Genomic DNA, 72089 nt, shown 5'->3' on the forward strand with positions numbered 1-72089 from the left:
TGTCTCCTAGATATATTGAATTATGAGTTTTACCATGGTTTTGATTACCAAACTTGTGCAATAACATTGCCTCTTGCATTGGTAGAAGTGAGAAATTATGGCCTTTGGTGTTTAGGCATTGAAATCCTTAATTTGAAGGTAATATGTGTTCCTATTTTATACAAAGAAAATTTATGAGTTTAAGAACATGGTGGCTAGTTTGTGGCTTTAGCTTTCGCGATAATTGCTCTTTCCCTCATCACATTTAATCTTGCTTCCAACCATTAGTATATGTCATTGACTTGCTGCATCTTGACCAAACTCAAATTATTAAGAGTGACTCTGAAACAAACACGGTATCTCTGCTTTGCCATGCTCCTTTGAACCTTGGTATTTCCATGAGTTCCTAGGCTTATTTTTTGACAATACTTTCTGTATGCCTTATTTCGGCTCACAATTATGTCTCTTTTATGTACTGGCCTTTTGTCTTTGCTTTGTGCAATTGTAGAAGTTGGTAGCTAGTTTTGAAATCTTTTCTCACTTGCTTTGACATTGATTTGATTCATAGATACAAGAAAAATGACTTTTATTTGAATAACTGACTCAAGAAAACACAAATAAAAATGTAAAGAAGAAAGAACAAACAATAAATATCCCAATTGAAACAGAGAAATGCAAAATTTATCTGAAAATGACAATCAATTCTAATGATTATGCCTGCATTTTTGGATTAAGCTGCTTGATCTTTCCACTCAAACTTTTTACTAATTGTTCTTGAGTTAATGACCCTAAAACTGAGTTACTTGGGCCAATTGCATTTAAAGACCTCATTCGGCTAGTGGCGCCTTGAAGGGTTTTCGCCAACATGCATCTCTCATTTTTCCTCACCCTTGCCTTACAGTGCCCGTGAGGTTTTTCACCAAAAAAACTCCCTTATTTTTATTTCTCTCAACTTACAGTCGTCTTACGATGCCCGTGAAGATTTTCACCAATAAGACTCTCATTTTTATTTCTCTCCTGATTCCTTATGCTGAAGAAGACAAGTAGTACCCAAAATGCGTCATCATATCCATTGTATGCTTAGCCTTAACATTCTCAAAGATTGATCTGAAGGTCTTTCTTTGGTTGTAACTTGGCTTTTGGATAGAGTTAGAAAGAAAGGATGAAATGAGTCCCAAATGACGCTTGAAGTGGGATAAGACTTACAACTTTTGAAATCGATTCAAACAATAAAGATTAACTCATGCCCTAGTTTTTTTTTACTGTAAAATTCTAAATTATTTATTTGGTTGTACCGATCCCAAGTAGGACTGCTTACGTATCTCACCCCCGAGAGAGTAGAATCAGGTCACACGTAGTTTCGCTAACTTGTTCTTTTGCTTGATTTTGATTTCTTCTTTTTTTTTTCTTTTATCGACTCTTTTTTGGGATCTTTTCCGACTTTATTTTTCTTGACACTCTTCTCTTTTCTTTATTTTTTGACACATTTTGTCTTTTTTTTCTTTTTGAGACTTTTCTGACTCTATTATTTTGCTGGACACTTTTTTTTTTAACTTTGCTAACTTTATCTTGATTCCAAAAGAGAGGTATGAAAGAAAATAGAACTAAAGCTCAAATGGGGTAAACAAAGGATGACACTATGTTCGGATAGCAGAATAAAATGCCTTCGTTATATCAATCCTTGAAAATGCAACTACATATCATGCAATATGACAGTGCAAGATAAAGACCATTTGTGACTTTTTTACAGCACTAACTTTAACTGAGCCAGTGCGTCACTACTTCTTCTGCGCTTTGGCCAGCATACAACTCTACCTTTGTTGTACATCCCTTACATCGAATGACGCATGCTTTTTTAGAGCTGATTATCTTCTTGTTTCTCTTGATACAGGATCGTTCATCCACTACTTGACTTAATTGAGGTATGTCTTTCAATTGATGACCAAGTTATTCTTATGATTCTTGCCTTAATTTTTAAGGAAGGCTTCAACTTGATCACCAAATGTCTCACACTCTACCTATTTTATCTGATGCTTTTTTCTAAATGAAACATTCTAATTCAAAGTTCATGTTTAAACTGGATTTTAAGATCTAGATGAAAATTCCGCCAATATGTCATATCACTAGAATTAACATAAAATGTACTATCTAAAGAAAATAAACAAACAACACATATTAAACACAAGGAAAAAAAGGGACACTCTATTTAGTTAAAATGAAAGATAGAAGGGTTTGAATATAAATGACAAAGGGATAAAATAGGATAGATTCTGAACTACAACCCTGAAATAATTTGGATAACAGAAAAGAAAACAAAACAATCTACCAAAACCTTTCCTAGTAAGGAGAGGAATGACTTCTCAGTTTTTGATCCTGACATCTTAGCCACTGGTTTGTACATCAGCATGACTAGATCTTTCGCCACTGTCAATGTTCTGCACCATAATCGATTTATCTTAAATCATCTTTTTTATTTCTTTTTTCAAAGCATGACAATCTTCAATACTGTGACCCTGAACATTAGAATGATATACACATCGTACATTAGGATTAAAACTTCTTGAATGCGGGTTAGGAGTATACCCAAGGAGAGGAGTGATCATACCCTACTGTACCAATCTATGGAATAAATTGGCATATGACTCTACAATTGATGAGAAGCTATCCCTCGACTTATGCCTCATTTCATTGTTTGGCTTGGATCAAAAATCAGGCCTAGAAGGGCTTTGGTATGTTTGTGAGTTAGAGAATGACTCTAAGGAGTAGGTGTATGCCATTGTGGGTAAGATATGGGTTGAACATGTGGTTGTGCATTATATACTAGATATGAAGGTAGGGAATAAAGTATAATGGATTTTGGGAGTGATTATGTGGAGCTTGGGCATAAACTTGGTATTTAGCCTAAGGGTAACGATGACATGGTCTTCTTTACTGTACCCGCTGTCCAACTACAATAGCAGATGCATCTTTCTCATTCTTCTTTCCTCAAACACTTCCTAAACCCTGTTGAATTGCTTGAGTAGTCACTTTCAATGTTGCAAAACTCACAATACGACCGTTCTTAATTCCATTTTCTATTAGCTCTCCCATTTTGAGGACCTCAATAAATGGCTTACCTAATATAGGTAACAAATATTGATAATATGTTTCATTCTGTGCTGGAATAAACACCTTCTCTATCTTACTTTCTTTCACTGGTGGTTTCATCCTAGTAGCTTGTTCAAGCCATCTAATCGCATACTCCTTGAAACTTTTTGTACTCTTCTTCTTCATATTAGTTAGGGATTTTTCATCAAGAATCAACTCCACATTCTATTGGAATTGTTGCATGAATTCATTAACTAGGTCATCCCAACTACTCTACTTATCGATGTCTTGGTCAACAAACCATTCTGAAGCTAGACCTAAAAGACTCTCATCGAAATAAGCCATGACAAATTTTTCCTTCCCTCCAACGCCCCTTAGTTGGTTACAATAACATCTTAAATATGCTACGGGATCACCGTGTCCATCATACTTCTCAAACTTCAGTATTTTAAAATCAAGAGGAAGGTTAACTCCTGGAAACATGCACGGATCTTTATATGAGACACTTTTATAATCCTAGAATCCTTGCAAGTTCTTCATAGCTAGTTTCAAACTTCTCAATTTTTTGGTCATTTCCTATTGTTCTTCTGTCATAGCAGGCTTCTCAGTTTTAAGAGAAAATTCAAGCTGGTGAGTAAAGTCGTAAGGACCATTCAACTTAAAAGTGGGATTGGGAGCGTAATGCTGATCACTAGAAATATTTAATACAGGATCTCTTGTAGAGTAGGAAGGTACAACTGTTAGATAGACATTAAAAGTAGGAGCTTCAGGTGGGGTGGCACCGCAAAAGTATGAACAACAGGTGGAGCTGAGTATGTAGTGGTTCTGTGTTGAGGATTGAGGAAATGAATATTGGAAGCATTTGGATATTTTTGCTTCGGAGTAGATCCTGATGCATGTTGTCACATGTCAACAAAAATAGTGAATTGTGCATGTGACACTGGAGGTAAGCTAGAAAGATATTCAAGATTATCAGTGGGAAATGGAGGAGGCGGTAACCTATTATCCCAAGCTCGATACATTTTTATCATTTGCTGCCTTAATTTTTGAATCTCTTCATTAGCTTCTAAATTCTCATTCCCCAAACTCTCTATCTGATTAGTAAAAACAACCTCGGTATCTTTGTTGGCCATAACTTTCTCTTTGACTTGGTGCAATATAAAGGTCCATCCAAAATACCACAAACCAACCACCTTAAACTAACTGAACAAGATATAACAAAATGTGTTAGAGTTCAATATTTCCTCAAAATCTTTGTCTTTTTCTTTTAAAAAGATCACCGAACCCAAGAAGGGTGCATACGTATCATACCCCTGGAAGAGGAGAATCAGGTGTGCGTAGTACGTGAAGTTTTGACACAACAAAACCAATCAAACTCTCTTTGTTTTTCTTTTTCTTGAAACTTTAAGAAGAAACAAATTGTCAAAAGAATTGATGAAAATCTTTTTAAATTTTTTCAGCTTTAAAATCCCTATACAAATAAAACCTATGATTACCAAAGAAACTTTTTTGGGGTTTTCGATTTGAATTTCATACAAAAATTAAACTTGAAACTATTAAAGGAAAATCTTTTTGTAGTTTTCTTTAAAAGATGTATATGAAACACCTGCTCTAAATAAAGAGTAAAAAAAATCTTTTTAATTTTTTTAAATAAGATCACCGAACCCACAAAGGGCTGCCTACGTATCTCACTCCCGAGAGAGGAGAATTATTTGTGCGTAGTTCATCCAGATTGGACAATTAAGGATTAAACAACAAACTAAACCTTGACTTAAGAGACAAGACCAAAGATAGGCAATGAAAAACGTCAATAAAATTTTTTTTTGGATTATATATTTGACACTACACATAAAACTGACACCAACAACTACGAAAGGAAAATCTTTTTGGTATTTTCGTTATATGAAATGTACAAAACTTCTACCATCTTTTTTGAATTTTTCTTTTATAAAAAACTCGTATTGAAAAAAAAAACTTTTTTGAAAATTTTGAATTATGAATAATTAGTAAAGAGAACAAAAGAAATTTTTTTTTTGATATTTTTGCATTTGAAAGATGAGTGCAAAGGGTAAAAATCTTTTTGAATTTTTAGATTGTAGAATAAAAGTCATAAAGAACTTTGAAAACTATAAAACTCTCTTTTTTACACACTTTTTTTTTTTAACCTTTTCTAGCATAAACACACGATTTCCCTGAATCAGTCCGTCAAATGACCCTATTACCCTCAAAGATGCAACAATTAGCATATAGGGATGCTTTAGGGGTGAATCTCCTTCAAAGAACCAAATAAGTTTCGCTAGGTCTCAATATGATGCAGATAAGCATGACCTAAAGGCTGACCTTGGGTTGGATCCACTAATAAGGTTGTTCAGGGGAGCATATGATTGATAGTGGCTGCGATTGCTTTTCACCTACTCCATACATCCGATGGCTCCCCCTCCTAAAATAAGGGTGACTCAACTAAAGTTCATGTATATGACATGTACTTCAGGACTTGTTGCAAAAGAAATAACTCAGGATAATGCATATGGTGCCAGATATATAGCGGTAACATATAAAGAATGGTTGTAAACAAAGAGCACGTAGACATCCAACATTGATATAAGAATAACACAAATAAAATATTTATACACTTATAGTGTCAAACTAAGCCAATACAACTCAAAAATAAGCTCGAATTCTGAAAAATCCCCAGTAGAGTCGCTAGAGCTGTCACACCCCTTTTTAACCAAAAAAGAATACATTGAGTCCAAAAAGGGTTTTATTATTAAGTGATAAAAGAAAATAATTTATTTTGAAAAGGATTGTTTACATTAAAACTCAGAGTCGCCACTTGACATAAATCTGGTGTACCAAGTCCCCTTTTAAAATCCTTTTTCAAAATAATTTTTGACTCTTTCAAAACGGGTCCACGAACAAAGATTTCGATTAAGAAATTCTATCCCTCGATCCCATGGTTCGACCACGATCGCTTCGTGGAGTATATCGGCTAGTTCGACACTATAAAATGTATAAACCAAAAAACACACACAAAACACAAGAAACAAGCAATCAAACAGTCAAAAGTTTGAAAATAGTGTCCAGTCTAATTATTACAGTCCAAAATAAAAGATCCTGAAATAAACCTACACTAACCTACACTAGTACTAAACTATGCTCTACCCGATGCCTTGGGCCTTGATCACGAACGTCCTTCGCGTACAAGATACATCGGGGCATACCCAGGTGAATAAGTATAAATGGCCTCGGGGCATTCCCAGCTAAATGAATATATTTCCAATTTCCAGCGACAAAGTGAAACAATCTCAAGCACAAACATTAAATCATTCCACAATAGTCAATTTCTATAATTTGCCTACCCAACTTAGTATTTGCCTACCCATTTGACGACCTAATCATGATACTGTCGTGTTCAACAACATACAATGTCCATTTTAAATCAATCAACGATTCAATGAATTAAATTAATCAATATTCACCCTTTTTATTATTTTTTCAATTCCCAACTCAACTTGAATTCTTAGTCATAGTTCAAACATAACAATTCGCGATTAACATTTCTTAACCATCCACAGTCAATATAATATAATATTTATCATTCACATCATGCACAAAATAAGAGAAAATCAAGATGATAACAATCAATCACACACAAAAACAAAGAATTAACTAAGAAAAAAATGAATATAAAGAGATGAACTTCAAATTGGGGCTTTCTAGCTATGAGTATTATTTGATCACACTTTTGAATTCAAATCGAGCAGTTGACCGGAGCTCACGAATAGGACCTCATCGTAACTTCAAATCAGAATCTGTGAATTCGAAATCGTCAACCCAAACTCGATTTGTACCTAAACCCACGATCATTTTTCTGATTTATTTTGGAGCTAGGTTGACTGATTGTGTTATTTCCCTGCGAGAATCAAAGAGAACAAAGTTGTTCTTGTTTTTCGACGAATATAGGTCATTTCCAGCGAGGAGCTTGGTCGCCAGTTTTAATGGGTTTTTCAGTTGGAGTTGGTTTGGGGAGTTTTCTTGCCGGAGCTCCGGTGAGCTTCATTGACTATTCAAACAGTGACGAAAGCTACAATTCCTATGAGAACGTCACCAGAAAATTGAGGACCAAACTATTTTCTCTCATTTTCTCACCTGATTTTTTCTCTCATTTTCTCTAATTTTTCTCTCTCTATCTCATTGGTTTTGTGCGTCAGGGTGTACTACATCAGTGTGTGGTGCTAGTTGCTCTCTCTGTGTGTGTTGTAATGTGTGTATAGAGAGTATTCTTCTTGTGCATGTGTGCTCCATGGAAATAGAGTGGATGTATATGTGTGTTCATCTCTGTATACGTAAATTTGTTGAGATATATATTATGTGTGATTCCCTGAGAGTATGTATGAGTGTATGTATATATCGGTGTATTGTAGTGGTGTGTGTTCTGTTCTCTGTATTCGATGTTGAGGGTATGTATATCAAAATTATAGGAGGTGTATGTGTGAGTTTCTAAGAATAACGGTGTATGAGAAACGTGAATTGGGGTGGGGTGCACATGGAAGAGGGTATGTGGGGGGTAAGGGGTATAGGCTGTTATTTTTGTTAGGGTGAGGTGTCCCAAGTTTTTAACAATTTGTTGGATTTGTTATTGTATGGAACTTATCACATGGGTGAAGATACGTGGTAAGACGGGGTAAAAAACGGTAAAAAATAATTTTAGGGAGGGATAAAATTATGTGTCTACAGTATGTATATATTCATATATATACATACATATATATATATATATATATACATATACATATATACTAATACATACATACACACACATATATATAGCATATTAAATGAGGGAAAGGGACAAACTGTACAAAAAGGAGCCCCTAAGAATTATTGCGACCAGTACAAGAGCCACTATATAAAAAGAGTATTGGATAAGTGTCAAAATATATAATTAGTCTCCGAATATACAAGTAAGACTATACTGAAATAGAAGGAGAAAGATCAGCTCCGGATGCTGAAAGGTTACCCAAAACTCCGGTCAACAGCTCTTCTTGAAGTTGACATCAATAGTGTGACTCATACTAGGATTTACATTAGAAAAAAAAGATGCAGAAGTGTAGTATGAGTATCAAAACACGGAATACTCAGTAGGCATCATAGGCTAATTGAGCTCAATTACAGTAAAAGCATAATAAAATACGAATCTATACTAAGAGGCAATGAAACAGGATCAAAAATGAAAATAACTAGTTATAAAAAGCAAAAGCAAGAATTGTAAGTAAATAACTCAAGTGGAGAAAGTAAATGTCTAGTTATAACCTAAATAGACCCCTATAAACATAGAAGGTACATACAATAAAATAAAATTCAACCGAGCCCCCATCAGCATAATAGGTGCAGACAAGAGATATTACTAATATAAAGTCTAATACAATGGTAAGAAATGTGAAGATGGGCCAAGATGCGTGATAGCATATCGTATATTCTTCCTACAACCATAACCATGAAAGCATACTAGTCCTGAACTAGATTTACAAATTTTAAATAAATAATAGTGAATATCATACTCGAATTAAAAATAACAGGTAATAAGCAGTAAAATCAGGTGCCAAATTTGAATCAAAACTAATAAATAATTAGTACAATCAGATGCCGGATTCAAACCAAAACTATTGGGCAATAAACAATAAGCCAGATGTTTGACTCAAACCAAAACAAAATAAACAATAGGTAGTAATAATCCAACATTTTGATTCAACCCAACTCTATATAGTTCCTTTTTTTCATTTTAGAAGGTCAAATTCATTCAAAGAAGTGTAAGGTTCTGATAATTAAGTCAAAGTTTGTAGTTTAAGGTGAAAATGCTAAGCGCCAGGAATATCAGGTTAACAACCATAATCTAACAAGAAAACCATTCTAGTTCCAATAACTAGCCCACTTAGGTGTTTTATAGTTGTTTATTACAAGACAAGGCACTACCCTATGGTATTTACCTTATAAATGAGCCATAAAGTCAACTATAAGTCCCCGAAATCTAACCTAAGACAAGCAGCTACGCAAGCATAGGCTAAGACATCTATATTTAATCCCAAAGACCCTGTGTAAGCTAAACTAAGTTCTAAAAGGAGAAACAACTACCAGACCTAAAGGAATTAAGGCAGAAATCTATCCTAAAGCCCCCTAATCGGCTAGTAATTATCAAGAATTTTCCAAATGACTATCTAAGACATAACGATCTACCAATAATTAGCACAATATCATATCAATACTATAAATGAGCAAAGTCTAAATAAAGATAAGCATAGTCTGCCTAGACGCTGCTAAAAGCACTTATAATCCTCTATATTAGAGCTTTCTCTTTACGAAAAGCCTTCAATCGTTGTCATGCTATCAAAATAATATTCTAGGTTTCAAGATGACAAGAAGGATACTCATATTGTAAATTTACGCACTAAATCAGAAATTGGGCTAAAAATTGAATAGTAGGATCCATCGACGGAATTGAGAATTCAGTCCATCACTAGGTCCTTATTAGCTCATGGATCACTTGATCCAAAATTGAGTGTAATCCGAGCTTAACAACAACCCTAAAATAGTCTCAATAGAAGAAGAGATATTAAGACTTTAAAACTAGAATTTAGGATTACAATTGGACGAGAACTTATGAGTTAGGACGCAAAAATGATCATGGTACGAGAATATGACGACCTAGGCTTCAAATGATGATCCACGCTGATTAATAAGCTCTTAGAAATGGACTTGGGGTTGTAATAAAAATATATATAACATATAACAGTGGCTGCTTAGTGGCCAAATAACTGCTTAAGCGGCTATTGCTTAAGCGATCCTCGGTGAGATGACTAGCTACCGCTTAAGTGGTGCCCAGCCACTAAAGTTACTATCATTTAAGCAGCTAGTCAACAACTTAAGCGGTTGCACCAACAACCTTAACACTAGAAATTTTTCTAAGTCCAAATGAATTACGTTCAAATGCTCGAGATTCGTGCGAAACTCCGTGCATATAAACGAACTATGATACCATACCAAATTCAAATTTCGAACTCAAAAAACTATTAAGAATTTCAAACAGAGATTGTTTTGATAAAAAGTGGGTTCCATACCCAATATTTCTTTTTATCAAAATTCAACTAATAGCGTAAAACGAACCTGAAAGCCTTGGTACCCAAACCAAAGGTCTTCCTAGCCTAAATCAATATTCTGGAGCTAACAAAATTGGAGGAATTGTCATTCGATGCCATTTACCGAAAGTTCTGGTTTGAGATCACTTTCTCAACTTTAAAAGCTCCAAAACAGAAAAATTGACATAAAAATCAAACAAACTATCCAGGAATCAAACAGTCAATCCCAACAAGTCATTGCAGTTGTAGAAAAACTCTAAACATGGAAAAAACAAAAAAGCAAAAAATAACCTAGAGGAATCATTACAACCTATTAACTTTGATGAAATTTTAGAGCCCCTACAAAGATGAGGCTTAAATTTGTTGCTTGGGATGCTTTACCATAAGGACGACCTCGTATTTTCTAAGTGAAATTCATAATTCAATATAAAATAAATGGCCAGTGGAATAATAAGACTCCCGAGATAGAAAAATGTGTCCTTAAAGTTTCGATCACAAACTAAGAGGTACTTATGTCCTTTTTAATGAAAATATCATTATTACTATATTTTAGAAGAGGGAATGTTGGAGGAGCTTAAGGTCAAGTTTCCAAAATGACAACTAAGCTCCCCAAGGTCTCACTTATTACTATTTGAGGATATTTTCGGAGCTTAGCATCACGTTTCACAAATGACAATTAAGCTCCTCAAAGTCTCACTTATTACTATTTTAGGAATTCTCCAGAATTACTTATATTTATTTACAAGGAATAATAAAAAAATTGATTGATTCTCGAAATTCTATAGGTGTTGTATAAATTGGGACAATTATTTGAAAATGATATAGAAAGTACTATACATCATTATAATTAACAACTAAAAATATTTAAAAGACATAAAAATAAGAAATGAGAGGAGCTTAGGGCCAACTTTTAAAAATTATAAATAAGCTCCTCAAAATTCCATGTATTATTATGTGAGGAGCTTAGGATAGGAATCACTTATATTTATTTAAAATTTAAGTAAAAAGATACTATAAACCACAATAATGATTTTAAAATATTTAAAAGACTTAGTAAAAAAAAATCGATCGATTTTTGAAATTCTATCGATGCCGCATAAATTGGGACTATTATTTGAAAGTGATATAGAAAATACTATAAATTACAATAATTAAAAATTTAAAAGACTTAAAAATATTTGGTTGACTCTCTAACCTATATCATAGTTAGATAAATTGGGACATAAAAAGTAATATATATTATTTGAAGATTACATAAAAATTACTATAAACCACATAATTAATAACATAAAATATTTCATATGTGAGAACATAATGTAGCTTAGGGTCGAAAAGCAAATAGACTGATTCACCCTTCTATTTTTAGTTTGAGGTTATATATAAAATCAATATATATATATATATATATATATATATGTGTGTGTGTGTGTGTGTGTGTGTGTGTGTGTGTGTGTGTGTGTGTGTAAAGGAGAACTGTAGGCAATCCTATGTGGCATATCTTAGAAGTCTCCAATGCTATTTATCTTTTTTTTTTTTGTGGTCTTTTTGAACTTTTTTTTTTCATTAATCAATCAATTTTCTTAACAATCAAAATGAATGAATCAATTACTGCTCCTTCATTTATTTTTATTCTTTAATATATAAATTTAATATTTCTTTATCATTACTCTCATGACCTTTGATGATCATAATTCCTAAATTATATTTAATAGTCATGTTCATGATATCATTGATATTCTATATAGTTGTCTTATAAATAGAAGTATTATAAGTCTTCTTTCCTCCATCATCAAAATTAAGGATATTTCATTCACTATATATTTTTTGAACTTTCATATATTCTTTTAAAAAAATCATTTGTATATCTTTTAAAATGTCCTCCGTATTGTTTTCTTTTGGGTATGCTATTGCTTCTTCTTCTTCTTCTACATGCATTGTTCCTTTGACATTTAATTAATTTGCTAAACTCATACATGAGATTACATTAAATTTGTTGTTATTGTTATCTTATATTGTTTGTAACTTTTAAGCAAGAACATGTATAATTTAAATATATTTTCTTATAATTTTTTTATAATATATTAATTTTTGTGATGTATTATTTTTTACAAGGATAAGAAGAAGATCAAATAGTGAACAAATGAAGTAAAGATGAAATAATTACTATGTAAAGATCTGAGGAGAAGAACATAAGAACCACTTGAGATGAATGTCTTTTTTTAAAAAAAATTCTATTTAATCTTTTGCTTTCTTTATATAGTTTAAATTACTACATAAGTTGTTCACTTTTATTTGTCGTTATACTAAAAATAGATATAAAGAAAAAATATAGTTAAGATGATGTGACACCTTAATTTTTTTTATTTTTTTTACATAATCTACTAAATAAATAGATTATTAAAAATTTCATAAAATAAATCAAAATTATCCTAAAAATAGATATTTTGCAATAGAACTCAATTCACCATTTGCTTGAGACAATCCGCATAAGAGAAATTAATATAATATAATATTAATGATAATTAATTTCTTTTTATGTATTATGTAGTTGTAGTAAAATTAATGTCAATGAGAAAAATGAAAAAAAAAAATGTGAAGGCAATAAAGAATAAATAATTGTAACGAATGACTAGAGTAGTAACGAAAAAAAGAAATGACCTCCTTTTTATTTTTTCTCTTTCATATGACTATAGTTGTACATACATATTTCATTATGTTAAGTTATAATTAGATTTTGTCAATTTTTACTGTGATACTTTTTTCTCTTATTTCTTAAAATTGTATTTTAAAAACATAAAGACGACAAGAATAGGATAATCGATAAGATAAAATATAATGTTGAAAAGAGAAATAACCTCCTTTTATTTTTTCCTTTTTTTCATATGACTATAGTTGTACATACATATTTCATTATGTTAAGTTGTGATTAGATTTTGTAAATTTTTGTTGTGATATTTTTTGCAACATTCTAAAATGAACATTATGCGTTTGATATTATTATTTTTTGCATGTTAGTGCATTCCTAATTTCTAAATTCGATAATGAGGTTAAAAACTATCGTTAGAAGCATTTTGAAGAACAAAAATTTAATAGCTTCAAAAACTTCGAGAGTTTTCAAATTAATTTATTTTACGTGTTTTTAGCTTTTAAGCTCATTTTTTGTTTTCATTTTTTTGGTGTTTGAAGAAGCAAATTATTTTTAAATATTTACTTTTAGGTCAGAAGAGTGTAAAAATAAGCTAAAAGTAAAAAAAAAAATGAATATGTCCAACTTATAACTTTAGCACTTAGCTTATTGGCTATTTTTCTAAAAAATAAAATAAAATTCCAACACCCTCTTTGTTCAAGCATTAAATTAAAAAAAAATTGACAATAAAATAGAGTATTTGAGTGAAAAAAATAAAAAAATAAAAATATTATTCACATTTTTTTGTTTTGAAAAGAAAAGAAGAAGGCAAATAACATATAAGGCCATAAATTTATATTTATGTAAGTATATATCCTCTTTAAAGTTATATAAAAAACATCTCTTTTAGTTCATATAATTATTATTTATTTTTATATTTTAATACAATACCTAACTTATTTTTCTCTCTATTTTTTGGCTTTTCTATTTTTTAAGTAATTAATGTAAAAATTGATTCCTTAATTATCACAATTAAGAATTTACTATTCTTTTCATATTGTTCATTATAATTATTGGGGTTACAACTCAACACCAAAAGATATAGCTACAAGTAAGTTGATGTATATTGTGATCATGTGGCGTACCCCTTCAAATCCTTCATGATAAAGCATTAGTGCAAGCATATATTTTTGTACCTCTTAAATTTCATTATTAGTTAGTTGATGAAGTTTTAAAGTTTTAATTATTTTTGAGTTTTCAAATTAATTAGAAATTAATACTACCACCTTCTCAGACGTCAATTATAGCAGTTTCTTATCTATGCAAAATAATGCAATTCTCGTAATTTTAGTATACTTGCTGAGAAATGTAAATGACTAGAGGAAATGGTAATTGAAATATTTATTTTTGTAAAACAATAATAATAAGTAAATTAAATTTGAAGGAATTATTCAAAAAGAATAAAAATAAAATAATTTTTTTTGGCCAAATAGGGGTGTCACATCACTTTTCTAATGCCTAGCTTCATATTGATGGTGAGAATTAGAAGTTTGAGTTTCCAAATATAAATTTAATATATTTTTTGAAATTCAGAGAATGTGAGTCCTAATAATGATTAAGAGTCCTGATAATTTATTTTGTAGTGTCTTTTGAAATTAGTTTTAAAATTTTATTACTTTAGCATTTAAGCATTATACATATGCAGATACAAAATTAAAATAATATTTTTAATTTAGGAACTTCTAATTACAATTTTTATATTTATTGTGTTTTGATATATTATTTATATATTTTAAATAAAATTTTTAGTAAAAAAATATAAATTTATATCATCTACATAGAGATAGATAAAATCAAGTATCCCTAAAAGATCATAAATTTTCAAAGAGTGAAAACTTTGAATAAATTACACAATTAATTATAACTAATGTTATAAATTTAAAGTATTAACTTTAATTTTTGAATTTGAATTTAAAAGAAATATTAACGCATTCATTGCACTTGAATAATCACAAAAATTACATTTTTATTTAATAAAATAGTTTATCACCGCGCGAAGCGTGGCGCATTCCACTAGTAGTAAATATTAGTGAAACCCAATTCATGTAGTTTGACCAAAGAAACCAATAAATTTTCTCTTTATTATTAGTTGCGCCTATTTTTTGAGATTTATGCATTTTAAAGATGTAAGAGAAAATTAGATTATTTTCATTCGGCATGGTGTTTCTCTGTTACACATAAAAAACCTCAAAAGTTTTTTAATTCAAGTTTTTCCACGAAAATTAAGTACTTCTGTTAAATAAAGAAAATAATTATGTAAAAAATTATATAATTACCATACTAAATTATAAAAACACTTAAAAGGCATACAAAAATTTATTGACTCTTAAAATTCTATCAGTGTCATACGTAAAAAAATATTACAAATCATAATAATTAACAACTTAAAATATTTACATTGTAAAAATTTGGTTGATTCTCCAATTCTATTAATGCCAGATAAATTGGAGTAGAGGAAGTAATATATATTACCTAAAAATTATATAGAAAGTACTATAAATCATAATAATTAACAGCTTAAATATCTAAAAACTGTATTGAAATTTAGTTGACTCTTCGAATTTTATCAATACCACATAAACTGAGACAAAGTGAGTATCATGTATTATCTGAAAATTATGTTAAAAAAATACTATAAATCATAATAATTAAAATAAAATAAATTATAATACTAATTAATAACTTAAAATCTTTAAAATCATACCAAAAAATTAATTGACCGTCTAAATTTCATCTGTGTTGCATAAAATGGGACCAAGTAAGTAACATATATTGGACCCGTGAATTTGGTGACGTGACGCTCTTTAAAGCAGAATTGCTATTTATCTTTTTTCTTAATTTTTTAAAATTTTTTAATTCATTTTTAGACTAAAAAGAGTAATTATTCGTTACTTTTCAGTTTTAAAATCCTTAGGTTCCTTCCCTCCTTTAACCCGATTGAATAGCGTGAATTATTTCCCTTCTATTGATCATCATTTAGTGTAAGATTATTGGAGGATTCATGCCCTCACAATTACTCAATTTACTACCCTCTTTTTTACAATTCATTATCATAACTTCTAAGACCATCATCATGAATTTAGTTTTAAAAAACATGGCTCTTAGGAATTTTTTTCACAGTTCTCTTTGTTTTTTGGGTTTTGTTTTTCTTTTATCTTTTTATATGTTTTCTTGACATAGAACATTGTTGCTTTGGATGCTATTGCAACTGAATGGATTTTATTTAATTTACAGTGTTTTGGTGGACCATTAATTTGTTGTTTGTGATACATAATGATAAATCTTTATTGATATTTTTGTTGCCACATGTTGTTTAGGACCTTAAAAATGAAGTTTTATTTTTCATCTCAAATGGGTAGGCAGAAATAGGGTATGATAAATCAGGTATGTCGTCAGGTATATTCTGATATCAATTATCATACTTCTTTATAAATCAAATATTTAGTCTAGCATTTGCTTAGAATTATGTTAAATTATGTATATTTCATAATTTTCATCAAGATGAAGCCTTTAGCTTTCTCCAAATTGGTGGAATGAGATGATGAGCTTCTAATGTGAGCTTCATTTCATGAGGTAAGATGTTCTAATCATTTTCCTAGTTTCTCAAAACACACGATGTTACTTTTAATTTGTCATCCACTCTCGTCCTTTCAGTTTGAGTGATTTTAGTATAATGGAACATCTTATAGGTGCAGTATATTTTTAAAAAACAGAAGAAGTCTAACATACAGCAAAAAAAATTGGAACAAATTTAGGAAAATAATAATTCTCAAGATATCATAATGGATACTAACGTCAAAAATGATTTCACGAACAAGCAATTTCAAGGAAGTGGATTGAGATATTAACGTTGCAGTTGGAGAAACAAATGCAAGTGAAAAAGGAGCAGAAGTCAAGAAGATAAGAAACGCGAATACATCGAGTGTAATTAAATTTGAGTATTTGTAATCATGACTTTTGACACATTCAACGTATTTGTATGAGTTTTTACTTTGTATTCATCTCAAGTATTAGTTAAGTTTATGTATTGTTCTGTGTTTTTGCTTTTGCTATTGACATTTTAGGTACAGAATTGCGGTAGAATTGGCATGTTTTGGAGCAAAAATATATGCATGTTCACGTAATGAAGAGAAATTACCAGTGACACTTTCTTTGTAGACTTTAATTGTTATTTTTCCGAGACAACTTATATTTATTTTGTAAGATTATGTTTTAATTTTTTTTGGTGTGGTTTTTGGAACACAAAATACTTTCTACATGTATTTTATAAACTTATGTGCTTAATTAGATCATTTTCTCAAAAGCTAAAATAAAATTAAAGATATTTTAATTTTGTAAATATATCAATGTTTTTGGATATTTAATATTTAAGTATTAGAAGGAGACTGCTTCATAAATAAACAAAAATAATTTATGATTGCCTGCAGCGCGACAAAATTCACTGATGTTGATGTTATATAGAGTGTGTAAAAATTAAAATAGTGTAAAATTACTGGAAAAGAAGACTGTAAATCTAATTCCACTGACCATGAGAACAGCACTGCACTTGAATTAAATTTCTGCCACTTGCCGACATTAAATTTGATAGTAGTAGTTAATATTTTGTGCCATATTAGTTTAGCGGTTGGCATCAAACACATCCATCATCAATTCATAATTTATGAAAATACAAACGCATTTATTTTTTCAAATAAGGAAATATAAAAGACACTCTCTGCTTTTCATTAATTAAGACAACACAATTTTTTTTTAATCTTTAGTATTAATTATTTTTTTTCAAATTAAATTGTAAATATCATTTAATAGGAATACTATGATAAAATAATTATATTATTAATTATTTTTCTTAATCAATGTGAAACATCAAATTGAGACGAGTAAAATGGGACAGTGTATCTTTCCTAGTTTGTATGCTCCATATCTAATTGTTTATAGATGTCTTTACTACATTTGCTAAAATGACGTCTGAAGAACAGATGTACAATTATACCTCTCTAAATAGGTGTCTGTTATATCGATATTTCATTATTATAATTTAATATTATTTTTTTCAATTTTATATTATATTTTACTTTTTATAATAATATATCATCTATAATAATATTCATTATAACAGTATACTTTTTATAAAATTGTCTCTCTATAATAATCATTTTCAACTATTATGTAAAAATATATATTACGTATAAAATAAAATATCAAACTATTTATGATAATCATCATCCAATGTCATGCGCATGGTAACTTTCATATATAAATATCTAATTACAATGAAAAAAATGTATTTAACTAGTGTCTATCAGTTATTATCATAACTTCACAAGAAAATGTTACTGAACTCTGCTTTTTTTTTTTTTTTTTTTAAACATTCACTCTTTTATAATTTTGTATATTTTTATTTATAACAGTTAAATTAGAACTAAATATCAAATGTCAGTATACATATATAATAACACCTCACTATAGCAACCATAAAACTTTCAGTCAAATACTGCCACAATAGAGAAATTTGACTGTAGTTGCAGATGCAGACGGACTTTTCTTCTGATGTAGTCCAAATTTTAGTACAAGTATGATTACCAACTTGGTAGTCATCAATTACTCAAAAATCGGTAAACAAATATTCTATTGATCCAATTATCGATTTACCATATTTACAAATTGATAATCCATAAATCAAATCAATAATATAATCAAGATGAAATCTACCAATAAACACCCCTAATTGAAAACATAGACCTTTCCTCTCATTTAGTCCAAATTTTAGCATGATGAACCACTTAATAGATGACTCTTGGATTACTTGAGACAACTTGGCATGTAGTTATATTTTTGGATTACTATTCTTGACTTGGACATACTCTTCTACATTCTGTTTATTTATTAGATTTTCTCATTTGTGGCTCTGAACAGTAGAGCAAATCTTCATTTGGTCATATTATTTTCTCTCAATCAAAGAAAATTGCCAATGTTCTTCAACCTTGTCATACTAGTGTCTCTCTTCTTAGTTGATTTTGTACCAGCTTCTTGTGAAGTTGATGGATTCATTTACAATGGATTCCAGTCAGGGAATATTAGCTTGGATGGCATTGCTAATCTCACATCCAATGGTCTTTTGTTGTTAACAGATTCTAAAACACAAGATCAAGGCCATGCTTTCTATCCAAATCCAATTCATTTCAAGAATTCACCTAATGGTACAGCATTTACTTTCTCCACAACCTTTGTTTTCACCATAAGGTCTGATTATCGACCTTTGGATGTTCACGGACTGGATTTTGTTATCGCGCCACAGAGAGGAATTCGGAGGGCTTTAGCAAACCACTATCTTGGCCTTTTCAACTCAACCAATAATGGGGATATATCAAACCATATTGTACGAGTTGAGCTTGATACAATCTATAGCGCGGATTTTGATTATATGAATGACAATCATGTTGGAATTGATATAAATGGATTGAAGTCTTTAGCAAATCACATAACATGTTATTTTGATGATACTGGCTTGTTTCATAACATGACTCTAGTTAGTGGCCAGCCAATGCAAGTCTGGGTGGATTATGATGGCAGTTCTAAGCAAATTAATGTGGCAATAGCTCCATTACATGTGGGAAAACCAGTTAGGCCACTTTTGTCTTTGAAATATGATCTTTCACCAATTTTTTATCAGACCATGTATGTTGTTTTTTCATCATCAAATGGTTCAGTCCCAACAAATCATTATATCTTGGGATGGAGCTTCAAGACAGATGGTAAAGCTCAAGAACTTTCTCAACTTCCTGAACTTCCTTGTCTTGGGCGCAAAGGGACATCAAGATTTGTAACGATTGGTTTGCCAGTAATATCTTTGGTTTTACTTATTGTTGCAACCTCAGTGGTGGTTTATCATGTTAGAAGGAAGAAGTATGAAGAACTTCTTGAAGATTGGGAACGCGAGTATAGACCACAAAGGTTTAATTATAAAGATTTGTACAAGGCCACTAAGGAATTCAGAGAAAAAGAGCTATTGGGAGCTGGAGGGTTTGGTAAAGTTTACAAAGGAGTGATGCCGATCACAAAACTTGAGATAGCTGTAAAGAAGATATCTCATGAATCAATACAAGGGATGAAGGAATTTGTTTTGGAGATTGTAAGCATAGGTCGTATGCAACACAGGAACGTAGTACCACTTTTGGGTTATTGCAGGCGAAAAAGGGAGTTACTTTTGGTTTATGAATACATGTCTAATGAAAGTCTAGACAAGTACTTGTACGACCAACCAAGATTCACGCTCGATTGGAGCTAAAGATTCAGAGTCATCAGAGGTGTAGCAGCAGGACTATTTTTCCTGCACGAAGAATGTGACCACGTAGTGGTTCACAGGGATATTAAAGCCAGTAATGTCTTGTTGGATGGTGAACTAAATGGCAGGTTAGGAGACTTTGGACTCGCGAGACTATATGGTCATGGGACCGATCCTCAATCTACTCATGTCGTTGGTACTCTTGGTTACCTTGCACCGGAGCATACTAGAACTGGCAGGGCAACACCTAGTAGCGATGTTTTTTCCTTTGGGGCTTTTCTGCTTGAAGTTGCCTGTGGTAAGAGGCCGATACAGCCAAGACAAGATGGTGATGATCTGATTTTGGTCAATTGGGTGTTCTCATGCTGGAGTAGAGGTAATATTCTCGAGGTTGTTGATCCAAACCTAGGTACTGATTTTGTTCCAGGGCAAGTGGAGTTGGTCTTAAGTCTACGCTTGTTCTGCTCTCATTCAGAGCCTTCACTTAGGCCAACCATGAGGCAAAACTTGTTGTTCTTGGATGGTGTTGTGGCCTTGCCAGAGTTATCAACTCTTGGTATTTCATCTGCTGGCCTAACATTTGACCATCCTGGAGGTTTTGATGATTTTATCAAGTCATATCCATGTTCTTCGGTTAATGCACATTCCTGCTCTTCATCTGTAGCAGAATTCTTTCTCTCTGATGGCCGATGATTCATGATGAGTTGGATAGATCCTCTTTGGTGGAATATTGATGTATTGATACTGGTAAATATAACCTAATTTTAGTGGCATTCTGTACTGATAAGTAGAGTAAGCTTATGATGAAATACTACGAACCTTTCCGTTCTATCCAGAATTCAACACTTGAAATATATTGAGAAATGTCAAGATATCAACCATGGTATCCTGATATTATTGTTTCCTTCCAGTGCAAAATAAATAATTAGGGATTCAACAATGGCTGGTCATTATTCTACTGAATTAATCTATGCATGAAGCACGAAACCGAACAGTTTCATGAATATTGGACAGTAAAATAGTTCTGGCATGATAGTACAAACCCTTGTGATAGGGCCCTTCCGGACCCGGGAACTTTAGTGCACCGGCTGCCCTTTTAAGATAACACAGTTTAGAATAGAACACTATACAAAGATAATACTTTCAGAAAGTATCTCTTTTGGTGTTATTATAACTATTGTCAAGGCATCCATTTTTGGCGTTTTTCAGATACTTGTATTTCCAATGAGCCAAAAGTATGTCAATTCCTTGCCATGAAGGGCTCTACAATTGCCTTCCTAAGCTGTTAGATCTTTTATTACTTCACGACTTTTCCTGTTGACAATGAGAAACTGTAACCACAAAGCACTCTGCTGTCATGACCCAAATCCATGGCGTGTATTGTCTGCTTCTGCCCAACAGGCCGCACAAATTTGTCAGCTGGCTATGCCATCACTGATAATGATTCTAATCGCTAGACTAGAATCAAAACAACGCAGAATGAAATAAACAAAAAGGATATGTGGATTAAGGCTAATCAGTCAAGTTTATGGGCAACAAGGGGCTCTATATCCTCACCTCCCAATTGAACCTAATCGATGAACAATAATCCCTCAATTATACACAAGAGAAACCAATTGAATCCATGTATAGATAAATCTACATGATTAATAAAGAAAAAGAAGTTAAAGAACAATTAACAGAATCCACCTCTAATAGCTCAACCTAAACTATTAGGAATCCACCTAATAGCACTACTAGGAATTCACCTAATAGATTTATCTACTTAATTGGCAATCGACCCAAAAATACAAGCAATTAAGAAGCTACAAGTCATTCAAGACAATTCTCAATTCAACATCATATAAGGAAATAAATAGCTAAGGCAGCTATTTATAGTTGTTGCCCTTGCAAAAATAATCTATTACAAAAATAGCTAAAAGTGGCTATTGAGGGCCCTTCTGATACGAGTACGACCACGAGGATGGATGAGAACGAGTGCGTATTGAATCCGTCCAAGGAAGTGCACAAGTAAAGTATAAAAGAGGGCCTAAATGCATTAAAAATAGTCCCTAAGTTACACTTTATGGGCACCTCACCCTTGAGGGGTATTGTGGTCATTTTGTATTCCATTTTGTAATACACTATATATAGAACCTCTTAGGGTTTTTAGTCTTAGTTTTTGTTTAATATGAAAGTGTAACACTTAGAAACATCTCTCTCGAGAGAATGGCCATCCTTGGCCGAAATTGTAACTAGGGAAATCAACTTGAGTGTGGAATCACTCGTGTTCGATTCAAGCTTGGAAACGTTGGATACTTGGGAGATCGAGGTCACTCTTGTGCCAACGTAGGAGTTAGGTATTCGTTGTGTGTATTGTTAAAGGTCCAAGAGTGGAATAGGCTCTTGGGTTTTTAAGATTACACCTTCATTTTGTCTAACTATCTATCCTCTTGTTTGTTGTAATTGTTGTTTCTTGTTTTTGTTAATGTAACCCGTGAGGTGTTGTTATTGTTACCACTTTGTTGTTGTGAATCTTGTCTTCATATTATTTTTGTTGTTGCTGGTTTGGTGTGATAAACACCTTCGTCATTTCATTATTGTTGTTGTCATTGTCGAATCCGAGTGAGGTTTCCAATCTGTCCAAGAATTCTTTTGATTAGTGGACTATTTGGGGTGTGTTTAGTGTTCCCGTGGTTTTTATTGTATCTCCTTCTTGCCACCCAAGTGATTTGGAATCGCCCAAGTAGATTCCATGCCACCGCCCAAATGGCTCTTTGCCTCGCTAAAGGCTCTTGTGTGTGCTCAGCATCGCCCAAGTGTGCTCTTTATTTCGCAAGGACCTTATGCTTCGCCAAGCTTGGCTTGATTATTGCCAAACTTTCCTTGAATTTGCCAAGCTTGGATTGAACCACATCCATCGCTAAAGTGTGCATTGTGACTCCAAACTTGTTGGCGTGGCGCCAAAATGGCATGGGCCTCGCCAAAGTTGGAAGGGAGCTCCTTGCTTCGCTTGTTCCGGGCTCCAAGCTATCATCCACATGTGGAAGCCCATCCTTTTGTGCTCCATACAATCCATTCAAGCTATCACCATAGCTCATGTAGCTCGGGGTATAGGTGTTGCATGAATTATGCTATCCATGCTTGTATCAGTCACTGAGGTTAACAATGTGGGTACCATGTCAACTTGTGCTATATATGTCTTACAAAGCTCTTCACTTTTCTTATCCCATTCTGAATTCTGATGTGGGATTCACTTAAGGTGTCACGTGTCTTGTTTAGAAGTTTTCCAGTCCTTCTAGCTCTTTGGCCCACCCTAGTTGGGCCCGCGCTCTGTCATTGACATCACACTAATCACAGTGCTTTATATCCACGTGCGTAAACTGTACATCTATGGAAATTCCTACTGTTAATTAGCCTTTCAATTAGTGATCACTTGCACGAGAATATCTGTAATGTATTACAGTTTTTTGGAGCTCGTCACCTGTTCAACTACAAATATGAAGAAATCACACAAGAAAAGAAAAAAAGAAGAGATCACACGGTAACCATGTTGGCATTAAACTAGTAGAATACGACATACTCAGCAGCTTGACTTTGCAAAACATGAATCTTGTCAGCTGCTAACCAATGGGAGCTTGGGTGGAGTACAATGGCAGAAATAGTCAATGCTAAACCAAGCACTTATGTACATAATATGGCTTCCACGTAGGAATTCACAATCAAATGTGTCTTCTGATTCAACCTCCAAGTTAGTTCAATACAGAGGATAGGTTCCGTGTTCGCTTAAAGAGAATTTTTTATACGATTAGGTACCTCCAAGTTAGTTCAATACAGAGGATAGGTTCCGTGTTCGCTTAAAGAGAATTTTTTATACGATTAGGGCCAATTTGTTAGAATATGAGATTTTTTAGATAGTCTTTTGTTTATTAGTTTCTTTTAAATATTATGTTTAGTTTTTTTTAAATAAATGGTAGTCCTTATTTTGTGAAGTGTCTCTTGTAAGATAGTGTATCTTGTAAGATATTATGTGAAATGTGTCTTGTAAGACTTATGTTGCTGTAAGTGTAGTCTTTTGTAAGATGTTGATAATGAATGAATGAATGAATGAAAAAGCTTCTGCTGCCCCTTATCTTTTTCCTTCTCTTTAGCTCCAAATTCTAACAGTGGTATCAAGAGCCATTCTTCTTGAGGGATCTGTGAAGGCTTAAAGATAAGTTTTTCTTCAGTTCTTCTAAGTTGAGAGAGTTGAACAATAGTACAATGGCATCCAACAGCTTCTAGGGTGCAGGCCCTCCTATGTTTACGAGAGAAAATTATCACATATGGATGATAAAGATGAAGGTTTATCTCAAAGCTCTAAGTCTATGGGAAGCAGTTGAAAGTGAAAATGATCCCCCTTCACTTGGACCAAATCCTACTGTTACACAAATGAAGAATTATGAAGATGCAAAGTCCAAGAAATCATAGGCTCTCACTTGTCTTCATTCAACACTTTTAGATGTGATTTTCACAAGAATAATGACTTGTAAAACACCTAAAGAAGCATGAGAGAAGCTAAAAGAGGAGTTCAATGGAAGTGAGAGTAAAAACTGTCAAACTCTTAACTCTCAAAAGAGAATTTGAGATGTTAAAGATGAAAGAAGGAGATACTGTGAAAGAGTAATCTGCCAAACTTCTAGAAATTATAAATAAGATAAGATTATTTGGTAAAACCTTTCCAGATTCAAAGGTGGTGGAGAAGATAATGATAAGCTTACCAATAAGGTTTGAGTCTAAGATTTCAACAATAAAGAAATCTTGTGATTTAAAGACTTTATCTGTCACATAGATGATTAGCAAGTTGCAAGCCCAAAAACAAAGAACAAGTATAAAAGATGAAGAAGTAACAAAAGTGTCATTTCAAGCAAAGCACAAAGGGAAGCAGCCTATAAAGGACAATAGGACGATAGAAAGAGATAAAGTAGCAAAGAGAAAGCCATGGATGGAATCTTTACAGAAAGGAAAGTTTCCACCTTATGTCCACTGTAAAAGAACCAATCATCAAGAAAAGAATTGTTGGTTCAAAGAAAATCCATCAATTCAATGTAGATTTTGTAGAAAAATGGGTCATATAGAGAAGAATTTCAGGGCCAAGTAGAATCAACCACAACAACACCATGTTCAGTGGGCAAATTTCACTGAAGAGTCAGAAAAAGAAGAAAGCTTGTTTATAGCTACTCATGAAGAAAACACAACCAACCAATCCAAATGGTTCCTAAACAGTAAGTGTACGAGTCATATGTCATATTATGAACTCATGTTTCATACATTTGACAAATCACTTAAAGATAAAGTTAGGATGGGAAATGGTGCAATGATAGAAGCATACGGAAAGAGTTTAGTTGCCTTTAAAACTAATCAAGGTACAAAGATTATACATGATTTGTTGTATGTTCCTTCTTTAACATGTAACTGTTGAGTATTGGCTAAATAATGTCTAAAGGTTACACCTTATTTTTAAAGGAAAACATTGTTTGATTTTTTATACTGGTGATACTTTGATTGACAAAGTAGAAATAGTGGATAGGATATTTCCAGTAGATGGAAAATTTGATAGTGCCAATTTTGTAAGATTGGATTATTCATGGTTATGACGCATAAGATATGGGCATTTTAACTATGCTACTTTAAAATCTATGTATGAGAAGGGCTTTACTAAGGATTTACCTGAGATCTCACTATCTAAAGAAGTTTGTGGGTCATGTCTGTCACGTCCAAAAATAACCCCTTAGGCATGACTGGTTCTCGGTAACACCACTTGCCGGGAGAACTTATTTTCTATACATTCACAATGTCTACAAACACGGAGATAAAGAATGTGCAACTTCAAGTACGTGAAATAGTATTAAACGCAATGTAATTATCCATCCGGTTATCATCATATGATTTATGAAAGCAACAATACTTAGATAATAACTCTCTAGCCTCAAATCCCACACCAAGACCATGAAGCATCTAAACAGAGTTACATAAGTTTAACTTTTGGGCATGCAAACCCAACATAAGAATTATAATCTAAAAATAACTAAAGCTGGATGACTGCCTCTATAAATAATGCGAAGGCTCATCTTAGAAATAGAATCCACATGTAAAGACCGTCAGCTACAAGCCTCTCTCTTCGCAACCGTATCTGCAGGTATGTAAGTAAGGAGTGAGCTATATAAATATAACCCAGTAAGATCCTCGACCCGCTACTTTAATACCCCTGAAAAAAGTGTTAGAAAATACAAGGCACAACAAAATACACAATTAATAAGTACACAATGTATCTCATAAGGTAATCTCAATAAGATCCAAACAAAAGTTCAAAAACACCACTTTGTATCTCAACTAAACCAACTCTCACGACTTGTCATAAACGACAGTAAAGGTGATCGGCCTAAAAGCCTGACAAGTCCACGACAACATATATAATGCCTCAAAAGTCTACTACGGCAGCATGTACAAGCCCCTAACATATTACGGAAGCATAAGTAATGCCCTTAATCTATTACGGCAACATAAGTAGTGTTCCTAACATATTACGACATCTATGTATTCTCCTAGAGACTATAACGATAGTGAAGAAAACATGTTCAACGCCCCAATATCACCTCATATATTATCACTAAGCAGTTCTCACTAAACTTTACAAATACATATCCACAAATAATCAATACCACCGATTCTACCAAGCCGCACGCTTGTCCCAACACATTGACTAGGCAGAAAAATATATATCTATTTTTATAAATCAGTTTGAAAAGCAAGAATCAAAGTTCAAAGTCTCACTTACCTCGAATTCACAATTCAATCACTCCTCTCTAGTAAATAAAGAGTATGCTCCCACAACTCAAGAACATTAAACTACACCAAAATGGGTTTAATAAAATCAATACCCCATCAACGAACATTCTCTAAAATTTTAGACCAAGTCAAATATTAAAGTTTATCGTTCAATCCAATTAATAGAATTATGTTCTCCTACCATTTAAAGTACAATTTCACCTTCAATAAATTGACACAAAAAAAAGAAATTTCGCACAAATAGTGGCCTAAGTGCCAATCGTGCATCTTGATATGCCAATTCCTTCCAAAACCCCTGTTAAGTTCCATTTAAACTTACTAGCAACCAATTATCACTAAGCCAACTATTAACTAAAGTTGCAATCCTTATCAATTAATATTGCAGGCACAAAGCAGCCAGTAAATACTGTGGCTTTGTAGCCTCTTTCAATATCTAAAATTTCTATCTAATTCAACCACTATATCACCAAAACATTGTTGTTCCCAAGTCATAACATAAGTAAGAATTATCCTTATTATTATTCTAGATTGAATAAAGGTAGAAAGAAAATATCACTTCCTACAAATTCAACAAAAATAACATGAAACTGTAAGAAGGCCTTCCTGTAGCATGTTATCACATAAAGTAGTAGCAAAAGAACTTTTGCAATCCAACCTTGCAGTTCACCCAAAAGTACCCAATACGTTCTACTTCTTTTCTCCCAACAGTGAAGGGATCAATTTCCCTAACATATACTCTTCCAAGAATAAAGGGAGCAATATATAGCCCAAGTATTATGCTTGTAATGTAAAAAACATGAAACTGAAGGAGGCTTTTGGATGGATCCTTTTAATTCTCTTAATTAACTTTAATAATTGGTTTAAATTACCAATTAACCCTTCATTAAAAATAATAATAAGTTGGGCTATTACATTCTCCTTTACTTAAAATAACGTTCGTCCTTGAACAGGTCCAGAATCATACCTGAAGTGTCAAATAAGTGAGGATATCTAATTCGCATCTCCTCTTTAGACTCCCAAGTAGCCTCCTATGTTGAATGATTACGCCATAATACCTTGACTGAAGCTATTTTTTTGGATCTCAACTGTGCCACTTGCCTATTAAGAATAGCTATCGATCTTTCCTCATAATTCAGATTCTCATCCAGCTGTACATCCTCTGGCTGAATTTTATGGCTATCATCACGAACATACCGTCTAAGCATAGACACGTGAAACACAGGATGAACTGCAGACAATCTCAAAGGTAAAGCAAGCCTATATGCCACCAATCCAATTCGGTCTAAAATCTCATAAGGACAAATGTATATAGGACTTAGCTTACCTTTCCAACCAAAACTCATAACTCCTTTCATGGGAGAAACTTTAAAAAAACATTTTCCCCTTTTGCAAACTCCAAATCACGGGCCCTCTTATCTGGATAGGACTTCTGCCTGCCTTGTGACGTCTTAAGTCGGTCCCATATCAATGCAACCTTTTCCAATGCTTGCTGAACTAAATCTGGACCTAATAACTGTGTTTCGCCAACTGGTAAACGACACTTGTGCCTATATAAAGCCTTATACGGTACCATTTGAATGCTCAACTAGTAACAATTATTAAAGAAAACTCTACCAAAGGCAACTGGTCATCCCAATGGCGGCGAAAATCAATCGCGCAAGCTCTAAGCATGTCCTCCAAGATCTGAATAACTCGTTCAGACTACCCGTCGATCTGCGGATGATAAGCTGTACTCAACTCAACTTGTGAACCCAAATATTTCTGAAAAGATCTCTAGAACTCAACAGTGGACTGTGCACCCTGATCAGATATGATTGAGATAGGCACACCGTGAATTTGAACTATTTACCGAAGGTAAATTTTCGCTAACTGCTTCGCGCTATAAGTAACCTAAAATGGTATGACATGGGCAGATTTTGTAAGTCTATCCACTATCACCCAAACCGAGTCATGCTTCCTGAAAGTATTTGGCAACCCAACAACGAAATCCATAGTAATCCCTTCCCACTTCCACTCTAGAATAATTAATTTTTACATCATTTCACCAGGTTTTTGATGTTCATATTTGACCTGCTGACAATTTAAACAACTAGTGACATGTTTCAAAATATCAACCTTCATACCTTTGCACTAGTACAACACACACAAGTCTTGATACATTGTTGTAGCACTAGGGAAGATAGAGTATCGCGAGCTATAAGCCTCATCAAGAATTAGCTGCCTCACATCACTAACAATAGGAACACACAATCTTCCATGATGACATAGCACACCTTCACCATCAATAGTGAAAGATTTAACACCACCATTGTAAACTCAATCTCGAAGCCCAACAAGGTATGGATCATTATATTGGAAAGTCTTAATTTGCCCAACTAAGGATGATTGAACCACAATAACTACAAGTAACTTGCCAGGCATCGTGTGATCAATTCGAACTCCATGATTGGCTAAAGACTGAATATCCATAACCATAGGTTGCCTTTCGATAGTAAATCGGGATAAGCTACCTATAGACTTCCTACTCAAAGCGTCTACTACTATATTCACGTTCCCAGGATGATACAAGATAGTAAGATCATAATCTTTAAGTAACTCGAACCACCGTTGTTGTCTCAGATTTAGATCTCTTTGCTTGAATAAGTATTGTAGACTCTTGTGATCAGTATAAATTTCACACGGCTCACCATAAAGATAATGATGCGAAATCTTGAGTGCAAATACAACCGCAGCCGATTCCAAGCCGCGAGTCAAATAATTTTTCTCATGGACTTTTAGCTGTCGAGAAGCATATGCCACTACTTTACCATTCTTAATTAAAATACAACCTAATCCAATTCGAGATGCATCACAATAAAATAGTGAAACCACTCTCTGTCTTTGGTAAAGTCAAAATTAGAGCCGAAATCAATGCTGTATTTAATTTTTGAAAACTCTCTTCACATTCATCCAACCATTAAAAAACTACACCCTTTTAAGTTAAGCGTGTCAATGGAGTAGCTACCTTTAAGAAGTCCTCTACAAACCTCCTATAATAATTAGCTAAACCCAAGAAGCTGTGTATCTCTATAACAGTACTAGGTTGAGGCCAATCTCGGACTGCTTCAATCTTTTTTGGATTAACATGAATCCTATCTCTTGACACCACATGCCCCAAAAAGGAAACCTTGCCCAACCAAATCTCACACTTTGAGAACTTGGCATAAAGTTTGTGTTCTTTAAGTGTCTACAGCACAACTCTCAAGTGTTGTTTATGTTCTACCTCACTCCGAGAGTAAACCAAAATGTCATCAATGAACACAATAAAAAATTGGTCTAAGTACGGCTTGAATACCCTGTTCATAAGGTCCATAAATGCTACAGGTGAATTAGTCATTCCGAAAGACATCACTAAAAATTCAAAATGCCCATACCAGGTTTGAAAAGTTGTCTTAGTGATATCTTCGGCCTTGACTCTTAGCTGATGATAGCCCACCTCAAATCAATTTTAGAAAAGTGAGTAGCACCCTGTAACTGATCAAATAGATCATTAATTCGAGAAAAGGGATACTTATTCTTGATTGTCACCTTATTTAACTGCCTATAATCAATGCACATTCTCATCGTGCCATTTTTATTTTTTACAAATAACATAGGTGCACCCCAAAGTGACACACTAGGCCTGATGAATCCTTTATCAAGTAACTCTTGAAGTTGAACCTTCAATTCCCTCAACTCAGCTAGAGCCGTATGATACACAGGAATAGAGATGGGTTGAGTCCCTAGCACTAACTCAATACTGAACTTAATTTCTCTCATCGGAGGTAACCCGAGCAAATTATCTTAAAATATATAAATAAACGCCTGAATAATGGAAACATTATTTATAGAAACTTTCTCTACTTGAGAGTCATGAATGGTAGCAATAAAACCCAAACAACCATGGTTAATCATTTGATAGGCTTTTACATAGGATATTATCTTTCCTTGAGTCACATGATTTATACCTTTCCATACCAAAGGTGGTTCTCTAGGAATATCAAAATGTATAAGCTTAGAAAAACAAACAACCAGAGTGTAACATGAGCCAACCAATCCATACCCATAATCACATCAAAATTAGTCTTTGGCAACACAGTAGATCAATAATGTTGTCCTTACTCTGAATAGATATAACACAATCTCTATAAACTCTATCCTCTAAGGTCTCCCCTATTGGCGTTGTAATAATATATGGATTAACAAGAGTCTCAATCCTTCTCTTTAAGAATAAACCAAAAGATGAGAACACATACGAATACGTTGAACTAGGATCAATAAGAGAATAAGCCTTATGAGAGTTTACATTGATAATACCTATAACTACTGCATTAGATACCTCTATGTCCTATCTAGCCATAGAAAAGAATCTCGGTGGTCCACCTACTTTCTGAGCACCCTGAGCACCTTGTCAACATTGTCCATGAACACCCTGTGGAGCAATTCTAGATGGATGAGTGTGAGCTTGAGTACCTACAATATGCCCTATACAGTATCTGACTAGAACTAGAATTTCCCTTAGGACAAAACTTAGCAATATGCCCTCTTTCACCATAAGTATAACAACGACCACCAACTTCAAAACAATGCCTACTATGATTTCTGCCACAATTAAAACATTTTAGATGCTGTCCAAATTGAAAATAATCACTACTCTTTTGTTGCATCTGTTGATAACCCTGTCTAGTGGGATAACTATTCCTTGAAGATTGGCCCACTGACTCTGACTGCGTAGGCCTAGACTATTTATGATCAAAACCACTCTTGCTCCTAGACAGAGCACCACAAAACCCACCTAAGTTACGTGCCTTTTTGTTTTCTCGATTAATCCTTTCCATCTCATAATAGGACTCAGAATGAAGAGCAGTGTCAACCACCTTAGCATAGGATCCATTACGTACATCCCGTATCACTGGACCACAATCACGATCCTCTAGTCTATCTATATATTTCCTTACTTTCTCTCTTTGATCTACAACCAAAGATGGAACATACCTGGGCAACTCAGTGAACTTAGCTTTGTACTCAGTGACCGTTATAGATCCCTATTGCAGATTATTAAACTGGCGTCTCATGTCATCTTGTTTAATCAATGAAATAAATCTATCCATAAGCATAGCTGAAAACTTTGACCAAGTGATCGATGGTAGCCCTGCTTACCTTCCCCTCAAAATGGAAGTCCACCACACCTCAGGAAACCTTGAGAACAAAAAAGTAGTAAATTCTACACCATGAGTCTCCTTCAATCCCAAAGTAGTCAGTATCTTCTCATAATGATCTATAAACTCTTGAGGCTCAATAGAAGATGGTGTAACATCAAACTCCAGGGGCTTAAGATCCATAAAATTCTTAAGATCCTTAGGTTGCCCCACAGCTGAAATCGAATGATCAATTGGTTGAGATGCCTGAGTAGTTACAACATTCAACTGAACTTGGGCTTGCATCTGTGAAGTAGCCTGAGAAGCTGGATTTTGACCCTGATTAGGAACCAATGCCTCAAGTATATTTAACATTCTTACTACTATATCTTCTGGCAATGCAATAATAGGTGCATCAACTGGCACTGGAACTGGAGTATCTTGATTAACCTGGTTCTGCACTTGCTCAGAAGCCACAACTTGGGGTTGGCCCCCATTTCCAACTCTAGGCTGAGTATCAGTCTGAATCCTAGTTTGAGGCCTAGTTGGATGAGACCAAACTCTACCACCACCATGGGTAGAATCCTGCCTAGCACCATGCCTAGCAGGTGGATTAGATCGACTAGAGAAATAAGAACCACATCTCTTAACCATCTGCAAAACAACATATAAAGGTTAGACTTAATTCAACTCAATGCATAAATAATAAATGGAAAAGAGAAACTTCCTGGATGTTCTGTAGCCTTAAGTTCATGAGTATGGGCACCTACATACCCATGAACAAGAATCTATTAAACACTGCTCCATGACCAGGAACGTAAAGCCTTGGCTCTGATACAAACTTTGTCACGTCCCAAAATAAACCCTAGGCATGACTAGCTCCCGATAACACCACTTGCTGAGAGAACCTATTTTTTATACATTCACAATATCTACAAACAATGAGATTAAGATATGTGCAACTTTAGTGCATGAAATAGTTATTAAACACAAAGTAATTATCCATCCAGTTATCGTCATACGATTTATGAAAACAAGAATACTTAGATAATAACTGTCTAGCCTTAAATCTCACACCAAGACCATAGAACATCTAAACAGAGTTACAAAAGTTCAACTTTTGGGCATGCAAACCTAACATAAGAATTATAATCTAAAAATAACTAAAGATGGATGACTGCCTCCACGAATAATATGAAGGCTCACCTTAGCAACAGAATCCACACGTAAAGAATGTCGCCACAAACCTCTTTCTCCGCAACCGTATTTGTAGGTATACAAGTAAGGAGTGAGCTATATAAATATAACCCAATATGATTCTCGACCAGCTACTTTAATACCCCTAAAACAAGTGTTAGAAAATACAAGGCACAACAAAATACATAATTAATATGTGCACAATGTATCTTATAAGGTAATCTGAATAAGAGCCAAAAGAAAGTTAAAAAAAACCACTCTGTATCTCAACTAAACCAACTCTCACAACTTGTCACAATTGGTAGTGAAGGTGATCGACTTAACACCCCGATAAGTCCACGGTAGCATATACGATGCCCCAAAAATCTACTGCGTTGGCATGTACAAGCCCCTAACATATTACGCCAGATATGTATGCCTCTAGAGATTATAGCGACAACAAAGAAAATATGTTCAACGCCCTAATATCACCTCACATATTATCACTAAGTAGCTCTCACTAAATTTTACAAATACATATCCACAAATAATCAATACCATCGATTCTACCAAGCCGTGCATTTGTTCTAACACATGGACTAGGCAGAAAGATATATATCTATTTTGATAAAGTAGTTTGAAAAGCAAGCATCAAAGTTTAAAGTCTCACTTACCTCAAATCCATAATTCAATCACTCCTCTCTAGTAAATTAATAGTATGCTCCCACAACTCAAGCACCTTAAACTACACCAAAATGGGTTTAATAAAGTCAACACCTATCAACGAACATTCTCAAAAAATTCAGAGCAAGTCAAATATGAAAGTCTATCATTCAATCCAATTAATAGAATTATGTGCTCCTACAATTTAAAGTGCAATTGCCCCTTCAGTAAATTGACACACAAAAAAAAAATTTCGCATAAACAGCGGCCTAATTGCCAATCGTGCATCTTGATATGCCGATTCATTCGAAAACCACTGTTAAGTTCCATTTAAACTTACTAGCAACCAATTATCACTAAGCCAACTATTAACTAAAGTTGCAATCCTTATCAATTAATATTGCAGACATAAAGCAGTCAGTAAATACCGTGTCTTTGTAGCCTCTTTCAACATCTAAAATTTCTATCTAATTCAACCACTATATCACCAAAACATTGTTGTTCCCAAGTCATAACATAAGTACGAATTATCCTGATTATTATTCCAGATTGAATAAGGGTAGAAAGAAAATATCATTTCCTACAAATTCAACAAGAGTAACATGAAACTGTAAAGAGGCTTACCTGCAGCGTGTTATCACATGAAGTAGTAGCAAAATAATTTTTGCAATCCAACCTTACAGTTCACCCAAAAGTACCCAATACATTCTACTTCTTTTCTCCCAACAGTGAAGGGATCAATTTCTCTAATAATATACCCTTCCAATAATAAAGGGAGCAATATATAACCCAAGTATTCTGCTTGTAACGTTAAAAACGTGAAACTGAAGAAGGCTTTTGGCTGGACCCTTTTAATTCTCTTAATTAACATTAATAATTGGTTAAAATTACCAATTAATCCTCTATTAAAAAAATAATAATAAGTTGGGCTATTATAATGTCAGATGGGTAAGGTTCATAGGAAAATATTTCCTAAAAGTGCTACCTAGGGGGCAACTGAAAAGTTTGAAATTGTTCACACTAATGTATATGGACCTATGAAGACATCATCCTTGGGTCAAAATAAATATTTTGTGTTGTTTATTGATGACTTAACGAGGATGACTTGGGTGTATATTTTGAGTAACAAGTCTCAAGTATTTTTTAGTTTTCAAGAAGTATAAAGCTTTCGTTAAAAGACAGAGTGGCTGTAAACTGAAGGCTTTAAGGTCAGAAAATGAAGGTAAATATAATTCAAATGAGTTTAATAAGTATTGTGAAGATACGGTGATTGATCACTAGCTGGCAGTAAGTTATTCACCAGAATAAAATGGAGTTTCAGAGAGGATGAATAGGACGGTAGTTGAAATGGTTAGATGTTTGTTGCTTGAAAAGAAACTACCATAAATTTTTTGGGCAAAAGTTGTTTCTACTTCAGTTTATTTGTTGAATAAGCTGCCTAACTAAAGCTGTGGGTGATAAAAATCCTATTGAGGAATGGAGTGGAAAAAGTCCATCTTCCAAGCACTTAAAAATCTTCGATTCGATATGCTATTTTCATATTCCTTCAGTTAGGAAAAAAAAGCTTGAACCAAAAGGTGAATTGGGGATCTTTATTGGTTATTAATCGAAATCCAAGGGTTATAGCATTTTCAACTTGTAAACAAAAGGTATTTTCATCAGAAGAGATGTAGTAGTGGATGAGCATGCTTATTGAAAGTGGGATAAGGAGCAAGTTGAGAAAGAAAATGTAGGCTATCTGAAATTGCATTTGCTGCCTGAAACATAATCATTTGGCTCTGAAAATCAGGAAGAAGTTGAAGAATTAGATGGTGAATCCTTACTTGATTCGCTAATTTTGAAGACAAGGTCCCTTTTTGAAATATATAAAAGATGCAATATTGCAATCTTGTAACCCAATACCTATCAAGAATCATCAAAACATGAAGTTTGTATTAAAGCCATAAATGAGGATATTGGTATGACATAGAAGAATGACACTTGGAAGTTAGTTGATAAACCCAACGACAGAAATATAATAGGGGTGAAATAGGTTTATAGAACCAAACTTAATCCAGATGGTTCGGTTAATAAATACAAAGCAAGGTATATTATGAAAGGTTACACGCAACTTTCAAGTATGGATTATGGAAACACATCTGCACCCGTTGTAAGACATGATACAATATGACTTCTATTTTCTTTGGCACCTCAATTAAATTGGGAGTTGTATCATCTAGATGTGAAGTCGGTATTCTTAAATGGGCCGTTGCAGGAACAAATTTATGTCGACCAACCGAAAGGCTTTCAAGTTACAGGAATGGAGGATAAAGTTTACAGATTACATAAGGCATTGTATGGTATAAACAAGCTTCTCGAGCCTAGTATAGTAATATTGATAATTATCTCATTTATTATGGCTTTAAAAAAAGTGAAAATAGAACTACTTTATATGTGAAGAAGGCTAAAGGTGGAGATATGCTTGTGGTATCACTCTATGTTGATGATCTTCTGGTAACTGAAAGCAATGAAATTATCGTTAATCAATTCAAGCAAGAAATGGAGACCAAGTTTGAGATGTTAGATTTGGGGCAAATAAATTACTTTCTGGGAATGGAGATTCATCAAGCTACTGATGGAATCTTCATTTCTCAAAGAAAATATACATGGGATATTCTTAAAAAGTTCAAGATGGAGAGGTGTAAGCCTGTATCAACTCTACTAGTTCACAATAAAAATATCTCAAAGTCTGAAGGAGGTGATAGGGATGATCCAATACTTTACAGAAGTCTAATTGGTAGTTTACTATATTTGACAGCAAAAAGACCTAATTTCATGTTCGTAGAAAGTATTTTGAAAAGGTTTATGCATTCTCCAATTCAAGTTCATCTTCGTATCGCTAAACAAACATTGAGGTATATCAAGGGAACTGTTGATTACGCTATTTGGTTTAAAGCGGAAGAGCAAAGGCAATTAATGGGTTATTCAGATAGTGATTGGGCAGGAAACGTTGATGATATAAAAAACACTTCTAGATATGCTTTTACACTTGGTTTAGGCATGTTCTCATGGAACTTAAAGAAGCAAGAGGTGGTAGCTTAATCATCTACAGAAAAAGAATACATTGCTGCTGGTGGTGCAACTAATCAGGCTCTATGGTTATAAAAAGTTCTACGTGATCTAGAGGAAAATCAAATTGAAGCTATTATCATTAAGGTGGACAACAAGTCAGCAATTCCTATGGCCAAAAATCTTGTGCAACATGGTCGTTGAAAGTGTATAAAAGTAAAGTTTCACGCTATCAAGCAAGCAGAGAAGGATGATGAAGTTAATCTTGTTCATTGCAGTTCCAATCAACAGATTGCATATATTTTGACCAAGGCTTTTCCTAAGGGGAAATTTGAAGTTATAAGGGCTAAGCTGGGAGTATCCAAGAAAAATTTCAAGGAGGAGTGTTAGAATATGAGATTTTTCTAGATAGTCTTTTGTTTAATAGTTTCTTTTAAATAAATGGTAGTCCTTATTTTGTGAAGTGTCTTGTAAGAGAGTGTGTCTTATAAGATATCATGTGAAGTGTGTATTGTAAGACTTATGTATCTATAAGCGTAGCCTTTTGTAAGATGTTGATAATGAATAAATGAATGAAAAAGCTACTGCTGCCCGTTATCTTTTTTCTTCTCTTTAGCTCCAAATTCTAACACAATTCATGTTGTACATGAGCAGGATCCATAGGATCCAATAAAAGTGAACTAGATCAAACAGAATCAATATTGCATCTTACCGAGATCTATTTGGCAAGCCAAGATAAGCACCCTATGAAAAATAAAGGTTTGCAAGTGCTTAAAAGGGATAACCATAAGAATTCAGGATTATCCTAACAACATGAAGCATAGAGCAAATAATGTTTTCATGAAGATGTAAAAACTTGTACTATCTTGTCACACTGAATTTGATAGGAAGGGATTCGTTCGTAGGGGAAATTTTGGTGCAATATTATTAGGAACAAAATTGTACTCTGTTCATATTTACTCATAACATTTGGATGGACACACTCATTAAGAAAAGAATGAAGTGTCAAAAACACACCTCTAAACTATCCTTTTTTTTATTTTCACACCTAAAGTATTGGGAGTGTGCGAAACATACCTAAACTATCACACATCAGTTTGAAAAACACACCTCAATGTTGGAGTTAATGTAAATTTACTCACACCTCTAGGCGCATCTAGCCAGGAAAAATTTGTCCACATGGTATTTTTTTAATTCTATTTTGCTGACGTCATTTATTTCATCAACAACAACAATAACATACCCAATGTATTCCCACATAGTGGGGTCTGGGGAGGGTAGAGCGTACGCAGACCATACCACTACCTCAGGTGAAGTAGAGAGGCTATTTTCGATAGACCCAAGGTTTAGGACCGATAAGAGTATAACAAACACAAAAATAAATGCATATAAACTAGTACAATATGCAAAATAAACTAACATCTCTAGTCACAAGATAATACTACAACCACAAGATAACACTAAAAACTATCTATCCGAAATTATAGACATCACTCAACACCACGAACAAGAAACTTCAGCCACAAATAAAGAACGCTATCCTACTATTACCGACGCACTTCCACACTCTAACCCTCTACCCTAATCCGCGTCTTTCACACCTTTTTATCAAGAGTCATTTATTTCATATTTTAAATATTTTTCAATTGATTTTTTAAAACTCTAAAGAATTTAATTTTTTTTTTTGGGTGGTGGGTGGGTTGGTTTGTGTGGAAAAAAGATTTTAGTTTAATTTTTTTAAAAGGGGTTAAGGGGGCTGGGAAAGAAATATTTTTGTTAAAGGTTTATAGAAAATTAAAAAATTTAAAGATTCTTTTTAATGGGGTTGGGTCGAGGATAGGGGTGGAGCAGGGTAAGAAAAAATTATTATTTGTAAAAGAGAAATTTTAAAAATTAATTTTTTTTGGGGGTTGGGGATTTGGGGGAGGGGGGTGGGTTGAGCGGTGGGGCTAAGGGGAAGGGTAGGGGTAGGGGTAAGAAATTTTTTTAACTTTTTAATTTTTGATTTTTTGTTGGGATTGGTAGGGGGGGTGGGGGGGTTGGGGGGTGGGGGGGGGGGTGGGTAGAGAAAAAAAAATTGGAGGGGGTGTTGGCGGGTGGAGATGATGGTGTAAAGGTGGGGTGGGTGATTTTGAGAGTGGGAACAAGTCATTTTCCTTATTTTAAATGAGGTTGCTTTCTTGGAAAAGAATATTTTTCAAAATTTTTAACAAAACGAACATAAGCAAAAATGAAAGATGTTTTTCAAGGAAATTGAAAAATATTTTTTAGAAAAGTAAGTTGTTTCTTACTTATTTATTAGTGTTCAATATGCAAGTAGAAAATGCTTTTCTAGAAACACAAAAAAGGTATATTCTTTTTTTTTTTTTTTTTTAAAAAGAAATTTTTTGGAGGGGGGTGAGCGTGGGGGTGGGGTTGCATGTGATAGGAATTCTAGAATACTTTATCATACTATCTCCAATATTTTGTTGCGAATTACTCACTTATGTTTTTCTCCGTGTGAAGGACCTATGCGAAACAACCTTGTCAAATGCTGGGAAGGGGATCAGTAGATAAGTACTTGCCCCTATCAAAAATAACTTCTTTTTTCCTTAATTGTGAAGTCCTTTTTATTATAGGAGTGGGTCATTGTATAACGACTATCCCGATCCAAATGGGATTGGATAATACTCATACCAATATAAAGCGAACAGCCTTCCTTGTCAAATGGGAGGGGATCAGTAGATAAGTACTTTCCCCTTTCAAAAATAACTTCTTTTTTACTTAATTGTGAAGTCCTTTTTATTATAGCAGGAGGTCATTGTATAACGACTATCCCAATCCAAATGGGATTGGATAATACTCATACCAATATAAAGCGAACAGCCTTTCTCAAAAGAATAATTATACGTATCACTTTTCCTCCTGCGAATTTCTTTACTCTTCTACGCCCTCAAATTCCGCAGAAACAATGGCATCAGATCGCGAGACAGCGACGACAACCTACACGCCTATGGAGCCTAATGTTGACGCTGAGTGTAGTTCTATGTCCCGTAAAAGAAAGTTCAGGAGGAGGGTTGACGACCATGAAGACGTCGAAGATGTAGTTAGGAATGGAGAGAATGAAAGACAGTTAGGAGACATAATGACAGTAACAACTCTGAGTCGGAGGAAGAAGAAGAGATTAGAGAGGAGTTGGAACGACATATCAAAGAGCGAGATGCTACATGTACCAGAAAGTTGTCAAGGAGGGAGGAACAAGAGGCAATCAGGAGGTCAGATGACATTGGAAATTTGAGGAAGATTTCGAGACGAGAATACTTGAAGAAAAGGGAGAAGAAGATTCTAGATGCACTCAGAGACGAAATTGTTGACGAGCAATATTTTTTTGAGCGAGTCAAGTTGACAGAAGCAGAGCAACGCGAACTAAAACATAAGCAAAAAATATATGAACTCGTAAAGAAATCAGAGGATACTGATGACATTGGCGAGTATAGGATGCCTGATGCCTATGATCATGAAGGTGGTGTAAATCAGAAAACGAGATATTCGGTTGCTTTGCAGCGTGACAGGGATACAACTGGAAAGACGAAACCTATTTCAGAACAAGAAGCGTGGGAGGATCATCAAATTGCGAAGGGTACGGTTAAATTTGGGTCAAAATATAGTAAGCAGAGATCTGAGGACTATCAATTTGTGTTAGAGGACCAAATCGAATTTATAAAGGCATCAGTAATAGATGGTGTTAAATTTGATCAAGAGCCTGGAATTGAGTCAATAGAGAAATTTACAGCTAAATCAGCTTTTGAAAAACTTCGGCAGGATAGAAAGACCTTGCCAATTTATTCATACAAGGATGATCTGCTCCAAGCTATTAATGATCATCAGGTTCTTGTTATTGTTGGAGAAACGGGCTCCGGGAAGACTACTCAAAGACCACAGTATCTACACGAGGCGGGATATACCAAACGTGGGAAGATTGGATGTACTCAACCTCGTTGAGTTGCTGCTGTGAGTGTTGCTGCTCGTGTTTCACAAGAAATGGGAGTCAAACTAACTCGGCAATGAGGTTGGCTATTCTATACGTTTCGAGGATTGTACATCTGAAAAAACCATTCTGAAATATATGACTGACGGGATGATGTTGAGAGAGTTCCTTGGTGAGTATGATCTAGCCAGCTATATGTCATAATGATTGACGAGGCTCACGAAAGAATGCTTTCGACTGACATTTTGTTTGGTTTAGTTAAGGACATAGCCCGATTTCGGCCGTATTTGAAGTTGCTTATATCAAGTGCCACTCTAGATGCTGAGAAGTTCAGCGATTATTTTGACTGTGCTCCAATTTTTAAAATTCCTGGAAGGCGGTTTCCAGTTGAGATACACTGACAAAAGCACCAGAGGCCGATTACATGGATGCAGTAGTAGTCACTGCTCTTCAAATCCATGTAACACAACCACCTGGTTATGGTGATATACTAATATTTTTGACAGGGCAGGAGGAGATTGAAATAGTGGAGGAGATCATTAAGCACCGGGTAAGAGGTCTCGGGTCAAAAATCGCTGAGCTGATAGTTTGCCGGATATATGCAAATCTGCCAACAGCATTACAAACTAAGATATTTGAGCCCACTCCGGAAGGGGCACGTAAGGTTGTCCTTGCTACAAATATTGCTGAAACATCATTGACAATCGATGGGATTAAATATGTTATTGATCCAGGATTTTCTAAGATGAAGTCTTACAACCCTCGAATGGGTATGGAGTCATTACAGGTCATTCCTATATCAAAGGCATCTGCCAATCAACGTGCTGGTCGGTCTGGAAGAACAGGTCCTGGAAAGTGCTTTCGATTATACACTTCACATAACTTCATGAATGATTTGGCAGACAACACAGTCCCGGAAATACAAAGGACCAATCTTGCAAATGTTGTGCTCTCTCTAAAGAGCATTGGGATTGTTGACTAGATGAATTTCGACTTCATGGACCCCCCCTCCATCACAATCTCTACTTAAAGCGCTGGAACTGTTATTTGCCCTTGGTGCCCTAATAATATTGGCGAGTTAACAACAACAGGTAGAAGAATGGCCGAGTTTCCTCTAGATCCAATGCTGTCCAAGATGATTGTTACGTCTGACAAGTATAAGTGTTCTGATGAAATAATAAGTATTGCTGCAATGCTTTCTGTGGGAAATTCAATCTTCTATCGTCCAAAAGACAAACAAATCCATGCTAACAATGCACGGATGAATTTTCATACGGGCAACGTGGGAGATCATATCGCGCTACTAAAGGTTTACTATTCCTGGAAGGAGACAAACTTTTCAACCCAGTGGTGCTATGAGAATTACATCCAAGTGCGAAGCATGAAGAAAGCTAGGGATATCCGAGATCAATTGGAAGGTCTGCTTGATAGGGTGGAAATTGAGTTGTCTTCAAATGTTAATGACTTGGAAGCTATAAAGAAGTCCATAACATCAGGATTTTTCCCCCACTTAGCGAGACTACAGAAGAATGGATCTTATCGAACTGTCAAACATCCCCAGACAGTTAACATTCACCCCAGCTCAGGTTTTTACTGCAGACACTTCCTAGATAGGTCGTCTACCAGGAGCTAGTTTTGACGAGTAAGGAGTACATGCGGCATGTTACTGAGCTGAAACCTGAATGGCTTGTAGAAATAGCTCCTCATTACTATCAGTTGAAAGATGTTGAAGAGTCTAGCTCAAAGAAAATGCCTCGGGGAATTGGCCGTGCATCTTAGGAACAACTCCTATTTTTGCTAAAGTAATGAGCAATGTCAACAGAATTGCTTATGCGAGGAATTGTAAATTTGTCAGTTATACCGCTGGCTGAAGTTTTCCATGCACATTAACTGACATGAATCAGAAAATTGTATATAGGATTTCATAGATTCTTCATAATCTTTTGGGTTTTTATAGATTAATGACTGTAATTCTCTGTACGTTCCTCATTCTATTCATTCTGTTGCTCAGGGGAAGCTATTTTTTATCGTGTAAACCATGTAATTTTTATTTTTTCAATAGTCCAGGAGAATTAGAACCAAGATCATATGATCTCGTTAGATAACAATGTACAAAAAGAACGGAATGCGATAAATTTATATTCTTTTTTTTCCACTATAAAGTGAGTAGCGAGTATGAAAAGTAAACATAAGCTATATCCTTCATGCTCTGTGTTCTAGCTATGTCGATACTTTTAAATGACAAATAGTTAAACACTTGAAGAACTGAAAGCATGGCATAGTATATATATGAGCCGAAAGTTAGATAACAGTTATCTAGTATTCAATTTGATAATAACTGTTAATAACCTCATTTGTAGTTGTTATATTATTGTCAAGACTTGAACATATACACCTACGCACATGCAAGCAAATTCCTGTTGTTAAATAAGCTTTAGTAAAAATTGCACTAGTTTTTTCAGCCATGTCTTTCACCTTGTCTACTAGTTAATGTTCTATGTGAATTCACTTTTAACTGATTCAAATCAGTAAACATGAGTGTAGATGGCTTATCGAAGTTAATCTCTAATGAGCTGCTGAAATTAACTGATTCAATCAGATTTTAATCCTAATCCCATCAACTTTAAGAACAATTCAGATGGTCCAGCATATTCTTTTACTACCTCCTCTGTCTTTGCCATGGTGCCTGAATATCCAACTTCAGGTGTTCATGGCTTGGCTTTTGTTATGCCACCAATTAAAGGCCCTCCAGCGCATTACATCAGTCCTTTCAATGACAAAAACAACAGGAACATCACCAACCGTGCTGTTGCAGTGGAGTTTGATATGATACTGCATTGCGAATTTGTAGATATTAATGACAACCATGTTGGAATTAATATCAATCAGATCAAATCTGTGGTATCAAAGCCAGCTGGTTATTATGTTAGTAAATAGTAACAATTGCTCACTTCAAAATTTGTCTCTCGTCTGTGGCCAGATAATGCAAAGCTTGGGTTAAATAGAATGCTGTATCTAAGCAAAAGCATGTTACAATAGCACCTGTCATATATAGGTCATAAACCAAACACTCCACTTTCATCTTTGTCTAACGATCTTTCGCCTATCATAAGAGGTATCAAGGCTTCGATCAACTGGTTCAGCATCATCATCTCACTATGTCTTGGAATGGAGTTTCAGGATAAATGTCATGGCTGCAGGACTTGATACTTCTAAGCTTCCTCGAATTGGACCTAAAAGTTATCAAGGCATCTATTTATTGTCTTGCCTGTAATTTAGCATGTGTTCTTATAGTTTCTACCTATGGAGTTTTTTATTACACAAGACGAAGAAGGAAGTTTGCGGAGTTGCTAGAGGACTAAGAACTTGAATATGGACCTCATAGGTTCAAGTACAAAGAGATACATTGCTACCAAAGGATTTAATGAAAAGGGATTATTGGGCTCTTGAGGCTTTAGTAGGGTCTATCATGAGGTGTTTCCCAGTTCAAAAATGGAAATTGCAGTAAAAAAAGCTGTCTCATGACGCAAAACAAGTAATGAGGGCCTTTGTTACAGAAATTGTCAGTATGGGTTGGCTACGCCATAGGAATTTGGTTTCTTCTTGGTTATTGCAGGCATAAAGGAGAGCCGATTTTGGTGTATGAATATATACCTAATGTATGCCTAGACAACATATGACCAATCAGATTGTGCCTTTAGCTGCAACCAAAGATTCCAAGTCATCAATGGTGTTGCGTCAGGATTATTTTATTTGCATGAAGAGGGAGCAAGTAGTGATACACAGAGATGTAAAAGCAAGTAATGTTTTATTGGACTCTGAATTTAAAATGAAGGTTAGGAGATTTTGGCCTTGCAAGATTGTATGCTCGTGGAAGTGAACCTCATACAACCCCTGTGGTTGGGACTATCGGCTACATTGCCCCGGAGCAATCAAGAACTGGTAAGCCAACAACCAGCTCTGATGTATTTGCTTTTGCAGCTTTCTTGCTTGAAGTTGCATATGGAAGGAGGCTAATAGATCCAAAAGCACTGTCCATGATCTTGATTTGATCGATTGGGTGTTTTCTTGCAGGAGAATGGAGGAGAAATTCTTAAGGCAATTGATCCCAAATTAGGTGCTGATTTTACGCTAGAGGACGTAGAAATGGTGTTGAAAATTGGTATATTATTCTCCCTTTCAGAGACAACCGGCAGGCCAAGTATGAGACAAGTTGTCCAATACCTAGAAGGGTCTGTTGCTCCACCAGATCTAACATCCCTTAGTTTATCTGCTGCAGGCCTTATTTCTAGATGCAATGAAGGTTTTGATGATTTTTTCATATCAAGTTCATCTTGTGGGGAAGAAATGTTCACATTGTTCCTCTATTACAGTCATTTCTCTCTGGAGGTAGAGAAATATATATTCTGTTGATGAAGTCCATCCTCAGATGAGAGCACGTTCTACCGTTGTCATGTGGCGATTTCTATTCTACTTCTTCTATTCTACTTCTTCATTGAATGTTTTTGAAAGTATCTAGTGAAACTGAAAAGGTTCAAATATACCACTAAACTATAAAAAATGATATTTATGTCATCAGTTAAAAGCTGACCTTATTCATGCCATCGCCGTTACAAAACCAGTTTATCCATGTCATTACTTTTTAACGATGGTTTTCAAAAACAACTTTGTCGCGTAGCCTTTTATTAGAGATCCACATCATTAATTAAAATAAGCAAAAAGGCTCAAATATACCATTGAACAATCAGAAATGACTCATTTATGCCATCAGTTAAAAGTTTGGCTCATTCATGCCATCACCGTTATAAAATCAACTCACTCATGCCATTACTTTTTAATGATGAGTTTTTAAAAATAGCTTTGCCACGTGGTCTTTTATTAGAAGTCCACGTCATTAATTAAAAGAAATCAATATTAATTTCAAAATATTTGAAATTAGTTAGTATCGGGATTATTTATTCCAGCATTTATACCATAATGATGGGAGAAATTATCCCATATACATGGCGGGATAATTGGAATAGCAGACTTCTTTTAAGCCGTTATTTAAAAATGATTTTTTCAACAATGTATGCTCCACTAATTCGTGATGAGAGAAGTTATTCCATATGCATGACGAGATAATCGGGATAACAAACTTCTTTTAAGTCGTTATTTGGAAATGATTTTTTCGTAATGTATATTCCCCTAATTCATGATGGAAGAATGGAGAAGTTCTATTGGTATGCCTTTTTCTTTTTCTTGCTTGCTCTAATCGTTCATTGGTTTATTTTCTTGCAACTTTGAAGTATATATTGGAGTCATTGGAATTAAAACTTATCAGTTACTGTAGGATAGAATTTTTGAGGTTTCTGTCAAGCGTAACAATTATAATGATTTAGAATCAACTAGAAATAGCCAAAGGATATATATTAATCACTATTTTTTCTGATTAGAAAAATAGTTGTTGTTGTAGGAAAAAAATATTTTAATGGGTGTGGATCGGGTTATGTTAAATGAATCGGTTGTTTTTAATGGGTCTAAGATATTTTGAAATTAATATTGATTTATTTTAATTAATGTCGCAGACCTCTAATTAAAAACCATATGACAAAACTATTTTTGAAAATCCACCATTAAAAAGTAATGACATGGGTGAGCTGATTTTATAACGACAATGACATGAATGAGTTGAACTTTTAACTGATGGCATAAATGAGTCATTTCTGAAAATTTAATGGCATATTTGAGCCTTTTTTCTTATTTTAATTAATGATGTGGACCTTTAATAAAAGGTCACGTGGCAAAGCTGTTTTTGAAAATCACCGTTAAAAATTAATGGCATGGATGAACTAGTTTTGTAATGGCGATAACATGAATGAGCCAAACTTTTAACTGAAGGCATAAATGAGTCATTTCTGATAATTCAATGACATATTTGAGCCTTTTTCCAATTTTCAACTGCATCGATAATAAGCCATCAAATTTGGAAGATCGTCCAATATGGTGGTTCTTTACCAATTCATAGTTAACGTTTCTGTATGTTAAAAGTTTCTTTGTTCTTCAAGCAAGATGAAAGAATGCATACTTCTTCATTGGATGTTTGAATGTTTTAGAAAGACAAAATACTTCGCCAGGTCTCTTAACTTGTAGCCATTTTTTACTTTGCCACTTCAAGTGAATCTCATTCATTTTTAGCACCTTAAATAGCATATGAGTGTGTCATTTTGACACATTATGCAGAGTTGACATGATGCACGTATTACACTTATGTAAAGGTGCGTGAAAGTCATTTTTCGATGTGGCGTATGAATTGACCCACAAACAATATATTAATTCATCTTCATTAATTTATACTCCCTCCGTCTCAAATTGAGATGACACATTAATTAAGAAAAATAATTAATAACATGGATAGTTTACCATAGTGCCCCTATTAAATGATGTTTACATTTTAATTTGAAGAAAAAGTAATTAATGCAAAGGGTAAAACATGAAATTTTTTTTGTCTCTTTTTGATTAATGAAAAAAGACAACTAAAATGAGAAATCAAATTAGAAAATTTGGGACGGGTAATTTGAGACGGAGGGAGTACCTTTTTTCTCATTTTTAGTCACCATTTTTATCAATCTTAAGCTTATTTAATGATGAAAATTATTGAAAGAGATTTAAAAATTTAATACACATTTAGAGGTTCGTGAAAATTAAATAATAAGCACCATATTATTTTAACCACTAGGTTAACCGCACATGCCTCGCACGTGTAACATTTGATTATTTAAAATTAAATAATTTTACTTATGCGGATATTTTTAATAAAGTGTAAAAGTTTAAATCACTTTTCAAAATTCCTTCACACTTTAATATAATAATGTAAACATATATATACACATATATGTTTTACCACCAGAAGTTTCAAGCGGTTGATAGATCATTACTTTTGCATTTTCCATATAGTACGTCTTTCCTTTGTTGCCACAGGCTAAGTGAGACGCATCACTTTGAACCATATTTGTGTTACAATTTTTTTTTTTTAAATATTTAAAATATTTTCTTATTTTTAAAGTCAAATCTTTACAAAACCATTAATTACATTCTTATTACGTACTTAAAACTTTAAAAATCTGGTACTTCTTAAATTTTTCTTAATCTAATAGTTTTATATTTATTTATACGTTTTTTAAATCTTCTTAAAATCAAATTTAGTCGATTTAGAATTCTTAAACTAATGAAAAAAGTACCAGTTGTCATTAATTTTGATGAGTTCTAATAACAAATGTTTTGCCATAAATATATTTAATTAATTTTTAGCTCTTAAATTAGGAAAAAAATATTAAAATTCTGATGATTTTTAATAAGGAAAGATTTTACCATAAATATATTTAATTAATTTTTAACTCTTAAATATTTGAAAAAATAATGAAAAGACAATTTTGTCTAAATCAAGAACTTCTAATGAAACTCAAAAAGTTCAAACAATATTTCTAAGGTTCTTCACACTTTTAATATATTATAAATATAGATTATATCTTTTCTTTTCAAGCATTAAAATGGACATATTTTCTCTCTCTAAAAAAAAAAGGAAGGTCCAATTGGGTAAGAAAAGTCAAAAATAGGCAAATTTTGTTTCAGGATTGCATGGAAATTTTTACTTTTCATTATCACTATTGCATAATCTTATTTTTTTTGCTCCCATTGAATATGCTGAATATGTTTGTTCCCATTGAATATCTTACTTTTTGTTCCCATTAAAGAAGATGATACTGCAAGAAGGACAAGGAAGAAGAAAAGTAAAAATGTCTGATAATTGGAGAAAAAATTAACGATTCAGGGTGGGGGTAAGTGGAGAAGATGATTTCCCGAGGGTGGGATGGGGGAGGGGGAGAGGGCTGGGGTGTTTGCAGAAGCGAGAGGGAGGGGTGTTTGAAGAAGATAATTGGGGTTTGGGGTGGGGTGGGGGGTGTTTGGAGAAGACAACTGGCGGGGGTTTAGGGGTAGGGGGTGTTTGGAGAAGACAACTGGCGGGGGTTTAGGGGTAGGGGGTGGGTCAAAGAAGATTAAGGGTTGGGGTGGTGATGTTGTGTATGTGTGAGTGTGGGTGGGGGGCTGGGGTTTTTGCAGAAGGGAGGGGGAGGGGTGTTTGAAGAAGATGATTGGGGTTTGAGGTGGGGTAGGGGGTGTTTAGAGAAGACAACTGGCGGGGGGTTTGGGAGAGGGGGTGGGTTAAAGAAGATGATTAGGGGTTGGGGTGGTGGTGATGTGTGTGGGGGGGGGGGGGGGGGGGGGTATTTGGAGAAAAAGACTGGCGGATTTTGGGGGGGGGGGGGGGGGTTGATTTATTTTAATTTAAATTAATTATTTAAAAATTATGTGGATAAAAAATGATAAATGCCCTATTATTATTGGTCACTTTACACGTCATATTTGTCACTTTACACGTCAGAACGTGCGTAATACATGCATATTTTTACGAATTGTGTAAAAGGTGTCAAAATGACACACTCGTACGCTATTTGTGGTATCAAAAGTGAACAATGTCTACTTAAGGTGCCAAAGTAAAAAATGACGCCAAGTTGAAGGGTCTAACGATGTATTCCGCCTTTTAGAAAGTATCTAGTTAAACTCATAAAATTTCAACTACATCGATGATAAGCCATCAAATTTGAAAGATCGTCCAATGTAGTGGTACTTTACCAATTTTTTTTTTTGTTCTTCAAGCAAGATGGAAAGAATGCATATTTTTAACTCAATCTTAAATTTCTGATCATATTTGGCTTTATCTAAGTCGTCTGAATGTAATCAAGTAAAATCTGTTTCAGCAATTACGGATCATCATTAAATTTGCATGTAATCAGGTAGCATCTATTGTTTCCTGCAGAGTTACCATAGGTTTATCATTTTTCTTGCATGGAAGTATAGGGAGTAATTTCCATGGATAGTCACTCATGTTTTGAAAGTTACTTATAAATATTACTTTTGTTATTTTTAGCACAAAAATATCACTTAACTATCTCTATTTTCGTCAAAATATACTTGATACTTCAAAAATATTTCTTCTCTCCTAATTGACATGCCATGTCATTAAAATTTCTTTTTTATATATATAATAAATAAATTTATTTAACTTATCAAAATTATTTAATTAAAATTTTATCTTTTTTTTTTTAAAAATAAATACACATGATATATTTATCATTGAGGAATAATTTAATTATGTACTTTAAATTTTATATTTATTTTATCTTTCTTAAAAAAATATATAATTATATTTATTCTTTATTCGATACGAGAATAATTATTACATCACCTGATAAAAATATCAGATAATCACACAACTTAAACGAAAATAATTCGTCTGGTAATGCTATGCACATTACTCATCAATGAAGTAGTTGATGTGCAAAGGTTTGAATTATTTTATTTGGTACTTTTCAAAATTCTTTTAATTTATTTATTTCACCACTTAATAATATTTTTAAAACTCAAGGTATTTATATGAATTGGTACTAATTTAATATTTTTTGGTTATTTATTTCATATACTAAAGATTATTAAAATGTAAAAGAAATAAAAATGATGGCTTTCGGATTTTCATATACGTACTAAAAGTACTATTTTTGAAGGAAAGAAGAATTATTTAGTCATAGAATAAATTAATTTTTTTAAAAATATTAATAAAATGATCTAATATTACAAAAGAACCTTTAAAATAGTACACAATCAATTATCACTTGTTTTTTTGGGTTTAGGATGAGAAAATAATATAAATTGGCATTTAATTATATAATAAGACAAAATATAGTATAATAGAAATAAAAATTAATATGAAAAAACTAAATTAAAAATAATAATTTTTTGTTTTTTAAAGTTTTTTACCTATGTTAACTTTGCGGATTTATTTGATTCATTTATGAATTTACTTGGGGAAAATTCGCAAGACGAATTCATTATTTATCATTTTTTTTTTATCAAAAAGATCTTACTTAAAATTTTTCAGGTGATCTACATGCGAATTCAAATTTTTAGGTGATAATTACCTTTAAGATTTCTCAATCAAATTTTGTTTGACAAAAAAAAAAAAACTTAGATTTTCTCCAAATTTTGTTTGATAGAAAAATTTGTAGGTATTTCATCGAATTAGTTTGGTTGAAAAACTTGTAGAGAATTAGGTACCGGTAAATTCTTTTGTAAATTTTTAATAATTTTTTTTTTTACGTAATTTAGATTTTTCTTATAGTTTATAAGACGTAGATTTGAATAAATGATTTGAAGAATTATCATTAAGAAAATAAGATTTTAACAACATGGCATGCCAAGTAGGAGAGGAGAAGGTTTTTAACGTGTTAAGTATTTTTGAGGAAAATAGAGATAGTTGGATGATATTCTTGTCCTAAAAGAAGCAAAGGTGATATTTGTAAGCAATTGTCAAAACATGAGTGACTATCTGTGGAAATTACCTAAGTTTAGGCAACACAATGACAAGAGAATGTTAACTTTTTTCCATTTATTTTCTAGGGTTAGGATTTGAAAAAAAAAATTGGGATGGGGTTGTGGGGTTATGAGCCTTTTCAACATTTAAAAATTTAGGAATAAAATACAAGTTTAGAAAGATACAATAAAGTACTTTTTAAATTTATTAAATATTTCATCCTTTTTAAATTTATTAAATAATCCAATTACTTTCCTCGCTCTCCTCAACCCTCCTTCACGATTTTCCTTGAACCCATAAACGAGGCCAAAGTGTTTTCTTCATTCTTCTTTCCCAAGTCCAAACCTCTCATCTGTTTGTGTTCCCCAATCAATTTTAGCTCCATTTTACTGTAGTTTTTGTCGTGCTTTAGAATAGTGAATGTTTTGTTTTTGCTAAAATTCAATTATTTTTGATTAAATTAGTAAAGGTTTAACATGATTTTAGTTCATGTTCTTGATTCCGCATCTTTAATTGCGTTATCCTTTAAATAATGCATAGAAAAAATTGTAATTTTATGTTTATATTGCCTATTGATTTTGAATTATTTGCTGAATTTTGATCGACTTTAATGGCGTTCGTGTTGCTAGATATTCCATTCTCGATTTTTAAAACAATTGCTACTTATTTTGCATGTTTGATTTGAACATTTCTTTGTTTGTGTTAATAGACTAGTGGTCAATAGATTGACCATGAAATATTTATTTTTGCTTGTAGAATGTAAAATATGACTAAAGCTAGAAAACCTTAAGGGTCTGCTTCTAGCAATAAGAAATGAAAATTTGAAGATATATTTAAAACTTCAAAAAGAAAAAAAATTATAGTCGAAGAATCTGAATCAAAAACAAAAAGCATGCATGATCGAGATTGAGGAATATGAGGACAGTTTTGTCCACGAGAGTGATGATGTTAAATCTAGTGAAGGGGAAAGTGAAGGAAAAAAAGTTAGTGATGATGATAAGAGAGATTCCCATAGTGGAGATGGGGATGATGATCCCTTATCCTTCCTAATTTGTGCAATAGATATTTCTACTGAGTTGTATGACCTAGTTACATGGATGAATGAGCTTGGATATTGTCCAGCAAAGATATCTGTATGATCAAGGATGGAAGATTATCGTAAGTTTAGAATGGCTTTAGTTAACCAAAAAATTTATAGTGACTTTAAAGGTACCCACTTTGGACACTTGAGACATATGCCAGAGCTTTTTAAATTTAATGTATAGATGGTCCATTATATGTTGTTGTGATGTGTCAAATAACAAAATGTTGCATGAGATTTGATTCTATGTGAATGATAAGCCAACATATTTTAACTTAAAGGAATTTGCTTTGATTTTGGGTATGAATTGCTCAGCGTACCTCCGGAAATAAAAACATCATTGGTGCAAGGCTGATAAACTTGATTAAAGATAATCACCTGAATAAGGTTCAAAAGTTGAAATGCGCTTTGGTATGGTTCATCCACTCAATATTTTCGTCAATGATAGTGGACTCAAATCACATCAAAATGATGGATGATTTAAATTTTTTCAAGAGTTATTCATGGGAGAAAGAGTACTTCGTATTAACCTTGACATATTTGAAGAAGAAAATTGATTTAAAGAAGCACAAAAAAGTATATAATTAGAGAAAGAATACATCGTACGCTCTGTTCAGATTTTCATGGATATTTCTGATACTTATTTTCAACCATCTACTATATTTATACTCTTACTTATTTATACAGTCAATTATAGACTATATTTATTTATTTGTTCTTCTATTGACTGCAGATTTAGATTTATGAGGATCTTGAAATATATTGTTGAAAAGTCATTGGATTTTTCCTTGTCCATTTTCCATTTACTTAGATGACACACGTCGAAGAGCAACAACATAATGAAACCCAATCCATTTAAGTATAGAGGAAACAATATAAAGGCATAAATTTAAATTTGTATTATATAGTAATTTTTTAAAACTAGTTAATGTTGTGTATTTTCAATATCTTTTTTTGTAGATTATGCACATATCTTATCCTATTGTCTATGAGATGAAACGGGCCTACATAAAAATATTTAAGTCATAGACGGACAAAGCGAAGCACACGTTCCTCAATGCCTTTAATACTAAGTTGAAAGGCATGATGTCTTGACTTTATCAATATAGGGAGTGAATGATAATCAAGATTTGGGTGGTCATAATCATGTCCTATCACCAGCACGTACTTATGAACGTGGCGGTCGAAAAGATAAAAAAACTGTATTGGGCAATTTTAATGATGAAAATTTGTGTAAATATATTATCACTTTTCTCGAGCAATCCATGCTAGATGTTGCTGGTTTTGTAAGGAAGGAGAGATTGAGGAGAATTAAGAAGAACAAGAAGAAACAACAAGAACAAGGTAAAAAAATTTATATTTTGTTGATTTTAATTAATTTACTTGTATGATATTTTTAATCCTGTCAAAATAATGCAGTGCATATGGACAACCCCTTTTGTATTCAATGCCAAGTAAATCTTTAAGAACTTGCAGTCATAGTGACTGACCTTGCAACAACAGATGAAGAAAAAAAAGAAGAAGAAGAACAAAAAAGAGGAGAAGGTAGATATAAAGAAGAAGAGAAATCATAAGAGGAGGAGAATGAATCAGAAGAAAAAGAGAAAAAAGATGAGAAAAAATCAAAAGAAGAAGACAAAGAACATGAGGGGGAGAATGTTGAAGAAGAGAAAATATCAAAAGAAGAAGAGAAAGAAGAGGAGAAGAGAACATGAATGAATAAGAAGACTTGGCTATTGATGAGGTAGAAGAGGAGAAAAAAGTTGGAGAAAAGAAGAAAAAAACAAGGAGAAGAAGACAACGATGAAAAGAAAGTGGATATGATGAATATTGTCGGTGAAATCAATGCGGAAATTAGTAGTGGTGACAAGGGTGACAATACATGAACAATTGATTAAATTTCTTTGACAATTTAAGACAATTTATTTATTTTATTTGGAATATAATGATTTGGTCTTTTATGGATGGTTTGAAGGACAACTTTGTGAATCTATTTGCTTATGGAATTGTGGTTTTGTGTTACTGCACTTTCTTATAGATTCTATTATTGATGACTTATAAAAGACCTTCTTAATTATTTATAGTATGCTATCACTATAAATTATCAACTTCAAGTTGATGTTTACTTTTATATGCTACATCATGTTATCAATTCAGTTGTTGTCACATATTACTGAGATCGATGGTTAATATTATAAAAGTCATTCTCTATTAATTATAGACTGTTGTCATTGTTGATTATGAAATATAACGCTATGAGCAATACAATAATGGAAGAATTTAAGAGAAATACTTTTATTTATTCTGTCCCACTACATCCCTTTTTACCTTTTCAAAAAGCCAACACCAATAATAGACTTTTTAGGTCTTTCTCTTTTACTTCAGTCAAAATCAACCTTTATTTTAGTTGATTTCTGTCCATTTTGATTTCTCTTAGGAATCCTTTCAAGTTATCCCTTTGCTTTTTGAATTCGTTGAATAATATCATAAGCAGATTTTTATTTTCTTCTATTTATCGAAGCTTCTATCATATTTAAAATTTAACAATTCCTTAAAAATTTGATGTCAGTGGGCTGTTCATCGGAAATTCATCTTTAAGCCACTTAAAAAAGAGCATCCGTCATTATTCTAGACTAAAAAAGTAAATAATTAGATGATTTCTATTACTTAAACAAACAAACATAAGTCATATAAATATAAGCACTCACCTTTCTAACAACACAGTTACAGAATTCTCTACCTGTTTTTAATATTGGTATATGACGTCCTCAAGATAGTTGAATTATCATGTGACAAATATAAGAATTTTTTGCATTGAGATACTTGAGACATTGTAGTTGTTTAAAAATGAAGGAATTAATAAAGACAAAAATACGAGGAAGTTAAAAAGAAGAAGAGAGAATTGCCTTCCATTCATACAAAAAAATAGATGTTACCGTTGAAAAAGCTCAAACTTGTGCTTTGTTACTGTTGGTGTTGACACCAAATTTTTTCTCTCTGTGCTTGAAATTAATGTCTGTAGGTTTCCTGATGGTTAAAGGGCACAAAACACATTTTCACATTTTTTTAATTGTAGATAAATTATTGATAATCATCCTTACTTTAGAATTTTATCAATTTATTGTCATATTTTACTTTTCACAATTTATTAATAATTCTCTGTACATTGAAATTTTTATCAATTTATTATCATCTTTTATACCTTTTCATAATCATCTGCACATGTACACGATATGACATCATATTTTTATAATATTTTTAAATCAATTATATTTTTTTTAATATTTTTAATATTCTTTACACTTTCTGTAATTACATACAAATACCTACATTTTTGTACATTTATTACAACCCACAAAAGTTGAGTCAAATTAATTATTTCAATAGATAATATAATAATAATTCGATGTGTTGTTACATCCGATAATGACTATACAATAATATCTTGTCACATCCGATAGTGACTACACAATAATATCTTGTTACATCCGACAACGACCACTCAATGTTGTCTTGTTACATCTGATGACGATTACTCAATGACATTAACCTTTAGACAATAACTTTGTTCGTTGGTCAAAAGGATGAAAATCCTTTGGTCAATATTCTAAGGACCAAAAACCAAAGGATGTGCTATTATGAAAAAGAGGGACACCTCTTTGTCCATTGGATAATAAGAGGTACCATTTCTTATTATAAATAAGTTGTGGGGGAAGACAAGAATAGACACATTTTTTCCCCACGCATAATTTTCCTTCTTTCTTCTCTCTATAAAAACAATAATCTCACAATACATATACTCCTCCATGGGCATCTCCACATAAAACATATACATGCCCAGCCATATACATAAATGCATACACCTCACTAATTCCTCCATTTTTTCAGAGAATACCTATTAACACACACATGCAATTTGTACACACATACACTTTAACACACAATACGCACAAAGACAATTAAATTTTGCATCTCTCTCTCCCCTTTTTCATAATTGTCGATTGTCGAAATTGACTACCAGATAGACAACGACCACCTTGCTCCCTCCTTCTCCTTTCTCCTATGAATCGCGGTTCTAGCCAAAAACCACCAACTTTGGAGACCACTAAAAACACCGTTGTCCTACCGAAATTGATGGTCAATGGGCTCTTAATGCACTTCTGCCGCCTCTCCTTCCTCTTTCCCTCTTCCCCTCCTTCGCTGCTCCGACACCGAAGTTCAGCGACAACACCCGCCATGCATTTTCCTTTTCCTCTTTATTCTGTTGCCATCGCCGGATCTGACCACTGGCAAACCGACAAGAAACACCATAGCCACTAACGCTTTTTACCACTATTGTTTTTGGTATTTTATTATTATTTTAATTATTGTGATTATAAAAATTATGTTACACAGATCTAATCGGAAAGAGGCCGTCTCCGATGAAATCTCTTTGATTCCAACATTCGTATATTTTTTACTGTGATTTATTGCGTTATTTTTGGCTTCTCCGATGAACATAACTATTTTGGACTACATTTATGATTGTTCTGGCTGGTTGTTGCTATATTTTACATACTGGTTTGATATCTGAATTGGTTCTTGTTGATGACTTTGTCTACTTATTTAGCTCTATTATTATATTCAAAGGTTTGGTACTATTTTATGTTCTTGACTGATAACAAACAGACACTACATGACACATGACCAATGATAATATCTCTTTGTCAGATTTTTGGGGCAACCCCATTACAAAAGACGGACTTTATTTTTTTCAAATTTACTTATTTTATATTAAGTACTAATACATGGTCGATGAAGAAATTATCCATCGATTTTCGAGGCCTTCCAAAATAAAAGACGGATATTGTGTATATGAATATGTAACAAAAAAATAAATAAATATGAACGATGACGAAATCTTCATAACGTCATGACAATACAAAGGGTTTTACGATTCGTATATTGGCAAGGCGATTTAGGATGACCAATAAATCAAGCAGCCACTTCGTAGCCATGTTGCATTTAAAACTTAATCTGAGCCCACGTCATAACAAAAATCTATTTTTATAGATACATCTATATATACATACGTGTACACACAATTTTTTATTTGTTTCTTAATATTTTTATTCAAGTGTTTATACATATTCTCGATAACACACTCCGTGATATTTAAAAAGGAAGTTTCTTTCTCTGTATTTGTAATTTTATTTCTTATAATCGTACATAAAGATAAAAGTATAGTGAAAACTTTACTTTTGGGGTGTTGGGCGAGAGTATCTTTATTTACATAATTCTAATCACGCGTTTAGGCAAAATTTAGGTCATTAACATTTATACAAAAAAATAAAATTAATTAATTAATTCACACATTTACACCATAAATATTGTGTTATCATTAGTTTCCTCTCCATAATTTCAATGAAGTAGGTAGTATTATTTGCAAAAAAATACTTTTTCCTTTTATAGTACATAAAAGATATTTTTTTTCATATGTCATAAAATAGTTTTCTTTTTCACATGTAATTTGTATATTTTTATACATATTTTCACGACAATAAATTTTATTTGTATACTTAATACACATACACCTTTTACATTATTTTAAATATTTATACCTCCTCCCTCTTTGATAAATTTAGTCTAACCGGGTACCACATTTTTGGATTCTGAAGGGTGCCTAACCCCTTACCTTCGAAATAATTTGAACCCTTAACAAGAATCTAAATTGGTCTTTGCAGACGAAAACATAAATCACAAGTATTAACAAATAAATAGGTTTCCTTATTTTCCTTAAATTAGGTGGCAACTTTGTACAAATTTCAATTCTTTTTAGAGTCCATAAGTCGTGCTTTTTTAACCTTGACAAAAATAGGACACGACAGAATAGTGACTCTTCTGGGAATACAACATGTTCTAACCATGATAGACTCAATTTTTTAATCTAGTGAGGTATTTTTATATTTTTGCATACGATTAAATTCTTTTATTCTTTATCTGCTTCACAATAAAAATTGTAATTATTTGCTCATAAAATCTTTACATTATTTTCAAAATTAACTTTGCTGCCTAATCAACATTTTGTTCATTACTTGTTAATACATTATATCTGTATATTGTGAAAACTGTTATAATGTTACTTCATCATAACCACAATTTCATCGAGTCTTTGGCCATACATTTCACACACTATGATTCACGCGGGGGGTGTCTTAACTTCCCCCAAACCTTATTTGAATTCCATTGTTTCAGAGTTGGTGCATTTAGGTTAGTGTGCCTTCTCACAAATATTCAGTCGTATTCTCAACCATTTAGGAAAATTCCTATTCTAGTAATAAATCATGCTATATTCAAACTCATAAAAAAGTTTGGCCTACATTTTGACCTGATTCTTGCCCTAACAAGATATGTAGGCAACCCTGTATTAGGGTTCGATCTCTTCACTATTTCAGAACAATTCCTCTGGTATTCAAACTGGGGCAATTTTTTCTGTAACAGCTCAAAGGCGCTTTCCAAAGATCTTCAAAGAGCGCAAATAAATAACTCCTCAAATCCAAATCTCAATATGATTAGTGCCTACCCGGCCTTCCTTCAAATCCTCATCCACTTTTGGTTCGACAAATATTGTGTAATCATTAGTTTCTTCTCCATGATTCCAATGAACTAGGTAGTATTATTTGCAAAAAAAATACTTTTTCCTTTTATAGTACATAAAAGATTTTTTTTTCATACGTCACAAAATACTTTTCTTTTTCACATGTAATTTGTATACTTTTATAAATATTTTCATGACTATAAGTTTTATTTCTATACTTAATACACATAGACCTTTTACATCATTTTAAATATTTATACCTAATCCCTCTTTGATAAATTTAGTCTATCGGGTACCACATTTGCGGATTCTGAAGGGTGTTTAACCCCTTTCCTTATACAAGAATAACAAAAGATACACAAAATCAAACATCAAATCAGTCCACAATCTTAAGGATCCAAGGACCAAGATGGAAACCACTCTCGGATTCGCTATCAAAAAGAAGAATACAAGATAAAATGGTCTATATAACACCAAAATAGCTACAAAACATGAAGAACAATATGAAAAACAATAACACAAATTTCCAGATTCAACAAAGGACTAAAACAGTCCACTACACAACAACAAGAAGATGACAACAACAAAATGTAAAAATAGGCAGTGTGACATAGATTACTACAATAACTAATAACCTAAGTGTAGATCCAGCACTAAGACCCATAATAAATGTAATAACAACACCGACACTCTTACGTGGACACAAGAGGGACGTCAATCTCCCCAAGCACCTTCGTTTCCAAGCCTTGAATGCAACACAAGTGAAATCCACACTTGTATCACCGTAGTTTCGGATTAGTGGTCTTCTCTTCTTAGAGGGAAAATGTTTCAAGTGTTATACACTCATCATATTCAGAAAAATCTAAGACAAAATGACCTACAATATTCTATTCATACTAGGTTATAAATAGAATACAAAATAACCAAAAGGCCCTTTAATGAAAAGCCTCAAAATATTGCCCATGGAGTGTAGTGTAGATTCGATTTCGGTGTGTGTTTTAGGCCCTCTTTTGATTTTTTCTTGCAAACTCTAAGCCTCGGATTCATTACACTTTCATACGTCCATCCTTGTTGTCGTACTTGTATCATCCTCCCCTTCTTGAAACGGATTCGACCTCGAATCCGTACCTTGCAAAATAAAGAGGAGACAAAAAATCACACATCCTCGTGACATGAGGGATTAGGGTTAGCAAAATAACACATCAACATGCCATAACGAGGTGGAACAAAAAGGGCCTGTGGCTATACTTTAAGTTTGTTTCGCCTCATCATGGCATGTTGTGTTATTTTTGCTAACCCTAATACCTCATGTCATAAGGATTTGTGCTTGTTTTTCTTGTCTTTATTTTGCAAGGTACGGATTCGAGGTTGAACCCTTTTCAAGAAAGGGAGGATGATACAAGTACGACAATGAGGATGGACGTGTGAAAGTGTAATGAACCCGAGGCTTGGAGTATGCAAGAAAAATGCAAAAGAGGGCCTAAAATACACACCAAAACCGAACCTACACTATACTCCATGGGAAATATTTTGAGGCTTTTCATTAAGGGGCCTTTTGGTCATTTTGTATTCTATTTATAACCTAGTATAAATAAAATATTGTAGGTCATTTGTCTTAGATTTTGATGAATATGATGAGTGTATAACACTTGAAGAATTTTCTCTCTAAGGAGAGAAGACCACCAATTCGAAACTAGGGTGATTCAAGTGTGGATTTCACTTGTGTTGCATTCAAGGCTTGGAAACGAAGGTGCTTGGGGAGATTGACTTCCCTCTTGTGTCCACGTAAGAGTGTCAGTATTTTTATTACATGTATTATGGGTCTTAGTGTTGGATCTACACTTAGGTTCTTAGTTATTGTAGTAATCTATGTCACACTACCTATCTTTACATTTTGTTGTTTCCATCTTGTTATTGTTTTGTAGTGGACTGTTTTGGGTCCTTTGTTGAATTTGGAAATTTTTGTTATTGTTGTTCATATTTTTCTTCACTTTTTGTAGCTGTTTTGGCATTATATAGACCATTTTATCTTGTATTCTTCTTATTGATAGCGAATCCGAGAGTGGTCTCCATCTTGGTCCTTGGATCCTTAAGATTATGGACTGATTTGGTGTTTGATTTCGTGTATCTTTTGTTATTCTTGTATCATTTGGTATTAAAGCATGGCTTGATTTTGTTCCGACAAGATCAATCTTGGGCTTGCTTGAAAAAAGAATAAAAAAACGTGTTGAAAGCTGAAAATTCCAAAAAGAAGCAAATCAGTCCATTTTTGTGTCTTGGCCGAAATTGTGTTCTTGTTGTGTCTTGGCCGAGATTTTTCTTGTTTTGAGTCTAGATCTAGGATTAAATTTATTTTTTTTGTTGATAATAGTTTTATATTCTTCACCTCTAATACTAAAGAAGTCTAGATCTATATTTGAGCTTTTATTGTTGATGTTGTTGTTATGAATCTAAACTTTGGCCGTGTGATTGTTGTTGGTATTGTTGTTGCGTATTCAAAGCTTGGACATGTGGTGTGGTGTTCGTTCAAGGTTTGAACATGTATGGTGGTTATTGTGTTGTATTTTTAAGCTTGGAAAGGTGTTGTTGATGTTTGGGGTCCAACTTGAACCTTAGAACTTCAAGATTCAAAAAGTGTGTTCTTGTTGTTCTTCACATCTTCATCTATTGTTGAAGAAAAAGTGGATGTTTGATCTTGGAAGTTGAAGAAATAGAGAGTGTATTTTGTTAGTCTTGAAAGACATATTTCCAAAATTTAAGACCTCTTAAGACTTTTACAACCAATTCCAACCACTCAAGGACTTTAACAACCACTTTTCCAACAACCTTCTATGATTTAAGGACCATGTCTTGAGGAGAAAAGTCAAGTATTGCTTTTTGAATTTGAAAGAGGATTTTAAGACTTGTTTTCTCTCCTTAACCAACTCCCACCATTTCCAAATTACAATTGGACCAAGACTTGAATTGGAAAATAAAATTTAATAACAGCCGCAATCAATACGTGGCTACCACATCACTTTTTACTGTTCACCAATAATTTTTAAGCTCAAATTTTAGATTTCTTAGTTTCATTTTATTGTGTCTTAGTTTCATTTGTTGGTTCTAACACTAATTGACAACCTAGTCATTTCCTACTAGCTTGTAAGTTAGTTTTGTGTCCGTTTATTTGTGTTTACGTTTGTTGTGTGCTTTTATCATTTTGAATTCGTTGTTAGTTCTTGACTTAAGTCCTACAAGATTTCATTTGAGTTTTAAAAAAAAATTCATTCCGGACAAGAGTAGGTCTGAACCTCAATCACTCATGAAGTACAAGCTAGCTTTTAACACTTGTGAAACCAAGTGTGAGGTAAAATCAAGAGTGGGAACATGGTGAGGATAATTTGAGCTAACAAGTTGTTGTTTTTTTGGTTGTCTTTCATAGGTCCCATGGCTGATGGTACTTTCAAGGCTGCCTTTGAATATGTCCATCGAAACCTTGAAAGACTACGTCACATACTTGACTCCCCGAATCCAAAACCATTAATCCAACCTCCACTTGACCAAGGAACAACGACCCATCTTGAAACTATCCTCCGTGACTGTGAAAGATGAGAAAGGGTGTGGATGCCATAAAAACCACTATATCAAAGGCTCCCTTGTGATGAGAGCTTGTTAAAGGTACAAGTAGGATAACATGACATATATCAAAGTGAAGACTATAACTCATACAAGTTACAAGGTAAAAATGCTAATCCCCACACTCTTACAAACTTAGAATATTGTGATATGGCTAGTAGTAGCCAAATGTGAGTGGTTTCGGGTTTGCATAGAGTAGAATTACATGAGTCTTTCTTTTTTGATACTCTTGGTATTGTTAGGATGCATGACAAACAACTTCTTGTTGTAAGTAAGCAAGCACTAGTTGATCCTTTAGATGTCAAAATTAATTCTTCTCGTAAGAATGATTTATGTCCATCTAGTGCTAGCACTTGTGACTTGAATAATGTTCCATTGACATGTAATAAGAGTATTCACACATTAGTTGACCCTTGTGAAAATCAAGGTGAGTATAAGTTTTTATGTGAGTTGCCAACAACTAGTGAGGATATGAAAAATGATCAATCGGGTTACAATGACCTTGACGTGCTTGAATGTCTTGAAAACCCGATTAGTATTTTTTCTTTTGAAGTTAGTTTTGATTGTGCTCCCTTTTCTGTCCATGGTGGTTTATGTATATTTCGGGACTACTCTCTTAAAAGAGAAAGTGTTGCATGCCTAGAAATGCTATCTACTCCTTCTTCGTGTGTTTCCTATGTTGAGCTTGCTAATAAAAGTCAGCTTGAAATCAGTAAGTACTTGCATGAGGACTCTATAGTTTGAGTTGACTCATGTGACACCTTTCCCTGCCCTCTTTGTGCTCATGATATTTTCCATAGTGATATAGAGGGTATGCCTAATAACTGAAAACATGATTACATGACTGAGTCTGAAACATGATAAATGATGAACTAAATTCGTGAATGCATGCAAAGACATGTGAATGATTATATAGCTGGGACTGAGAATGGAAAAGAGATAATCTAAGAAAAACTGTTACCTTAAGCTGAGTCTGAGTTTGTAGAGAAAAGATGACAGTACTTGGTACATATATCTGCTGATGCTTCCCAAGTGTCTCTCTCAACAGACTAATTCTGCCAAAGAATTTTAACCTAAGGAACTTCTTTGTTCCTTAGTCTACGAATTTGACGATCAAGGATCTCGGCTGAGATTTATTCATAAGAAAAGATATCCTGAACATCTGTGCCTTATAACGAAACTAAAACAGCTGCATTAGCAATACACTTCTTTAACAGGGAAACATAAAACACTGGATACACTAATGTCAAATCTGCAGGCATTTCAAGTTCGTAAGCTACCTTTCCAAAATGACTCAAAATTCTATAAGGTCCAACATATCGGGGACTGAGCTTCCTCTTCTTGCCAAATCTCTTTACTCCCTTCATGGGTGATATTTTCAAATACACCAAATCTCTAACTTTAAACTCAAGATCCCTCCTTCTCACATCTACTCAGGATTTCTGATGGATTTGGGTTGTCTTAAACTCTTTCCAATCAACTCAACCTTCTCAATTACATTAAACACCGAATATGGTCCTATCAAAGTAGTCTCACCTACCTTAAATCAACCAATATGAGATCTACTTCTCCTCTCATTGAGAGCCTCAAACGGAGCTATCTGAATACTGGAGTGATAACTGCTATTGTAGGAAAACTCGATCAATTGTAAGCGGTCATCCAAACTTTCTTAAAAGTCAATAACACATGCTCCCAACATGTCCTCTAGAGTCTGAATGGTCCTCTCAACCTGACCATCTGTCTGAAGATAAAAAGTTGTACTGAGATGAACTTGGGTACCAAGACCCTTCTGAAAAGATTTCCAAAAGTGAGAGTTAAATTGAGTACCTCTATCTAAAATGATAGATAATAGGACTCCGTGCAACCTAACCAACTCTCTAATATAGAGCTTGGCATAGTCTTTGTCTGAATAAGAAGTATGAACTGGCAAGAAATGAGATAATTTAGTTATTCTATCTACAATAACCCATATCAAATAATGCTAACGATGTGAACGACGAAAACCTATCACAAAATCCATGTTCATCTCTTCCCACTTCCAAGTAGGAATGCTGAACTACTACATTGTACCACTAGGCCTCTGGTGTTCAACTTTAACCTGCTGACAATTAGAATACTTAACTGCAAACTCTATAATATCCCTCTCCATACTACTCCACCAATAGATTTCCCATAAATCATAGTACATCTTAGTGGCTCCTGGGTGTATATAATAACGTGCACGATGCACTTTTGCAAGGATTTGCTATCTCAAACCATCTACACACGGCACACATAGTTTACCCTGATATTCCAATAGACCATATCCTTTTTGGGAGAAAACCTCTATCTTTTGATCTCTAACTGATTCCTTCAACTTAACCAAACTGGAATCCCTATCTTTCTTCTCCTTCACTTCGGCAACCAAAAAAGATTCAAAACCATTATGAACACATACACTACTCTTAGGAAAAATAACCTATTGGAGACCTAACCTAGCAAGCTGATGAACCTTTTGAGCTAAATTTTTCTTATCATTCTTAAGATGAGCAACACTACCCATAAACAATCTACTAAGGGCGTCTGGCTTTACATTGGTCTTGCTCGGATGATACAATGCATTCATATCATTATCTTTCAACAACTGTAACCACCTTCTCTAACAAAGATTTAAATCTTTCTATGAGAACACATACTACAAACTTTTGTGATCCGTGAACACATCAACATGATCCCCATAAAGAGAATGCCTCTAAATTTTCAAGGTAAAAACAATTGTTGCCAACACAAGATCATGGGTAGGTCAATTCTTTTCATGGGGCTTAAGCTATCTAGAGGCATAGGCTATGAACTTACCTTTCTGCATCAACACACAACCAAGACCAACTCTGGAAGTAACACAGTAAATAACAAACCCATCTAAACTACCTAGTGAAGTCAAGACTGGGGCTGAGGTGAGTCGAGTCTTCAACTCCTGAAAACTCTTTTCATAAGAATCTGACCAATGAATCTTGACTTTCTTCAGAGTCAATCGATACATGGGGGATGCAATAGACGAAAACCCTCTAAAAAGCCATCGGTAATAGCCAGCCAAATCCAAAAATCTCCTGATATTTGATAGAAAGATAGATCTGGGCCAGTTCCTCACGGCTTTGGTATTTTGAGGTTAAACTCTAATGCCATCAATGGAAACAATATGGCCAAGAAAAGATACTGATCTTAGCAAAAACTTGCACTTACTAAATTTGGAAAACAACTAATAAGTTATAAGAGTCTGTAATACAATTCTGAGATGGTCTGCATGATCATTTTCACTACGGGAGTAGACAAGAATATCATCAATAAAGACTACGATAAACATGTACAAGTACTACTTGAACACTCTATTTATCAAGTCTATGAAAGTTTCTGGGAAATTCATTAGACCAAAAGACATAACTAGGAATTCAAAGTGACCATAACAAGTTTTGAAGGCTATTTATGGAATATCCCATTCTCTGGCTTTGAGTTGATGAAAGATGGATCTGAGGTCTATCTTAGAGAAATAGCTGGCACCTTGTTGGTTGAACAAGTCATCAATCCTGGGGAGTGGATACTTATTCTTGACTATGACTTTGTTCAACCGATCGTAATCAATGGACATTCTGAGAGAATCATCTTTCTTACGCTCGATAAGGACTGGAGCGTCCCATGGGGAAACACAGGGCCTAATGAATCCCTTATCTTAGAGATCTTTCAAATGTACTTTTAACTCCCTAAGCTTAGCTGGAGCTATTCTGTTTGGCGGAATAGATATAGGCTGGATATCTGGAAGAAGATATATTCCAAAGTCAATTTCCCTTTTGGGTGGAACTCTGGGAAGATATTCAGGGAACACATCTGCAAATTCCCTTACTGCTGAAACTGAAGCATAGCATGAGAGGATCTAATCCATGCCAAGAATGACATCAAAATCAATCATCTCTAACTCCATAAGGTCTACTAAAATAATATTTTGAGATACTGTGACCGGGTAGTCAGTACAACCATCTAGCTGTGATAGATTTATCTACTAGGGTAGACACTGAGAAAGACTCTACTAGAGTCTTGGGACTGCCACCGAAATTGATAACTATACAGGGGGTTACAAAAGAAAGTGAAGCTCCAGGATCTAACAAAGCATAAACACAAAGATGAAAGACCTATAACGTACCCATAACCAAATCTGGAGAGATTTCCTGATCATGATGGGACTGGAGTGCATACAATCTATTCTGGTGATATCCATTGGTTGCACTAGATACGGCACCCTGCTGAGTCAGGCGACCAAATAGAATAGAAGGACGATTGGACTGGCCCTGCTAACCACTCATTGGGCAATCTCTGACTCTGTGGCCTGGCTTACCACACCCAAAACACATATCACTTCCAGCTCTACACATACCCTAATAATTCCTACCATATTTCTGGCAAAAAAGATAAGTACGACCACTGTTCTTACTACCCTGGGGCTTAGAGCCTGGCGCTCTATCTCGACTGTCATTTTGAGAACTTTGGCACTAGTGTACTAGCTGAAGATAGAGCTGGGGCTGAAAACTTTTGGCTAAACTTAGAACGGTTACCACCCCTTGACCTAGGATGAGAAAAATTAAAGCTACTTATTCTGGCCCTCTTATTCTCTCTCTCTCCTTAAGCTTCTGTTCCTCAACCTGTTCAGCATGGACCATAAGCCTAGATATGTCTATCTCCTTAATCAACATAGTAGTTCTACTCTCCTTGATAACACTATCAACTACACCAGAAATAAACTTACTCATTCTAGACCTGTTATCAACCACTATCAAAGGATCATACCTCACCAACTGAGTAAACTTTAATGAGTATTCCTTTACACTCATACTACCATGCTTCAAATTAAAAAACTCCAGAACCTTAGTTTCCCTCAACTCCAAAGGAATAAACTTGTCTAAGAAGGCCGTGGCAAACTCCTTCTACTTCATAGGCCCTGCCTCAGCACCCCTATCCTTCTTCCACTGCTTATACCACATATGAGCTATATTCTGTAATTAATATGTATCCAACTCTGCACTCTCACTCAAAGTGAAACCCATGATATCTGTTACCTTCTGAACTATATCAAAAAACTCCTACAGATATTCTAAGACTTGGATCCAAAAAACAAAGGGGTTTCATTTGAGTAAAGTCCTAAATCCTAGTTGCAACTGTATTTTCCACTGGATTAGTTGGGGAAACAACCTGCTGATTGTTCTGAGCAGCTACTAAATGATTTAAGGTAGTGAATGCATCTCTGAACTCGGCATGAGAGACATGCTCATTCAGGGGATCTTCCTGAACAGGTAATAGTGCGGGTTGATTTCCATTTCTTCTTCCATTGTTTTATTTGGGAGGCATTATTTATAAACGAAAGAAAGAATGGGCCAAAAAAATATTTTAAATAGAGTTCATGCTATTTCGCATGACATAATACTGAAAGAAGGGAAACTTTTCCTAAAATATCTTGTAGCCTCTTGTCCATAAGTATGGCGTATTTCACACCCATGCACAAGAATTTACTCAATGAAGCTTTCAGATTCCCTAGGACACGGTAAAATATTAGGCTCTAATACCAAGTTTTGTCACAACCCGAGGCTACTCCTAGTCACAACAATAGTGCTTACAGTCACAAGTGACCACAAACTAACCATGAGATGGAATCTACTGAGACCACTAAGTAAACTGATAATAAACAACATATGTAGGAAAAACAGACAATGCCATAAGGTTCAACTACTGAAAATATAATTTAAATCATAAGTTTGAACGTCTGATGACTTACTAAAAAAATGATCAAACAAATGAAAAATTAACTAATTGTCTGAATGGATGAAAATATCTGAAGCCTCTAACAGACTGAAGATTTGATGGGACAGGCCCCAACTAACTCCAAACTAAACTAACTAAAAAGATATACAAAAATACTAAAACAACATAACAGGTCCTCGACATATGATGACTCACCACAACTAATACTGCTGATAAGATGAAATATCTAAGCGCGGTTAGGAAACTAAGTATTCGAACCTATGATATTAAACATCATAGTGCAAAGAAAAGTATGCGGTTAATACTTTGAGTTTATTGGTATATGACATAAGGTTAGGCTGTAATGCAAGGGTTAACTATGCATGAAATAATGATTAGCTGAATAGCATGAGATTACTGAATATGTATGTTTGATAACTAAAATATATGAGAATGCAAGACCAAGCATATAACATTTTTGAATTAATCTGTAAACTGAATTACTAAAATCTGATAACTGAATAAATGGAAGTTTGTATGCTATGGTTAAGAAAACCTAAACTAAATTCTGTACTAAATACTATATTGAGACTGTGGGAGGTATCATCTAATCTGCATACCATAATTTGAGCTAATCGAGTTATAACCTGTAACCTCAGTTGGAAGGGTGTCAGTACCGTGCCATGGGTACTAATGCTGGCTGTGTGGATCAACTAAACTAATGTTCTGAAGGGCTAATAAGTCACCCTTATTAGGAAGGTTCTCTAATAATATATGTGTTACCCTCAACTAGAAGGTAAATACTTTATCATCCCTCAACTAGTAGGTTGATATCTCTAACTTACACTAGCTATGTAGTTTTAGAACCAAGAGACTTCTAGCAAAGGTCACCCCCTCTACTGGCAGATGATCCCCAATCCCTGAGTTCTCTCGGTGATAAATCCTACTCCCAACTCAATAACACTAATCAATGGGATGAACTAAGCTTAACTGAGCAAACAACTGATTATGCTACTAACTAAATGACAATGCTCATGGTTTATTTGAAACCATTCTGAAGATACAAAAATTATGTAAATAGCTAAGTATAGGGTGTTCATAACCCTCCAACACTGAATGAAAATAATAATAAGGACATATGAAGCTTTAAAATTCAAAATAAAGGATCATTGCTCAAAAACCAACATTTAGACATTTCATCAAACACACGGGAGTCATGAATTTAGATATGAGAACGGGTAAAACATGTGATTGAAATCATAGTTACAATACTAAAACTATGAATTAGTAATTTAACATGAGGATTTTAATACTCAGATCATATAAGGGCTCATTCTATCGAAAAATACTTGTAACATATCTTGTAATCAAAATCAATAACAACTTCATGGAGAAAATTCATAATAAATATGTAAAAACTCATAACTTGATATCAAAAGGAGATTATTGTACTCCTGGGTTGAAAACGGCCCATGGATGAACATCAAACATACCATAAACCCTTAAGCTTGAAAGAGAAACATAATCTTGATGCCTTTCTTAATAGTTCTTGGATTTGGGAAACTTGATTTCTTGGTTTTCTTAAAGAGAAATAAAAGAAATTAATGAACTTGGGAGATGATTAGGGTTGGTTTTTGAGAGAAATTGGAGAATATGGATAGATAATGCCCTAACCAACATTTTAATTAATGTTTTTATGAATTAGGTCAATGGTAAAAGATGTAATTAGCCCTCAGTAGATTAAATTCGTAATTGGAATGCGAATGGGAATCCCATCGTGACGCGATGAAGGGATCATCGCTATACCCACCATGATGTGTGGCTATCGTGATGAGGTTTTGGAATTAAAATCCAAACGCAACCCAATTCTCTTCCGAATAATCCTAAACTTCCCAGAGACATGCTCCTTACTTTCCTTAACATGTATTAACTTAAAAACAAATATCTTGGGGTCAGGATGACTCATTTAAAAATCCTCAAAGTTAAGAGGCCAAAAATAAGACTAAGTCCCCAAAACTTGGTGAAATTTTCAGGCTTTAAGCCTCTTATGCATGCAACTAGAAGCTGAGCAAAGCTACGTATAATACAGGGTATTACAACATCTAGCTTTAGGCTATAATATGGCTTACCTACTAGCAGGGTAGAGTAGGTGCCATCATAACTCATAAATCGAGTTGTGGCATGTTGATAGTAGAACTCATTTTCATTATGATAACTTACTTGATGATAAAATTGATGCAACGTATCCAGATATAGAGGATGTTGGTTTCGAAAAAATGAAGTCATAGTTACTAAAATAAGCTGGGCCTCTGATGGACATGATAATGAACCTGTTGCCATGCTAAGTAATGCTAGAACATATAATTATAATCTGTATAAATAGCCTGCTAATAGGAAAGGTACTTATTTGAGGTTAAAAAATATATTGAAGGGATAAATTATTGGTCTATTCAATGAGTATCAAAATACAAGTCAATCATCAGGCATATAGTTTTTATTCTGCATGTACTTGTTAAGTCCTTAGTTCTTATGATTGACAAACCAACCTTGTGGCCTAGTTCCCATAGAGCCATGCACCAAACTATGGATGATGAAGTCACAGATATTTAGGAACAGGTTCATAGGGTCGATGTATTCTGCATCAAGTCAATATTAGAGCTGGAAATAGTATCGAATGGAAAAATTTGGTGGCAAAGCTACAACACCTTTTTGCTCCAGCCAATAAAACAAGTCTTATGTTTTCTAGTATTATATATATTCAACATGTTACGATAATAAAACTCAAGTTCTCATATGCAAGGGACTCTCATCTCTCTTGAAACAAATCTTCAAAACAAAGCCTCACTAGCAACAGATACCTACTCAGTGGCTATTTTTGTCTTAAGCTCATGTTGTATTTGGGTATTTATTAGTAATTTGTAAATGTTTAACCTACTTTTCTAGTTTATAGATTGTACATTTTTCATTTTTTATTCTCTATGTGTGTGTTGAGTCGGATAGAGTTAGTTAACAATTGAGGCTAGAGTCAGCTAGCGATTGATTTAATTAGAGTTAGATGTTTTAGTGTTTGTAATAGATTTATTCCTTTGGAGTTTTATAATTAAGCTATTCTTAGTTGCTATAAATTGAGAGGTTAATCCTTGAACTATGGAGTCTGAATTCAAGTTGGTTGAAGATAGTGAAATGGTTGGAAATCCTATGTGGTAGATCATGGTTTTACTTTCTTGGGCAAGGAGGTTTCCATATAAATATTGTGTGTGCATTATTTTTCTTATGCTGCATTCTCTATTTACTTTTGTTCATTACTGGATTCGTTAGGTAGGGACCAGTTCCCTAAGTTGGGGGTTACTCATAAAGTCTTTCAATTGGTATCAGAGTAGGTTTTACCTAAATGGTTAACACCTAGGAAGGATCATCTCAATGGCAGAACCACCAAAACTTGAAGAAGGTCAGTCCACTACTAGAGAACCCAAATTTAATTGGAAGTACTATGGGTCGTGGAAAACTTACATGCATGATTTTATCATGGCTGAGGATTGTGAGTTTTAGGATGTATTATTGAGGGAATTTTTTCTCTTACTAAGCCTATTATAGTTACGAAAATCACCTCAGTTGTTCCCAAAACAAGAAAGGAGTTTGATGATGTTGATCGGAAGAAGAACAA

At 33.8% G+C, this 72089-nt stretch overlaps 1 protein-coding gene and 3 pseudogenes across 1 annotated transcript; all 4 read left to right on the top strand.

The window, feature by feature from the left end:
* The first annotated feature begins 18685 nt into the window (after window positions 1-18685).
* Window positions 18686-21077, top strand: LOC107842115 (annotated as a pseudogene).
* Window positions 21078-36426: 15349 nt separating this feature from the next.
* Window positions 36427-37050, top strand: LOC107841549 (uncharacterized mitochondrial protein AtMg00810-like). Its single transcript, XM_016685434.1, has one exon. It carries the CDS (start codon window positions 36427-36429, stop codon window positions 37048-37050), a length of 624 nt encoding a protein of 207 aa, XP_016540920.1.
* A 2764-nt stretch (window positions 37051-39814) lies between these two features.
* On the top strand, window positions 39815-43034 carry LOC107841548 (annotated as a pseudogene).
* LOC107841547 lies at window positions 42790-45397 on the top strand (annotated as a pseudogene).
* The last annotated feature ends 26692 nt before the right edge of the window (window positions 45398-72089 follow it).

Source organism: Capsicum annuum, chromosome 9 (assembly GCF_002878395.1).
Source record: "Capsicum annuum cultivar UCD-10X-F1 chromosome 9, UCD10Xv1.1, whole genome shotgun sequence".
NCBI classification, from domain to species: domain Eukaryota; kingdom Viridiplantae; phylum Streptophyta; class Magnoliopsida; order Solanales; family Solanaceae; genus Capsicum; species Capsicum annuum.

Excerpts from the sequence above, each read along its gene's own strand:
- LOC107841549 (XM_016685434.1), top strand. The coding sequence starts at position 36,427 with ATGCTTGTGGTATCACTCTATGTTGATGATCTTCTGGTAACTGAAAGC.